The 72089-nt window shown below is 37.5% G+C and overlaps 1 long non-coding RNA gene across 3 annotated transcripts; it reads left to right on the top strand.

Annotated features, from left to right (window-relative positions):
* Positions 1 to 21415: 21415 nt before the first annotated feature.
* Positions 21416 to 68323, top strand: LOC310883511. 3 transcript variants are annotated; one of them, XR_014573569.1, is made up of 8 exons: positions 21416 to 21824; positions 22452 to 22578; positions 27890 to 27992; positions 32329 to 32496; positions 33177 to 33246; positions 64021 to 64151; positions 65121 to 65268; positions 67201 to 68323. It is a non-coding gene; the product is annotated as an uncharacterized lncRNA (long non-coding RNA). The 3 variants fall into 3 exon arrangements; XR_014573570.1 differs by lacking the exons at positions 64021 to 64151; positions 65121 to 65268; positions 67201 to 68323 and adding an exon at positions 35515 to 37555; XR_014573571.1 differs by lacking the exons at positions 64021 to 64151; positions 65121 to 65268; positions 67201 to 68323 and adding an exon at positions 34104 to 35502.
* Positions 68324 to 72089: the final 3766 nt, after the last annotated feature.

The raw sequence follows: 72089 nt of genomic DNA, 5'->3' as shown, positions 1-72089 counted from the left end.
GACAACCTGGTAGTTTTGCATGCTACAAGCATTTGTTTGTGCCAGCTTATCATTTCTCTTTGAACAAATCTGCAGTTCTACAACTCTCTTTCTCTATCATTTTTTCTAAAAACTGTAGTTTAGGTATGGTCTCCATGAAACAAGTCAAATTTAACTAGATGAAAAAGATAAAATGCATGCATTTGAGATATAATACAAAAGCCATATCTTTCTCAAGCTAAGCAGATAAAGTAAATGGGAAAGCATATTTGTCTTTAACTACTCGTCATACTATCAATAGATCTAACCAATTCTACCTTATTTACCTAAAATGAAAAGATTGCTATTTAATGTATTCAATTCCTTTAGCTATAAATTATCTCTCTAGAACACCTGAATATGAAATAGACCCTTGTTACTTTTTTCTCCTTAATACAGAGATTATTTTTATTTTTTCACTGAGGTCAATACTTTTTCCAGTGTAATAAGAATTTTTTTATGCATTCTTGCAATACATATATTTATATAAGTGCAATTTTTAGTATACATACATTTTTAGAAATGTTACTTGCCACAATAGAGGAGTTTGAGATTCCTTTGTGTTCTAGTGAAGATGGTAATTCATTCCATTTAGATGTCTCTTCTCACAATATAGTAGTGTCTGTGTTCCACTGCAATGCAGGCAGTCCCTGAAACATTTAGTAGATGACAACGCAACATATTGAAGACCTCTTGGGTGAATACCATTGTTATTCTTAACATTCAAAGTTCAATACTATTGTTTTTCATTTTTCATGTGCTGCAGGGACTGCCTAACTTAAAATAAACAGAAACCTTAGCTTTCTTTTGAATTATGTGTGGGAGAAATCTTAATTTTTCTGTGGAAATATTCAAAACTTTTAACTGTTGTCTAAAATCTTGCAATAGAAAATCAACAGAACTGATAGATTATGGGGAATTATATTCAACCTCCTTTACACCTTGTTATGAAACCTAGATAAAAGGATGGTGCATTCTGGACTGGTCTTTTGCTTTTTTTCTTGATAGCAGAGTTGCTAACACCTCCCAGTTTTTGAGTGAGAAACATTCTTTCAAAGATAAGGGCAGCAAAAGTGCTCCAGGTGTCCATGAGAGAGCAGTCATGGCAGTTTCTGTTTGGCCATTAGCAGACTGGGTTAACTAAAATCAATGATGTAGAGGTCTTGACCCCTCCTTCAGTAGTTTTGTATTGTATTTTAGTTCAATAATACAATAGGCATTCTCAGTATATACCAGATTACAATGAAATCTAGTTTTTACAGGGTAGTATTGTAAAATAGAGCCATTAGTAGTAAAAAGGCACTGGTAAAATCAAAACACTTTAGGTAACGAAATTAAATGAAGCCCAGTCACAGCAAAATTTGATCATCAAAATGTTTAATAGGTGTGGCCAGCTGCTTCAGAAATGTTGATTTATAAATGAGCGTATTCAGTTTATTATTTTAGGGGCTCTGTTCGATGTCCCTTGAAAGTAACGTAGAGGTTTTCATTGGTAAACAATTCTGGAGATGTAACTGGTGATTACGTTTTTAAACTGCACTAAGTGAGATTGTTGATTCTCTCCTGTAAGAAGATACAAAACATCTTCTTAATAGGGTTTGTTGGGCATACTTCATCATAAAATAGGATTTGCATTGCTTTTTGTTTAGATACTGCAGCCAATGAGTTTCAAGATTCTGTAAAATATATAGTGCAAATGACTAAAAGCGCTTACCTGACAAAAAGGCACCTCTGTATGCACATTTATTTATCCAGAAAGCAAGAAGAATTGTCCTGCATTAATCAAGTCTGTTTAATTAGCTCATTTAAAAAAGCATGCAAACACTTTTTACATTAGTGTCAAGGAGATGAAATTGGAGAGATTCCGTGAATGTGAAAACATAATCTACTTGTCAGAGAAATTGTAAACAAGGAACCATAGTATACCTCCTTGTAGAAGAACATTAAAAACCTCTAAACCAAGCAAGATATCTTCACTGAAGCCTCATTGTTAGTGATGTTTTAGTCACAGGTTGAAAAAGAAGAATTTGTGACCCAGAAAACAGGTCAGAAGTTTTTGTCTTCATTTTCTCTACCAATGCTGAGAATATGTGGAGGAAGGGAAACTCTCATGATGTGAGTAAAAATAGGTGACTAAATATTGCCCTGAAGATTTCCTTCAAGATACCTGAACTGTCAGTGTATTAAGGATGCATTAGTAGACTGTCCTGGACACCTGGTCATCTAAACTTCCTATGGACCAAAAGCCGTTTATTATTCTGCCTTGATATGAGTTTATTAGGAACTGTGGGCATTCTTGGAATTAAGTGTTTAGCTGCTTGTGCTATACTTACATGTGTACATTGTTCAAATGTTTCTTTATGCAACAAAAAATAATAAGAACAGGAATGTTGCTACACATAAATAACTTTCAATCAATTTATTTATTTCGCAATTAATAGTTTATAGTTGTAATACAAGTTTTATACATATCACGATGATACCTAATGCTATTAAGTAGTTGCATAGTGACATTCAGTAATAATGGGACCTTTATTAGCAAGTCCCACATAACAACATAGACACAGATCTATAGTCATAAAATAAAATTGATGACAGCTTAGGCATTGGATTCATGCCTTGTTCTCTTCTCTATTTCAAATTCATATTAAGGCTGGATAGGGAAAATTGTGATCTTATTAAAATAATTTTAAATTAAAAAAAATCAAAATAAGAATGAAACAATGTCAGTCTGAAGTTTGCAAACCATCAGAAAATCTTTCTTTAATTCAAAAAATTTAATTCAGCCATGAAGCTTTCCGTTTGATATTTTGAGAGCTTTCTTTTTTTTTTTTAATTTTTCTTTTTCTTTTTCTTTTTTTTTTTCCTGACTTTAATGTGATTAATTCACATTTAGAAATGCAAAGTATTTTTTAGCTATGAAACCACAGTTCTTCAAGGAAATTTTTCAAATATTCTGTTGCAGTCATTGAGAGAATCTAACTTATTTGAAACCAGCCCTTTTCACTATAAGGTATAAGCATTTTTTGATGAAGAAAGTACTTCAGGGAAGTTCTACCTGAAGAATACATTTTCTCGCTTCTCTTCCCCCATTTCTTTGGGATGATATTTCTTTGGTCTGGGTCTGGTCTCCCAGTCTTCTTGCTTTTGGGGGGGAGGAGGGGGGAGAAGGATTTTTTATTTATTTATTTATTTTTTTCTATTCTAAAGTTTTGACATGAAACTTACAAGAAATAATTTCTTTGTGGGTTGAACAAGTAAAATTTTGTCTTACATCTGAAGTTAAACAGGTTGATAAAATCTCTGTTGCTTCTTAGAAAGCTATGTCTACTTCACTTTTTTACTTCTCTTTGTGCTCATGGTTGCTGTAATATAAGAGGTAACAAACTGTTATTCAGCTCTGTATTATACATGTAAATATTTTCACACCCAGGGAATAAGTCACTAAAGAATATAACATTATAGTGGCTGCATGATTTTTAGCAATTGCCTTTTTGCTTTTTTAATTTTTATTCTGGGACAATTTTCTCCTCCATTTTCAATGTTTTATCTTAAAAAAAAAAAAAAAAAAGATTTAGTATAGTTCTCCATAGTAATGTTGGCTAAAAATTTTGTAACAATCAAATTACTTGTTGGAATAGAACAGTCAGATAGGATGCAGCTTCATTTAAGTTATGACTAAGCTATTTTGCTGGAGTTAGAAGGTTCCCAAAATAATATCTGCAGTTGCTTTGGGTTTGAAACAATGAAAAATTATTCCTTTTTTAATGTTCAGTCAAAAATATAAGCAAATATAACCTCCTAATATATAACCAAAGAGAAATCTTACTGTGTTTTACAGATATGATATGGTCTTTCTTTCTTTCCATACAGAAATATTTTCCTAACAGAAACAGTTTTTTTCTGTAGTCTTATTTGTTTAATGATGCTATGAATGCTGCTGCCTGGTATAATACAGTTTAATTGGGATCATTGCTTGTAGCATGATGTAGTAATGCCAAGAGTGTCACTTCTATTATATTCTATCAAAAATCATGGTCAGAACCTTCCTTAGCATAGAAGCTCGATAGGCAGAAAGTGTACCCTATAGAAACCACTATTTATGTTTAGCATTCATTATTTTTGTCTTTCACTCCCTGTTTCTCTATCTCTGTTTTTCTCCCCTGTTCTCTGTTCTCTCTATAATTTGTTTTTCATCTTTTTTTTCACAGTTTCTCCAAAATAAATGCAAGTAAAGCTTATTAAGTCAGGGCATCAGATCCAGTCCTTTCATAACTTTGGTGACATCAAACAAATTTTGATTCATAGTATTTGATCTGATAACACATGAGATAATATTTGACAGTTGGACCAGATGTTCTTGGAGTTCTTTTCCAACCTTAATGATTATATAATTCTATGATAATATCATCCATCTCTGGTATGTAGCCATATAATATTTCTTTATTCTTGTTATATGAATCAGATGCTCACAAATCAGGATGGGTATACAAAGGACTTTCTCTAAAACAAAAGATAAAGGACAAAATAGAATTCAGAGTTTCAGGTTTTTTAGTAAAGCAGAAGTTAACCAGATGTTCTTGTTGGTACAAGCAACGATTATGTGGCTTCAGATTTTTCTCATACTGTATTATTATAAAGAAGTGTTAGAAGTAGGACAAAATTAAACAAAATTTCCATCTCCTGGTAAATTTCAACACTTTCAAATTTGTTACGAATGAAGATAGTTGCATTTTTCAGAACTTTTAGAAGGAAAGTAACTTCTGTATAATATCAAAACAAACATCAAAATCTTTATTTTAAAATTATTTTTAAAAATCTGTAAGATAAAACAGACAAAAACTAAATGGCCAAAATGCAACTCATCTATGTATCATAGGGAAAACACCTAAACAAAACATCTGTCTAAATATTCTATTTCAACCTGTGTTCCATGAAAATGGAAATATAGTCCTTTAAACATGGATTTGATGTTTTTTCCTCCAATATTAGGCACTGAAACTATGTCGACTGGACTCTTGGTACCCCATTCTATGTTTTAATTTCTGTAATCTTTGGTCATTGATGTAATTACTATTGATTCGTATGTAATGGTAAAAGTGATCATTACCCAAACACTTGCACTAACTTTGAACTATGTACATAGTCTTGAAAATGTTAGAAATTATAATGCAATGAAATCATAGCGATTCTTTAATCATCTGGGAATGTCCAGAAGGTTCATAGAGCTGAGGACTACAGTTCATAAACATGACAACTATTTTTATAAAAATAAGTATTTTTATTTGAGTTAGCTTTCTTATTTGTATGCAGTTTGATCAGGTTTTTAATAAATACATACCCTAATGAAAAATTTCTTTAAGAACGTTTTTCTCTTTTTAGGAACCTCTGAAGTTTCCCTTTCAAATGTGTAAAATTTTAATCTACATTTAGACCAATAGACTTTAAGTACAAGTTTCACTATTTAACCTGAACAAAAAAAAAATAAAATAAAAAAAAAAGCTAATTCATATTAATAGAATGTTAATCTATATGGCGAACACTTGTCTTTGGTAATAATTGCTATTTAGGTTTATAAAGCATTCATTAAATGTCTTGCTAAATTACACAAAGATCGTATTAGCCATTTAATGGATGCTTTTTAAAGCGAAGTAAAATTACTTCAGATTATAAGTAACTGTAGGTTTATAAAGCCATCATTATACGTCTATTACAACAATTTAACTTAAGTGGTCCATAATTAGAGAAGAGCCAGAATTTTAATTGCATATTTGCAAACTGCTAGTTAGGACTTCTAAATACAGACATCATTTTGGAGCCACTGTAGAAGAGAATTTGTACTTTCTACAGATTTTATTTTGGAAGGATTTTTAAAATAATATCCTGTCATACCGTAATCAATTATAGGGGACAGAAATAAGAAGATATCTTATATAGTGATAGTTCCTTAAAATTATTTCTAATTGAAAAAAAAAAAAAGAGCTATGATTATAGAGTTAAGATGAAGAGTTTTGAGTGATGAAAGATTACTTATTGCTTTTTTGCCTGTTAAAATTGAATCTGAATGGGAACTATTGGGTCCAAATATTGACAAGGGTATTACTTTTACCTCTGGATCACCAGCTGCAAACAGGTAAGAAGAGTAATTTTGGCTTAAATCTAGTTGTTATGTAGCTTCACAAATTAGAAAAACATATATATATATATATATCATTGTAGTGGCTCTATGATATTGAGTATCACTGAAAATGCTAAAAAGCTTATTCTTCCGGTTTTGGAGAATGTAAACAGGGTTCACCTCCTCAAGTGTGGAAACAGTGCTCTTAACACCAACACTGTTCAAGTCTCTTCTGTTTCACCCATTCTTATCTCAGTGGTCAGGCCTCCAATTCACAACTGTTGAAACTCACAGAATTTAAAATGTTTTTCCAACTTTGAATAAAAAGAGATATTTTTCATCTAACACCTTTACTTAATATACATATATGTATCTATCTATCTATCTATCTTTGACTTCTTTTATGTAAACACAAAACAGGTCTCCCAAAGCCAAGGAAATATGTACAAAGCCCAGTAGCCTCTCATTCCTTTCAGAAACGTAACTTTGACCTCAGTGATATATCAGTTTATATTTCCCAGGATGGGCATGTAGATTCAGAAAGAGATGATCTTGGTGTGATATGATCTTCCATGTGAAATACTGTATGACCTGTTTCTGTTGATGTTTCTTTGAAATTTGCTAATTATTTACTGATGTTTATATCTTCTCTTCAATGTGGGCTCAAAGAAGAAGCAAAATATTTGCTAGAGTAGTAGCATGTTAGAAATGGAATAATTTCATGAAGAATTGACCTTTCTTTCACACCTATTACTGCTCCCTATTCTACTGCACTCATTTCCTTCCCATTACTCTCAGGTTGAGGCTGGCAAAATTATGTTTTCTCTGTTCAGTTCTGTCATGCTTTGTTTTCTAGTCTTGCATCAAATACACTATGTTAGTGTCTACATGCCCCCAACAGTGAATTAAATGATGTGACTAACATTGCTAAAGGCCGTTTTCTATTAAAATCCTATATTTGTTTTCTTTTGTAATTCTGATTGGTTGATTTTAATAGGTATTTCCCATAAAGAGATTTAGCTTGCTAGCAACTTTATCGAGTATACAAGCGTATATCAGTATGTTGTTCTGGTCTGAAGTTCATCTAATATTGCACAGACGGGAGAAAGCAAGGGGAGCTCCTTTTTGGAAAAAAATATAAAATAATATATGAGACTAAATATTAAGTTTGTCCAGACGTCCAAGTGACCTGAAAACTGATTGTATTTCATTCACCTCTGAGCAGAGGATCTTCAAATGTGAGCTGTGCCCAAGCAGTTCTCCAGCTTTTGCTACCAAGGATCAGTTCCATGGTTCAGCTCAGTCTCACAGACATATTTGCAGGAAACGCATCCCAAATAACAATCTTCTGTTGTGGTCTTTAGTGCAAATTTATTTATTTATTTATTTGTTTGTTTGTTTGTTTATGCTATTTACTCACTTATTTATCCTGGTAAGCGAGAGAGGTATTAAAGAGTGCAAGGATCTAGGAAAAGGGATAAGATGACATAAGATGACAAAACGGCCAAACTGGTTAATGACTAAAGATGAAAGTCGAAAAGAAATAATAGCAGAAAAATAAATATTTGCAAAATGACCTGATAAGAGGGGAAGCAGAAGATAAAACCAGAACATGGAGCAACAACAAGAAAATAGGAAATAAAAAAACAGTAATGCATGAAGTCCATGTAAGAAAAATGGGAGAGGGAGAAACCAGTTGGAGAGACAGTCAGGTAGCTTCACCAGAAAATTTTTAACAAGAAGCCTGGCAAAGATAGTGGATTGACTACATTAAATCCTACAAACTGAAGTAACATCATCAGCTTCAGGCAGTGCATAGTTTGCCTTCAGAAGTGGTGTAAGGGGATCACTGTATTCCAGTTGCAAGACTGATATTGCACCTTTATATGGGGTCGTGTATTGCTATAAAAAAAAAAGCAGTTATAAAGACCTTAATTATTCTGCTTTAAAGATTACAAGGTCTGTGCCTGCTGGAGTTGGCATTTAAAAGGAAAATGTGCACAGGCACTGCCTGGGAGCTGTCTTGCTAAGAGAAAGCTGTGGGTCTGAGTTGTTTTTTCCTTTGTGCTCAGAACAATTTACAGTTTTATATTACCTTATATATCTCACTCCTGTATTTCAAGGTTGTTCCTCCAAAAGTTGAGTTCTTAGGCTTAGTTTGAGTAACAACACTAAAAGAAAACCTGAATTCCATATTTCACTCCTGGTTGCTTGATATTTTGAGCACCTGCATATTTATTCGACTATAATATCTCAGGTGCGCAGGAGTGTTCCAGCTTTATTAACTAGTGAGGTATTAAAGAAGGATCCTTCTTCTGGTATAACTATACCAAAGCTTTAGTGTACATTAGTGACTTCATTTTCTCTTTTAAAATTGCTGGTAATACTCTGTCTATGCAAATGTATGAGTACAAGTAAAGAATTTAGTGCTAGACCAAAATAGCAGTATTGTACTGGCAACAACAACTGGATGGCTACAGAAATCAAGAGGTGCAAACAGCCCCATAATCATGGCACCAAAAATTGTTGTTATGGAGACCACATCTGGAGATCTTAAAATATTTCATACTATCTTGTTCCTAGAAGTTTGCAGCTGCTATCAACTTACAGTATAAGAACTTACTAACAGCTTTTCAGCCATCTGTGGTATAGCAAAATACAGTGCAAACTGTTCAGGAATTGCTTTCTTCTGAGAGCCCAGCAGTATTTTCCCCAAAACACTGTTTTACTACCTTAAAGATGTTTCTGAATAGAAGCATAGCTTTTTAACATGTATTCTTAAATGCAGCAGAGAAGTACAGCCTTGTTACAACCATAATAAACTACAAAGTCTGTGATGGTTTCTTTTAAAATCAGAAATATTGCACACTTGATGAATTGCAAAGCTCCAAAATTTTCACTTGCATAAGGTGCATACCATTCTGCATTAAACTATTTGGATGAATTTAGCTCTTACCACACTTATTGTCTCTCAAAAGGCAGTACAATGGAAAACTTAGGAAAAGACAGTCAGCAGCTGACTGTATACAGTGATTATTTTTCTTAGAAGGGATTTGATAGTCAGATTTTGTTCCCTTTAATTTCAGTGCCAGAATTCAGCTTGTGGTGTTTTTTTGTTTGTTTGATGTTGTTGTTTTTCTCCTCAAAACCTCATAATGCCTCTGGAAATAACTATTGTATATACAAGCCTGCAATGGATGATGATATCTGGTCTGGAATACATGACTATTCATTAGGCTGTAAGTATTAGAAGATACTTATGAGTTATATTGTAGTAAAAAAGATAAGATTTGAGAGAAAATGCCATAAGGTGAAATCTTGGCTTCACTGAAAATCAATGGCAAAATTTCTATTGCCATCAGTGGGACAAAGACTTTGCTGTCCATGTGAGAATTAAAGCAGAATCCGATTTCTCACATTTGTGATAACTCATATCATTATTTTATTTGGGTTTAATTCTCTATTATTTCCTCAGGCAAAGCTCCTATTTAAATCTCTTGTCTCTTGCAATCAGTGGGATTTTTTTCCTGAGGACAACATTTTGCCAGCACTGCATGATTTGTTCTTTTTAGTCATTTATCTTTTGTCCATTTTATTGTTTATCTTGTGGGAGGAAAAGGGAGATGTGCAGCTTTTTGAAACTGAGTAAGATGAAAAGGAAAAACAGAAAAGGAGTAAAGATGAAACAGGGTTAATCAAGATTAAATTTGTACTATGGCTGTGGAGTTAGGGCATAGAGGTTCTTTCACTCCTTTATTCTTTCTCAAAGCGTAACAAAGCCCTTACCAAAAGGGCTGATGGAGTGGTCTGCTTTTCCTTGATTCTGTGTGCACCTCAGAGCCAATTTTTCCCCATTTTCTCCTTGGCTTCATGTCACATCACATCCCCAGGTCTGGCATCCTACTCCCAGGCAGCTACATCTTCTGCTGGTGGCTGAGGAAGGGGCTGGCTACCCCGTCTGTCCCCACTTATCTGTCCTGTTTCGTATCTCGGGCCACAGGCACCAAAGAAGATGAAAGGTTGCAAGATGTCACCTTTAACAGACTCTTATTCACTCTCAGATATCATATCCCTTGCTGTGGTGGAGGGCAGCAGCTTGTTGGAGTTTAAGGGCTGCCAACCTCCAAGGAGAAAGGCTGTCCCTGGTACATAGGGTAGCACCAGCCTTGGCAGTGTGTGAGGATGAGTGGGGAAGGATAGGGCATGTGGTGAGGAAGGTACCTCTAGCCTTTGGGGTTTGCAGGGGTGGGCATTCACCCCCCACCTGCCTTTGGGAGAGGTTGCTGGGAAGCAGACATCAGGCCTGGGGGAAAACTAAGGTTCAAACCATTTTCTCTAGCACTCTTATAGCATTCACCTTTCATTGTTGCAGTGTGTGGGCCCTGAGGGTGGAGGTGGGTTCCAGCTGGGCTCTACATGGCAGAGATGTTACCTGGCCACCCTGAACTCCTGCTCCTTTTCAGGAACCTGTGCTATGGAGTCTCAAGAAAGTCAGAAGGCTTTGAAACTTAACAGGAAAAATATCTATTTCTTGGTAGCTAGTGGAATAATTGAGCTGTTCTTGTTACCAATGTATCCAGTTTCTAGTATTGGCTCATCTTTATCTGCTGGAGTAAAAATCCACCTATTCATTTATTTTTATGTCTGTGTGGTGGTTTTACCCTGCTGGGCAGCTGAACTCTACCACAACTGCTCTCTCACCCCCCTCTCCTCAAAGGCAAAGGGGGAGAAAATACAATGAAAGGGCTCAAGGGTTGAGGTAAGGACAGGGAGATCACTCATCAATTAGTGTCATTGGCAAAGCAGACTCAGCAAAGTAAAATTAACATAATTTGTCTATCTCTAGCAGACTAGAACAGTGAGGAACTAAATGCAAACTAAAAACAACTTCCCCCAATCCACCCTCTTCTACCTCCTCCCCATGAGCAGTGCAGGCTCCACCACTCCTTCATGGTCACTCTCTGCCCCTGCTCCACGTGGGGTCCCTCCTAATGAGGGACTGATCTTGTGTGGGCTTCTTACAGGCAGCAGCTCTTCAAGAACTGCTCTAACATAGGTCCATAACAAGAGGTCCATCCATCAGGAGCAAACTCCCCCAACATGGGTCTCTCATTGGCACCAGGTTCCCCTAGATCCCCTGCTCCTGTGTGGGCTCCTCCACCATGGGACCCATGGGCTGCAGAGGGACAGCCTGCTCCACCAGGGGCCTCTCCACAGGCTGCAGAAGAACTTCTGCTCCAGCACCTGGAGCACCTCTTACCCCTCATTCTTCACTGACCTTGGTGTCTGCATGGCTGTTTGTCACTCCTCTCTCTTAGCTGCTGTGCTGCAGCAGTTTTTTCTTCTTTCTTCAATCTGTTCTCCCAGAGGCCCAACCAGCATCGCTCCCTGGCTCAGCTCTGGCCAGCGGCAGGTCCCATTTGGAGCTGGCGGGAGCTGGCTCTGAGCTGACATGGGGCAGCTGTTGGGCTCTGCTCACAGAGACCACCTTTGCAGCCCCCCCGCTACCAAAACCTTCCCACTTAAACCCAATACAGTATAAATAATTGTAAGCTAAGATCAAGTCATATTAACCTTCTCATGTATTTTAAATATAGACTGAGCTAATGTATCTAACTATAGGCAGTTTTTAAAAATTCAAGTAGCACTTGCACAATTGCTTTTCAAGCACGAGCAGCCTATTGATGTGTTTTTTATTGTGTCCACCAGAACAAGGTGCCATACTTCAGTAACTGCCCTCAATGTGATACAGATAGTAAAACCTACCTATACATGATTGACCCCATGTAAGGTCTGCGTTAACTTCATCTACATCATCTCAAAGACGGGTACAGCTTTCTTAGTCACTGAATGCTCTCTTACAGACTTAACAAAATATGTACGTTAATGCCATTTTGCAACTTGGCTATAACTGAAAGCCATAAAGACAGGCTAAAATAGAATTTGTCCTCAAATTACCACAAGACGTTAAAATTTATTATTATTTCTCCTTTATCTCCATAGTTTATATTTGTATTATTGGTTTAACAAATACTAACAAAAATGCATATCTAACAAAATACTTGAATGTTTTTAAGCCATATATTAACAGATATTCTGAAAATGATATTATTCATGTTTTTGGATTTTTTTTCCTGTTGTTTGTCTTTTGGTCATCTTTGCAGCTTATGTCAGAAGTATTAGTCTTTATAGTGCAAAGATTTTACAGATGCTGCCAAAATATGTGTAAGAAGATTTATCTTCACATTTCCTGCATGTTTCAGCCGTTTAAAGATTTTGCTATTGTACTTCTTAAAGACACATTAAATGTACACTTCAATTGGAGTCAATTCTCCCACCATTAAAAACAAACAAAAAAGTGTTGTTCTTTTAAAAACAGATTTATCATTTTCTTAAACTCCCAAGACTGCAACAATCTTGAAGAAGTAGGGAGGAAAAAAGAAAAAAAAAAAAAGTGAATTAAAAGTGGTGTTGTTTCTTTTTTCCTTGTAGCAAAATTGTTAAGCAAATCTTCCATTACTTGTTTGACTCTGGTCAGAAGAACTGGATCTGGGGTAGTGCCATGTGTACCGAAGGCTAGCTGCAGATATTAAAATAAATGGTAAACACTTTTTCACTGTTTGTACACTGCTAGAAGCAACTGGAACAGGGAGATGGGGGTGGGGGGGAAGCTCAAAAAATGAAGGGAAAAAAAGTTCACTGTAGTCTCCATATATTTTTCAGCACAAAATGAAACAACTCTTCAATTTTTTAGCTTTTGTTTTGCTGAAAGAAATTTGAGAACGCTCTTAAAAAGAGTAACTGTCTGAAAACAAACAAGAAAATATAGAGAAAAAGCATTTTGTTTTCTGAATTTATAACTAAACAGATATAAAGGTATGATGCTGAGTTTCTCTACGTAATACAATAATTGTTTGGGTAAAATATATAGTAGCATTTTATTGAGTATGTTGGGGAAATGCCAAATAATTGTGTGATACTAAATACAGGGCAATTCCACTGAATTTTATACAGTATCAGTTGTATTTTCTGTTAATATGGTCAGTACTGTTCTAAAATAGTTGCAAAATTAGCAACTTTGTTTCTTATTGATAGTACTTTTGAGCTAGTTTTAATGCTGGAGGCAAAGAACAGGTTGACAGCTTTGGGTTTTGGCTGTTACACACTAATACATCAATGGAAAATATTTACAAAACTCTTTTTCCAGTAGAATAGCTGAATTTCATGCCAAAAAGACCTAATGAAGAGAAGAGGGAATAGGACAAGCTAAATAAATAATGTGGCTGGTGTTTGATTAAAACAACCAACCATCTATGTAATGATTCAAACTCAACTCTTTAAAGTCAGCATTGCTTATAACTTTGACATTATGCAAATCACAGACATGAAGTACAACAAATACTTTAAGACATTAGTTATTTACCTGACTGATTTTTTTTTTGTATTATTGAATTGCCACTTTGTTACATGTTTTTCTTATGCATGTTATTTTATCAGTGTCATTTGAAAAACGTTTGATATGAAACCAATTGATTCTGATTCTTATGGGTTTTCTTTTTTCTTTCTTTACTCGATATCAGATGGCATGAAGATATTATTAATTCCTTTTTTTTTTTTTTAAACCATTAAAAAGAAAAAAAGGCATGTTCCCCACACAGTGAAAATGGGGGAAAACTATAGCTTGACAACAGGGTGTAGTGAATCCAGATGCAAGCCAGGTTGTTCTGAAAGTATCTTACGGTTATATATGAGAGAAGAACAGAGGAGAAAACAAAGGTCTAGATATGACTTCTAAGACCTTTATGGCAAGTAGAGAAAATATGACTCTCCAGATAAATTAATTTTAAAAATATATCAGTTTTTTGGTTGAGAAGTTTCATCTAATGTCAGTATATGCTCAGTGCTTCAATACAGTTTTAGCAAGCCAGGCTACAACCTAGGTCATGATATATAAGAATTAGAATGTCAGGTTGAAGAGAGTCAATAGCCAGAGTACATTTTTTTTCATGATTGTTTACACATTTTAATTCATTAACTAGTTTTCTGATTCCTGTTTCAGTATGGTACAAATATTTGCTCAAAAAGAATTTTACAAAGCTGAATAAGGACTACAGTGCATTTTGTAGACCAAGTGCTTAGATCTACCTGTGCTAGAATTTGGAACTGTGTTAAATTATTAAGTACTAGCTTAGAAAAATAAAAATAATTTTAAAAAATAACAAAAACACCTCCAAAAGGATTTTCTTCATTGGTCAGGTTGAAGAAGTCAAAAGCCAGCCATTCTTACTCGACTGGGAACACTCAACACTTTAAAGGAGTTTTTATATCTCAGAGTCAGCCCAGTGGTAATACTTTTGACATTTATTGAAAAACAAAACAAAACAAACAAACAAAAAACCACCACCAACAACAAAAAGAAACAAAAAACCACTATTCCTCACCCTCTGTCTCCTGCAGGTGACCACTGAAAAGCATAAGTCATTTCTGGTGCCTTGGATATTGTTTCACACAGTTCATAGGATCAAAAGTGCTCTTCTGGTTGTGAAATTCTGGACACTGAAACGTTGCTCTGTATTTCAGGACATTAAGTTATGTTTCACTAAAGCCTCATCCTGGAAGTAAATATTCAGAAAGTTGTAGGAGCCAATTCATTAGCATTTGGCTTTCATTTTAAATGACAGCCACTCCACTGAAATCAGTGGAGTTACTTTGGTATCAAAGATACCAAGGATTAGTATGGTGAATCTGTACAAGTGACCCTTTCTTCCTAGTTGTCTTAATCCTTAAGAGCAAATCTATACAATTCTACACATAAGTAGTCCTGACAGTAGTAGTTCTGATGTCACTGTTGTTCTTGAAACCAGAAGTTGTGGTCCAAAAAGTGTGGTATTTAAGCTTGTTTCTTCCTCTTCTTTAGCACAGTTTTCTTCAGTTTATAAGTTTTTCTTGTAAAATAAAGAAATAAGCAAAAGATTTATATATTGTTGTATGCAGAACTGAAGAATGTGTTTGAGATTCTTTTTCATCTCTGAATTCAATTTTCTTCACACTTAGCTTCTCCTCTCAAGAAATGTGGGTGTTAGACTGTATGTGAAGAAACTCTTCTGATGAGGGAGGTTAGGGAAGACTAAAGGGGCTTGTAGCAGAAAGCTGACTGATAAATGCATTTAGAGGTGGGATATGAAGGAAAATACTCAGTATGCCAAAGCAAACTGTTTCTGCAGTACCCATTTGACCTATCGAAGAAGGGTGCTTATGTGTTACGAAAGCAAAAATTAAGTTTCTGTGACATCCAAAAAATGAAAAGGCCTCCTGACAGACAAATGATAAAGGGAACTGAAATCTCCAAAAATGGATCCAGTTGCAAGTTGCTGTTTGTGCTATGTGTTTGTGGTTTTTGTTTGTTTGTTTTCTAAATAACTTTTTTCTAAACTCTGGCTCAATGAGCTAAGTTTTAAGATACCTACGTATTTTCTGACCTCAGTTGATTTTACAGAATTTAGCAGTGTTTGTGTAGCATAAAAAGCCTGAAAAACAAGTGACTACAAAGAAAAGTGACTTAATGTATTCTAAATTAATACTCATTTTTTCCAATTCCTATGAAAACAAGTCCTCTTACACTCCTGATTTAACTTGAGTGATTTAGTATGACTACACCCATTTAATAAGGAGGTTGCACAGTAAAAATAATGTGCTAGCATAGAAACCTCCTGTTACCTCCTTTTGCCCTTACTTAAAATACATCTTTCTTATTTTCTTTCAATGTATATTTTCATTAAGCTCAAGAGAGGTCTCATGGGTGAAACTGAGAGCAGAGTTTGGCCTTAGGTGTTCATTTCATAGAGGTATCTTGTCAGCTACATTTAGTATTTGCATTTGGGATCAAAATGATACAATATCCTTTTATTTCAAAGTTTTCCATAGTTGCTTTGCTCCTTGTCAGTCAGTTCTCATACTCTAATCACAGGGTTCAAGCAAGGAGTGCCATTAGTAATGTGTTGGAAAGAGTACTGCAATAAGACCTGTAGAAAAAAATCTTCAAATATTTCATTAACTGAAACAGCATTTATTACCAGAAGAGCCCTTCTAACCATTGATATAATTATTCTGCATAATGACCTTGCAAATATATTGTGTCAAGCCACAAAATGAAAACTTTGCAGAGTAGCCCAATATTCTCAGACTTTGTATTAAAATTTGAGTTTCATAATCTTAGTCTCCTCCTCACTCTCACACACATGCCCTCACACTCACCTGCCCACATACTCATGCACACTTACACATTTTCTTACTTTTCAATCAAAAAACAAATGAAAAAGTTCTTTGCTAGAAATGCAGGTGGAATTGTCGTACTGTTGCCATTTTGAAATGAATGAAGAATGTTAATAAGCTCCTTAATGTTCTTTATTTTCTAGATTCAGAATGTTACAGTTACATTTCTTCCAGATGTTAAGAGATGTTTAGTTAATGTAGTTGCTTTTGATACTTTTTTTTCTTTTGAAACATTTTCTTTTGAAGTGTTCTTTCATTGCCAGGGTTGTGTTCAAATTTCTGAAATTTGAGTAGTTCTTTGGAGTGTGAATGCAGAGACTTAATCTGGAAACAGAATTCAGCTTCTGTCCCACAATCAGACCCACACTGCCATTAGTACCAGGTCTGTGTAGTCATAGACATGCAAGTCCATTGTTACCATTTAACCACAATATGTCATATGTCAGAGTATACTTCAGAGTTTAGACTAGATTTTTGTTTTGTTTTGTTTTTCTGGTTGTATGCCTCTTGCAGAAGACCAGATGACTTTTTTTCTTTTTTTTTTAAGGGTGCTTGATGATGAAAGAATGGCATTGAAATATCATTGACATCTTTGAGCTGCAAGGTGTGTGTATAGACAGCCTATAGCTTAATTCAAGCTTACTGTCTAGTAAATGCAATCATTTCTGAAACCTGGATTTTTCTAGTCTCAAACATGCATAGGATTGCAAGGACTAATTTATCCAACTGGACAGCTATTTGAGAAAAATCATTCAAATAGCATTTTTTTTTCCAGTAAGTTGTACAACAGTGATGTTTGTTGTATGTTTAAAGGTGTTGCTTCAGACTGTTCTATTTCTGCAGCAAACTAAAAATATCAGGTAGATTGGGGAGGCACAAAGTAAAGGAGAAATAACTTTCTTTAGATGTGAAATTGATGTTAAACTTCACTGTGTAAATAAAGAGAAAACAGGGAAAGGGAGAGGAAAAATCAAAAACAAAAACATGGAAAAAAACAAGCATTTTCTAACACACAGACTTGTTTATCCCGAGACAAACACACAGGCTTTGTGAATCTTCATAACTGCAATAGAATTAATAGCATGATGCATGCTCACCTCAAACAAAAACTATGGTCCAGGAAGCCAAGTGAATACGGTTACTCTTTGACATAACCAGGCAAGGGACAGTAAAAGATGGGGCAGAGGCTGGAACTCAAGAACACATGGCAATAAATTCTTCTTCTGTGATCAGGTAAAGAAGCACTTGAAGACCTGGAGCTATGAAAAGCTAGTTATAACAGAGAGAAGAAAAATAGTGTTTAACATTAATAAAAACACACCACATATAGAAAATTTGGATATAACATGGAGTTGCAGGCCACAGAAGAAAAATCAAGGTGAAAAGAACCTTGTGTGTTTGGTCTTACCAAACATAACAATGACCCCAAAATTCTTTCTCAGTTTGGGATACGAAAGTATCAACTTCAACATCATTTTCCTCCCAAGGTAGATTCAAGTTACTGACATCTCACCAGATCCATCCACACTGACTTCAGGACACAGAGGGGCAGTGGAAAAATATGCATAAAACCTGAGGAAAGGGCAGATGCCAGGAAGCATTTATACCATTATTTTAACTGTATTATTGTGACTTTTCTCTGTTACTGTATTCTTGTTTCATTACTCTTTTTTTCCACGTAATCCTAATTACACAGCAAATCTGGACTAATTCTGTGACTAGATTAAGATCACAATTACACTAACAGGAAATTAATGGTTATGTATAAGATGTTTCATTTCTGCCCATAACAAGACTTTCAGCATAAGAGATGGAATGTTATCAGTTTCCTATACACAAATTATTGACAACAGCTAACTTTAGAAAAAAAACTTTCAAGATAAACGGTGAGTTTTCCACCTCTTCAGCACTTCCAGATCACAACAGAGTGCTTTTCCAGAAGGCAAAGTTTTCAACAGACACAATGTATGAACTAATTAACCGTAAGTTATTGGGTTCATTACAAATGTGATTCCATAACGTGATAATAAACTGGATATCAGACTGTATGATCCTACTGGTCATATCTGACCTTAAATTCCATTAATGTTATGTGGAAATGGTGTGTGTTTCTTTAATGGGAACTTCTCCATCTGCTTCTGCCATGAACTGCTGTACTCTCCTGGGCGCTTGCAATGCAATCAGTTCAGCTTGAGTAACACTTGTGGCTGCTGACTATTCTGGGACTTAAAGGCAGCATAATGGTTTGGGCTTTTTGGGTCTATAGATTGCATCCTTGCAAGAAGAGTTTTATAATACTTTTAATTGACCTATTGAAGAAAAAAAAAAAAAAAAGAAAGAGAGAAAAGAAAAAAGAGGTCAGATTAAAAAATATTTTAAACTGCATTTTTCTCTAAATTCCTTATAGATAAGTGTGGTTAAGGGGCAAATACACTGAAACTTGTATTTTTGAAAAGTTTATCATTATCACATTCTCATCCTTTTAGCAGATGCATTTATTATTTTATTGCTCAACTATTTTTTTCTTGTTAAAAGGTTTAAAAAGCCAGCATGCAAAGCAATGATAAAGAAGCTCTTGTTGTGTTGATAAAAAAAAATTGATAAAAAAGTTCTTGTGTTTTTTTCTTCTTTTAGAGAAATCTTTTCAGACTACTCCTTGATATTTAGAAAATAGATGGTATTTAAAAAGTTAAACTCTAATTGCAATGAAGAGTGAATGATGATCAAATTTAAAATTAAATTATGTTTGCAGAAGTGTCTTGATATCTTGTTTTGCAAAAGATTATATTTCTTCATTGTTAAAATCCTAACACTAATCAATGGTGGCTGAATGTGTTCTATTAAGTTTTAAATTACTTTCCAATTCTCCTCAGCTAAAAACAGTATACACTGTGAAAAAAAGAATTGAGAAAGAAGTTTAATCTGAAAATCATGCATCTACTGTAAGTGTAGTTTTCACATGGTTATAAAATTGCATATAAAATTTGGAGACATTGTTTTGAGATTAACATCATGATGATGGTAGTTGACACAGGCTCTTCTATTCCCTTTCTAATGTAAGAGTTGGACAAGAGTAAGTCAAGAGTTCATGGAGTTCACGTAGTCAGTCTAAAAGGGATCTGCTGACAAAACTAATAAGGATAATATCCAAGTTAGTTGTGCCACAACTAATTTTAGTGTTTATAGTAAAACTTTGTAAGTCATACTTTCTGCAGGCTACAATGGGTTGCTTATTTTCCAGAGAGTGACACAAAAATTACTATAGGACTAGAGAATATTCCCCTTTGTTTCATAGGTTATCTTCTGTCCATAGCTGTTTTACTATTTCTAAATCATCTGTGATGGATGTTAATATCCAGTCTGTGTAGCCTCTGAATATTTATAGCAGTGGCAATCCTGTGATTTTACATTGGAATTTAATTATTTGACTGTCTATTTTGAAAGTTTATCATCTCTTTCATTCTGTTAAAACAAATCTGGTTTTTTTTTTTTTCAGTTGCAATTTTTTTTTATTATTTTTAATTCTCTTCTGACATTTCAAACAGCATAGGAAAATGCTATGTAATTGTAAAGACCAGCAATGGGGAAAAACAGAAAACTGAGCACATGCTTTTTTTTCCCATGATATTTAAAGGATGTTTGATGAATAGAATATACAGGTCAATTTAGAAGAGGAGAAAAGGTTTGGTCAGGAAATAGAGGCAATATATACCCGAAAACTTTCTGTCCAGATAAACAACAGCTAGAATTGCACATTAAAAGTACTAACAAAACGAAATCTGAGCAAACATGAAAGAAGAGGTTGAAACTGTTAAAATCCTTACTTTTTTGTCCCTTTTTGATGAAACTTCATTTAAAAAAAAAAAAAAAAAAAACCACCGGGAAAGAAGAAGTCTCTTATTCAATAGTAGAATGCATTTGTACAGGTATCTTTGAGTATTTCTGGTTTAAGAAGTAGGTTGCATAGCTGTGTGGGAATATATACTGTTTAAGATGCCTCACATAGAAATTGTGTGATTTTTAGAAACAGAGCTTCGTGAAGGTTTAAGGGCAATTTCCTGCCAACATCTAGTAAAGGAACATAAAGATGTTATGGGAATCTTGTGAGCCCTACTCCATCTGAATCTGGCAAAGCCAGTTTTTATTATTATTATCATTATTATTATTATTATTAATAATAATAATAATTTATTTTTTTGTCATGGCTCAAACTTCTTCCTTCATTCTCATCCATCCCACTAGGGGAATGAGGGCTGTGGTCAGTCCCTCAGAGCTCCTCTCTGCAGCTCCTTCCTCCTCACACTTTTCTCCACCGTAGTTCCTTCTCACAGGCTGCAGGGGCACCTCCTGCCCTCCTCCTCCTCTCCCCTTGCTGTCTGTGCAGCTCCATTCCCCTGCCATGCAGCGTGTGTATATATATATATACATACACACACATATGCGTGTGTGTATATATATATACACACATATGCATGTGTATATATATGTATATATATGTACACACATATATATATACACACATATGCATGTGTATATATATGTATATATATGTGTGTATATATATATGTACACATATATATGTGTGTGTATATCTATTGCTGTGTAATATATCTGTGTATATATATATACACATATATACACACACACTGCACAGCAGGGGGCAGTGAGAGGAATGGCCTTGGGGGAAAAAAAATATATACATTTTCCTTGAGGTGCCACCATCTTGGCTGTGGGGCCTAGTTGTGCCCTGCTATGGGGCTGTTGGGGCCCCCACGGGGCAGCCCCAGCATCGCCTCACGCAGCGACCCCCAGACCCGTGCCACTGCCTAGGTACGTGTGCCCTGCACAAAGTATCAGGTTAACTTGTGTTTGAACTATTCTCACTCTAGCCATGAGAAGATGTAATATCTCTACTGAGCTGACTAGAGCAGCAATACAATGCAGCTTCACTTATAGCTCTCAGATGGTGAGTTTATGTTCTTAATTAAATGTTCATGAGGGGTTGGGTGGAGTCAAAAATATGAGCAGGTTACCTAAATGATGGCAGAAACGAGGAGTATATGTGAGGGAACAGCAGCTCTACTGAGTGTTCTGACTCCTGGGACAAGGAAGGAGGCTACCTTGCAATTATCTGAGATGTGAGAAATATATTATAGCAATAAAGTATAAATAATAATGAAATAGGGGCATTCCAGAACTGCTGAATAATTTATACTGTTGTTGAGCACAAAATAATTACTTCTGAAAATCTTCAAAAGTTAAGCTGCTCTTAATTTGAAAAATTAAAAGATAGGCTATTACATTGGCATTGTTTTTACAATGACAATTTTATTTGTTTTCTCAAAATACCCATTTTCAAAAAAAAAAAAAAGACTAGAAACTTCGTTAGGATGCACAACAGGCAAGACTCCATAAAGTAAGTAGCTAGGGAATTAAAACACCTGTGTTGTTCGTCAGATAAAGTTTCTTTTTGTGCACTTGCAGATGTAAGAGTGACTTTGCATTTAGCTGGCACTGGGATTGGAACAAAGAGAAAATAGGTTTTTCCCATGATACTCATTGCCAATTACCTCTCTGATTTGAAGCCAGGTGGGGACTTTTCTGCTCAAAGTATCTATCAGGACGATAACTGCTTTACCTGGTAGGAGAGATGAGCTAGCCAGAACACCAGTGTAAATCTAGTATGCAGTACCTTCCTGGTGGATGTGAAATAGAAGCCCTCTTCCTTCCAGTTGTGATATTGTCTGAGTGTTTTGCAGCACTTCTGGGGGAAACATAGATTATGAGGTCTGCTAAAATCCAGAATGGTTTTGAAAATACATACGCTAAAGACAGAAGAATGCTCTTAGAAGGCCAGGACTGTTTAAAGTTGATACTGAATTGCCATTTGGTCCATAGTTTTGGTTCCTGTGTGAAGTCAAAGGCACAGTAAACTTCTGCTTTAAATTCTGCTTCACTGGAAGCCTATTTAGGGATCAGACTTGGAGCTTTAATTACAAATACCTTTATTATTATTATTTTTTATTTTCCCCCATTTCTGAAGCTTTAACTCAATGAATAAGGAACACTGCTGTTCACCTTTTCCACAGTGAAGAGAGAGTTACTCAGAATGAAGCCCTGACCCACTTGTAAGGCATCTCAGTGCTTCCTCTGTTTGCATGAGTGCAGCAGTAAGTAGTCCCCTCTAATTTTGTGAATCTTTATCTTAAAAGGGATATGTTACCGTCCACTCATTTATGTTGCATAATTGTGCTTTTATTTCAGGATATCATAGTCTTGAGTCATAAGGCTTAGTATTTTTCAGTAGAAATAGTTGAGATGGTAGAAGATTTCAGGTAGAACTCAGCCTAGTTTGAAAACACAAGATACTCAAAAACATCTTTACGGGACAGTGTTGTTTCTTTTAGTAACTTGTTTTGGCAGAAAGTACTGGTCTTCTTAGAATGAGTATGTACTTTGAAGACTTCAAGTGAGGAAATGAGTACCAGAATAGACTTTCGGTGGGTGGGGGGTAGAATTTGGTGAAATATCCCATAAAGCGAGGACAAGGGCATGTTTTGGTTTTCCTGCCTCAGTTGGGTTGGTGTTTTTGCCATAACTGCTTGTAATGTGGGGCAGAAACAATAGCCTGTACCTGAATTATGTTTAGGTAAAGTTGAACCTTAAGAAAAGATTATGCAGAATGGGATGCACAGTCTTTAGCAAGGCATTATGTAATCGTAGTTACTTGTAAAAAAATAAAAATAAAATAAAATAGTCTTTTCAGTTGTTAATCCTTCAGCTTTCCAGAGGAAATTATTTATTGGAGGCAAATATTCTTTGTAGTATAATTTTGTCATTCCCTTGCTGTAACGTGTCCCTGAAAATGTATTAAGTTATATTGATCCAAGAATAATTAGACTCCTAACCCTCATGTTGGTTATTGTTTCATGGGAAAGTGCCATTGTGTTTTGAATGACTATTTTTACCTTAATTTTAGTTTTCTTTTTCAACCTGACAAATGTTTTTTTGAGGGAAATGAGAATATTAAGAGAAAATAGCTTAAATCTTTTATATTCATTCCTACAAATACCTTAGTTAATTTAAAATATTTGGAACGCTCACCTGAAAATCTTTACTTTAAATTGTTAATACAGAACCCCAGTCTACATAGAGAACTTTGGGAATAAAACTACAGAAAATAGATACTATCAGTGGGTAGGACAAACGAACAGGAAAAATCTCTGTAGTGGAAGAGAATTATGCCTGATTAAAATATTCAGAAATTCATGAATTACTTAGAAGAGTGCTCCAAGAGGCTTGTCTGTAATAAACAGTTAATGTGTGTAAGACTAATCAATGTAATTTTCAGAGATGGAATACACCTGCTTATTTTTCTTTTTAATTAGGGAATGCATCGTCATCCAAATGGTTAAGAACAGTCGCTGGGTCATGTTTTCTGTAATAGTTAGCTTATTAAAAAAGCAATCAAATGATTTTTGTTAAACATGGACCAGAACAGCAAGTAATTTCTTATTATTGAGTAAGTTGCAAACATAATATATCATTATGGCCATAAGCTCTTGTAATACAAATAGTTATCTGCAGTCCTCGAGCACCATGCAGTTAGCCAATTTGGCATAAAGCTGTGCAAGGTTTGGATGCTTGCTCTAGATTTCTGTCCATGATAAACTTTTTTTTTTCTTTTTACCATTACTTGGTCACATGATAATAAAACTTTATGGATGCTTTTTTGATATTTGCTGAGTGCTTTCCATAGTTAGTTCTAATATTTGCTTTACTTTGTTCAACTGATGCAATCAGGAAAGGTGTACTGGTCTGATGCTTATTTACAAAAAAAAAAGAAAAAAAGTGATGCTGGTGTATTGTAAAACAGAATTGCAGTCTTCAAATTAAAGCTTTGATTCAGATATTTCTGGGGTAAACCTAGTAGTTACATAGAAACAAAGGTAAATGGAGAGTAATAGCCTAACGCATCCACTTAAAAAAAAAAAAAGTACTAAGATGTTTCATGCATATAAAAAAGAAAAAGAACTGGTGAAAGAAACATAAGAGGAAGAAGAAAGACACTGTATATCTTGTCAGTGTATGCAAATATCTTCTTCTGAACCTCCTGAATAAAATAATACAAGTCTGTAATGAAATTATGTATTATGTCGTCTTTCCGTATTTTAGTTTTCTAAGGCCACTTCTGTTGTCTAAAGAGAAGTAGAAAATGCATTGCATTTCTGTTTTCACGATTGATGGATGGAGTCTCTTCCGTTTTTTCCAGCTATTTCAGTCTGTGTGGTTCATTGTGAGAGTTATATCATAGAATCTCTGAGTTGGAAGGGACCCACAAGGATCACTGAGTCCAACTCCTGGGTCCCAAAAGGACCACCCAAAAAACGAAAGCAGACCATGTGTCTGAAAGCATTGTTGAAACACTTTTTGATCTCCGGCAGGTTTGGTGCTGTGACCACTTCACTGGGGAGCCTGTTCCATTTTCTCTCGGTGAAGAACCTTTTCCTTATATCCTGCCTGACCCTCCCCTATCCTAGCTCCATGCCGTTCCCTCAGGCCCTGTCACTGTCCCCAGAGAGCAGAGATCAGTGCCTGCCCTTCGGATCCCTTCACGAGGAAGTTGTGAACTGCGATGATGTCTCCTCTTCTCCAGGCTGAACAATCCAAGTGACTTCAGATGCTCCTCATATGTCTTCCCCTCTAGACCCTTTACCATCTTCATTGTCCTCTATAACTAAGACATCCAGGATCATGTAATCCATTTGAGTTCTACTCTAATATTGTTGTCTCATCTGTAGTCTTCCCTGGTGTGGGATCATAAGCAGTTCCTGATGGACATGCCTCAGACACAGCTGAGCTCAGGTAAACCAGCACAGGCTGCAGTGCACCTGACTGAGGAGGTACATGGACTGCCATTTGCAAGGGAGATGGCAGTTTAGTTGAACAAGGATTGACTTGAAACTAAGCCAGTAGTACTTAAATCATCAAATGCAGAAACACTTGTTTTTAATAAGAAATACTGTGTGGTTTCATTATATGAAACTTGCTGATTCAGTTTCTGTCCTGATTCATGACTGAAGCAAACCTGAGACCAGGAGACATTGCCAGAGAAGGTCATTCCCAATCCAAGGCACAGGAGTTTTTGAAAACATTGCAGACAGGATTTTCCAAAGGGATCACTTGTATGTTAGGATTCTGCATATGGATTAAGTAACATTGATCTTCAGTAGGAAATAAGTATGCATAGCTGAAAAGCTCTCCTCTTTGACCCAGGTATAGATGATCAGAAAAAGCTTTGGAAAAGCCTGTTCTAAAACACTTTTAATCAAAATCCCAAAGATTAAAACTGATTTCCTGGAGCTTTGACTTTTCTCCTATTTGTTGGGTTGAAACTCAGCTTCAGAATAGTAATGTTATGAAAAGAATTTTAAAGTACTATGGTAGCAAGTATGCATTCCACTGATAAAATCTTACAAGTTGTGTTACATTGATCTATGTATTGTTTTGAAAGCCATTTTTCTAGAGAAGGTCAGAACAGCTGGCTGTGTTCATGTGTATATATTAGTTGCTGTTAATGGTGTCACTGATGTAGTCATATATCTGTGTTTTTTTCTGACGAACTGTATTTATGAGTATGGTCTCAAAGTTTCTATTAAAGTCTAACCAACATAAAGATCAGAACACAAGTCTAACAGCATTACAAGAAACATCTAAACCATTAGTTTTCTCACATTTGGGCTGCTGTTACACTAAGTCAGTCTGTTTGGTTCTGCAATCACTGGCTTGTGACTCTGAAGGTATTTGCATGCAGCTTTAAACTGAGTTTCCTGCACCTCACCAGCCATGGGACTGCAGTGTTGGAAGGTTTCCTGGCCAGTCTCAATTCTCAGTTATTAGACAAATATATTTGTACTCTTACAGATGACCTCGCTAGGCTGTCCTAAGCCTGAGCTCGGTCCCATTTTGTCATGCCTGAGTGCTGCAACCTTGGCTGCCCACTGGCCTAGAGTTCCCACTTGGGAAGCTCCTCCCTCATGTGGGAGTTTGGAGCTCGCTTTTTATGACTTTTTTTCCAGACATTGAAAGGTTTTGCTTGAATTTATATGAAGCTCAGGGATAAGGGACTCTGGCTAGTCCCGTGTTGTTCAGAAAGGTTTTTTAAGAAACCCAGTATGACTGGTAGTACAAAGCTGCATGCGTGTTTTGCATGTCTAATACTTTTCACTCTATAAATATGCTGTCAAGCAAGGACAATACTTTGTCTTTACATCTCATGAATCTTTTACAGCTTCAGCACTGGAAAATAACAGTCTTATGCAAATGAAACAAAACCAAGCAAAATTAGTTGCTTTAGCTGTTCGCTGAAATCTGACCTACTTATGCACAGATGTACTGTCTGATCAGGCTGCAAGCAGAGGTGCGCAGATGCATCTGGAATTTTCTGGCTCCAAATTATATCCTAAAAGTAGATGTTTTAAACCTATGCTCATATGCAAATCTGAGTTCACATTCAGCACATAGTAGCTTTTCTGCCTCTGTCATGGTCTGTTGCCCTGTGTGCCTTATCAGATGAGTTCCATATGGCCAGGGATTACTCATGTTAAACAGTCTAGAAAAAGTCTGCTGTGTAAGGCTGGAGTCGGGGAACATTTATTAGGCAGCAGAAAATTTTATGTTCAGGGTGGTAAAAGAATTCAGTTTGCTGCAGTATCTCATTTTATTCAGATGTGATTCTAGTCTACTGTAGAATATTCTTGATAACGTAAAGCTGATACTAGAGCCAGTCCTTGAAATTTTATTTCTCCCACCTGAGCTAATAGCAAGCTAACCATAACCAAGGCATTCTCTGTGAAGAGAAATCAAATGAAAGAAACAGTAACTTTCGAACATTTTCTGTTACCGACTAAAACTACGATAACTGGAGTATATCTCTTTTTATTCAACTGTGCAGTAACAGCAAGAAATTGTATATGTCTACGTACATGCACGTTTCCCCTCAAAACTCAAAAGCAAATTTTCTGAAGATTCACTTGTACGTAATTCAGAGATGATTTTTCCTCTGCTGCTAAAGTTCCTGGCTGACACTTCATTTTCCTGCCTGAGACTTCCAGACAGGAGGCTAAGCTGAAGATCATGACTAGCCATTTCAGTCTAGGAATCTCTAGCTTTTCTGGCACTTACACACCACTTGTGCTGTGATGTGTGTGCATCAGTGTTTCAAGTTGACTGCTACTTTAACACCAACTCAGAAACTAGCAGTGTATACATTTAGTGTATTGTGCTTTTAAAATCTTCAGCTTTTGGTGGATTTCTGTAAAATGCTGATATCAACATTGATACTGTCTTGTATTGTTGAAAAGGGCCGAGACAGCACATTTAAATCTAAAGATATATCTCAGTTACAGTCTAGGTGTATTCTATTTGCCGGTTTGATGTTTCTTAACATTATTTCCTTTTTTTTTTTTTTTTTTTTCCAAGTCTCTGTGACTTGTTTAGTTTTGTCCTCGGAATCCATCTCTTCCCTCTCAGTTTTCTGGACTAGATACAACTGGAATTATTGGTGTGGCTTCCCTATAAGCAGGTATGGTTGGAAATCTTATACCAGGGAGCTAATTAGAATCATTTGAAGTGTGTTCAAGCCAGCCAAGTGTTTCAGCTCTTCTGAGTCACAGCAAGATTTGTTTTTGAAGATTTATCACTAAATGGGTATTAACTGCTCCTTGTGCCGCCAAAGCTTGGTCACTTGATGGGCTTAATAGTCTGCTGGAAAGAGCTGGGTGTCTTTCCAAGACTCTGCCCATCAGATAAATGTATTTGTCCATTTATGTCCTTTTCCCAAGTTTGAGTAATAACATGGAAATGCAAAGAGGGACTGCTGGACGCTGGGTCACGTAATACCTTTCTATAAAGGGATATTTCATTCAGCACTGGAAAGCAATTTATCTTCAAAAATTATGTTCAGGTGTCATTTGGTACATGTTTGGGATGATTTAGTTTTACCGCTTCCATAAGTACTCACTAGTATAGTCTGAAGCTCTACTACTTGGCAACAGTAGCTGCAGCTTGCCTTGGTTTGCAGATTTCTTCACTCTTCCCTTCTGCTATCATCTCACATCACTTTTTTTCAAAGTCTTCTTAGATAAGCTATCAGCAAGTTCCAGGGCCGTATAGGAAACATGACGGGCTTGCAAATTATGTCTTATCTTGTGTAGATGTACTCTTGTGACACCACAGAGTACACAGGATAAGACCTTTCTGTGTACCTCAGAGACCAGCAGTTTCTGCTGAAAATACAAGTCTGAAAAAAATGAAAGAATTCAAGTACTTTGTAGAAATGACTCATGCCCAGTTTGAAGTCAGGGAATCTTTCATGCGTCAGGCATGGCAAATCTCTGCTGCCATCACAGCACTCCTACAGCGTGTCTAATCATGGGTGACCGGGCTTGGGCTAAATGGACTCTCTCACATCAGAATTAATAACCTGGATTCAGAGGAAAGGCCTGGAAGTTTCCTAATAGCAAGGGATGTGGGTGTGGGTTCTGTCTTGCAGGGTGGAGGCTGTACTGAAGGGAGGACCCCACTAGGAATGTCCCCTTAGTATCTGCCAGCATGCCATGGGGAGAAGGCCTGGGGCTGTCAGGGCAGTATGGCACCTCCCTCCACAGGCAGCCCCAGCGAGGAGAGCGGGGTTGGGTTGAGGATGGTGGCCGCCTTTTTTATTTTTTTATTTCTGAAATCAAGAAAGAATTTGAAATACAACAATGCATTTCCTTGACAAACTTTTATTCTCTTCAGATAAATGGCTCAGATAAATGGCAAGGGTTATTTTAAGGTCTTTTCTCATAAGGTGCTGTGATGCCTTCATCATTGCTGTTGGCAAGCAGCAATGTTACAGGAAAGACCATTGTGTCCATACCCATTTATTTACTCATTGGAGATGACCTGTGATGGGAGAAAATCTTTTACTACCTTTTTAAGAATGAATTTGAAAAGGGTGAATCTTCTCCTTCAGTAACTACAGATTGGAAGAAAACATCAGATATATTTTGGGTCAAAAAAAAAAGTACTTATAGTCCTTCTCCAAAAGCTGCTGAGTTCACACAGTAAAAAACTCTGTAAATCATTCCATGTTCTCTAGACGGTGTAAGAGTGATTGTTTCTTCAGCCTTCTGTAAAACTAGTGTAACATCCTTGACTTCAGTGGAATTACAGTTGATTTGTATAGGTTAATTGAAATTGGAAACAGTTGTATAGGTATGTGTAAGTATTACTAATGATGGGGTGCATGCTTAATATTTTTTTCTTCAGATAAAGTTCCCTCTTAAAGTGTCACTTTAGGAATCAGTGAAATTTGATGGGCTATAAAAAATTGATTTACCATGGTGTGTACGTTACAAGGATTTATTGTAATTGAATAAAAGTACTCACTACAGTATATTGTAATGCATATTGGTTTTGGTGGTGGTGTTTTTTGTTTTTGTTTTTTTTTTTAACATTAAAATAGATATTTTTTTATTTTTTTTGACAGCAAGTGCATCACTGTCATAGCAATAATAAAATTTAGGACCGGTTATGATATTTCAGAAAGTTTTATAAATCTGGAATGATTCTACTTGATTTGATGGAATTACCTGAGGTTAACAGAAATTTAAATATTGATTTGCTTTACATTTAAAACAGTGAAGCTGAGATTACTCTAATTTCAATGAGTATGAAATTTACTTTAGTCAGGTGTGCAATACATTTTTGTGATTGATATATTTATACTTAAAATGACTATAAAAAGTCCACATGTACCTACTGGAATTTTAAATTTCTTTTCTAGGTTAAGATATATCAGTTAAGATTTTCTTAGATAATATTTACACAGACTTTGCTAGCAGAGCACAAGACTACTTTTTTCATGCTTCAAGCTGGTGAAAACACATGGCATAGAACCAAAGTAAATATACCTAGCATTTATATGGGCTTATTAGCTCAGGTGTAGTTAATGCTGATCACATCCCCATAACAATCAGTCAAAGCAGACAAGCATAATTGACCTGTTCAAAGCATGGCAAACAGAGACCAGATCTAGGAAAGCTTAAATCCCTGCATCAAGTTATTACATTATATCAAGTATTAAAACGAACCACATACAGCCCCATGACAACCTTTTGATTTTCAGCACCAGATACTTCAGAGTGTTACACTGAGCTCTAGGTAAACCAAAGGCATCTATTTAGCTTTTATTCCTGTATATCTCCCTAGTAATTTCAGTTGGCTCAGAACTCACTTATGTTGGAAAATAGTTTACCTCTAGAGTGTTTGTGGCTTACATAATTCAGAATATCTCATACAACTGAAAGCTGATTAGATACAGCGATCACTGAAAATTTTTTGCAGACTCTCTGTAAACTGATTGCAAACACATTTTATCACTCTGACTTCTTTCCAGAAAACAAACTGTTCTGAGCTACTAAGGGATCCTACTGTTATATTCTTTTTTTTGTTTTTTTCCTCCAACAAAGTTAATATGAATTAGAGAAACACAAGAACTAAATACCACAGGGAATTAATATATATATATATATATATATTCTATTTTGTCAGCTACTACTGGAAGGCCTGAGTTGCTTCATAAAGATTTTTATTAAATATTTCTGCCTTGAATATTGTCTATACAGTGCTTAGCAACTGGCCAAAATAGAGATGTGTATGGTCTTGATAGGCTTAATTCAGAGTTCAGCACAGTATAAATCTAGGGGCAGTTTGATTAAACTTGATGATATGCCATTTGTGTAGAGCTGGCAAAATGGCAATTAATAGAAGTTATAATTTACCTAGTTAATTTTAGGCACTTTGTTTGTTTGTTTGTTTTCTCAGAAACAGTATATTCAAATTATCATGGTTTTGAAGCATAAATTGTTGTAATGCTACTGTTGTAAATTACGCTCAATCTGTAGTTGAATGACTAGTGTAGTTCTTCCAAGTTTGTCTTTTTCTCCCAAGTGACTGTTTAACTATAGAATAGTAAGTACCAGATGTCTCAATAGCAGGCCTTGAATGAGAAGTGTCAGTTAAGCTCAGCTAAAACCAATACTTTAATATCAGTGCATATTGACATTATAGTCACAAGTCTGTGTTACTTGTTCTTCTCCTTACCCCTTTCTTACCCCTTCCCTTCCCTAAAATCTGAAATTTGCATTTGCTTTAAAACTACAAGACTGAAAAAATCATTTGCAACAACAACAAAAAAAGCAATTGATTTTTTTTTTTAATTTACCTGAATGATATGAAGCACATAAACTCTTAGATTTTATGTATTTTACTCTTAAGCTTCTATGTGGGCCTGTGTTTTTACTTAGATCTTTTGGGAATGGTTTGTGATATAAGTAGTACTTTAGTTTTTTAATAACCTAGTTTGAGTTTTACTTTGTTATTAATGCTATGTTAACAAATTATTACAGACTTATTTATACACACATACATTAGTACTCTATCAGTCTGTTACTACTTATATTAAACCACATACTTACACTTAGTTTCAGAAAGTGTTTTTTCTCAAGATTACTTTTTTTTTTTTTTTTGGGTTGTAAATCAAGTCACTTGCAATCTGCAGAGATAGTTGGATGTATCAGCAAAAATCTTCTTCCTTTTGTGTCTATGTAATCTCAGAACTACAGAAGCCTGTAACTGATAAAGCAAGGGAAAAAAAAAATTTGCTCAGAGTTTAGAAAGTGGGGGGTAGGACCTAGAGATGTGTTGTGGTCTATTGCCCAGGAAGAATGTGCACAGTATACTAGGTTAGCAACTTTTCAACTCTTTGGTTTATTGTTCAAAGCTGTCCTTCAGTTTTGCAGTATATCAAACAGATAATCATTATATTTTGCACTTGGTATGTTCTATATATGGCAAATGCAAATTTTTGCACCTAGGGTGGACTAATCCCCTCTGGTAGGATAAGGTGAGAACTTGACTTACCGGGAAGCTGCTCCAGCTAAAAGCTGAAACCTGGAGGTCCTGATGGACAGTCAACTGAACAGGAATTAGTAGTGCACTCTGACACTGGCCTGTATCAACAGGAGCATGGCTGCTAGATTGAGGTAAGCGATTATTCCCCTTAGTGAGTTCTTGTTAGACCATAAGGATATTAATGAGTCCAGTTTTGCTTTGCTCCCCATCCAAATACATGCCCTGCCTTGAACAGAAAGTTGGAATAGAGGTCTAACTGAGCTCCCTGCTAACCTAAATGATTCTCTAATTATGTTCTTTTAAAAATGTACAAAATCCTACAGTAGTTTCCTGTGGCAAGTTGACTGTTTCATTAACGTATTTTTCCTCGCTCAAATCAGATGAAAATAATGTTTTTGTTGGTTCTTTACTGACTGGCTTCCTAAAAACACAGGACTAAGTATCTAGAATGAGTTGTATTCTATTATGTGATGTTTGTTCATTGTGTTCTTTGGATATTGCAGATACTGACCTAATTCTCTTAAATCTTAAGACAGTCTTAAAGATTTGGCCATATTATGGGCAGAATAATGGTTCAGTACTTAAGAACCACTGATCAGAAGCAGCAGTATTGGTTGTGTTTGTTGTTTTTATTGTTATTATTTTTTTACAAGGGTTGTATTTTTTTTTTTTGCATTGTATTGTAGTTTTGTATTGTTTTTATTGTAGTTTTGCATTGAAGTTGTATTTTTTTGTATTTGTATTTTTTTTTACAATCTGTTGTGATTTAGAACCACAAAAATCAATAGGGATGCCTTATGCTGTTTTTCAGTGACCCCTGAGAGGTGTGGAACCATGGTGATGAATTGCAGAAGTGTCTTCAGAGAAAAGTGACTAACAAGGTATTTTTGAAGATCTCTTTATCCAGGATAAAAATAATAATAATAAAAAAAAATCCTAATCCCAAAGGCCCTGGAAAATTCATGTTACGGTTTTGAAATTCATCTTCTCTGACCTTTCTACTTCAGATGTGATTGATCACTTGAATTGAATAAGGAATATTTTACCTTGATACCTCACCTTTTATGTTTAAAATATTACAAAGCACTTCATAAAGCTGTAAATTAAATACTAATACTGCACTAAATGTGTAAGTAAATGTATCAGCAATTGTGCACTCATCTGTGGCTTATGCTCAGCTATGCACTTTAGAATTTCCTTTATTAAGAGGAATGCTCAAAAATTCATGCCCTAACCTTTGAAAGGAGTGCTTCGTATTACCACTGGAACAGCATAGATTTTAGAGACAGAGACTGTCTTGGTCCAAATGTACCTTTGAAAAGTAAAGTATGACTCTACAACTCTGTATGTTTTGGTCACAAAGCAAATGTTTGCACATGCAGCTGTCCATAAGGTTAGACAAAACAGTTGGCACAAGCAGGAAGATACTAAGAACCACACACTTGCATTATTTTCAGACTATGTTAAAGTGTGTTTTCTCCCTGTAGTCCCAAAGCCTGCCCCCTACCTATTCTGTTATGAAAGTAATTTAGGGTTTTAATTATTTAAAGAGACTAGGCCTATTAGAGCTGTGACCCAGACATAACTTACATAAATACACCCTGCTTCGTCATTTTACCTTCAAAGGGAAAAAAAAAAAAAATCTTTTTTTTTTTTTGGATCAGCTGAATCAGTCTCTAGAGATGTTTGTTTTGTTGATTTTTTCTTTGTTTTGTTTGTTTGTTTGTTTTCTCCACAGAGTATAGAGTGAAACCACAATAACTAATTTCAAACTTCGTGCTTTAAGTTAATTGGGACAATGGACAATGATTGACTAGATATAGGTACAAAGCTTGTTGATGAAATTGGTTTTTGTAGGCATTGTGGCCTAGTCACGTCCTCTCTTGTATCTCATATGATGGTGAGGTTGTAAGACCCATTACAGTCTAGAGAAGATAGCTGCAGTGAATGCCTTGTGTGTTTGGTTTTTTTTGTTTGTTTGTTTGTTTGGTTTTGGTTATTCTCATCATCCTTTCCATTGTGCTTGTTGAAATGACCCAATCAGGTGAATTTGGGAACCTAGAAGATTGCTCTTCCTCTGTCTCTGGTATGTCTGTGGTGGTGGTCTCTAGGGCCCAGCTTCCTCCTACTCAAGCTCAGTTTCCTGGTCTCTCCAGTAGTAAGGCTGAGCCTCATAATCCTGATAGGCAGATTATAGAATAGTTTGGTTTGGAAGGGACCTTGAAGATCATCTAATTCCAACTATATATAAAATACATACATAATACATATATATCATGCACACACATGTTCTAACGTGGGCTGAATTAGCTAAACATGGTCTGGTTAGATTGATTTTTCAATACAGTGCTTATCACAGTAATTATTAACAGCACATAAAGTCATTGGAAAACATGAAACAGTTTATGAAGACTCAGGGATGCATTCTGCCCTGTTTATTTTCATCCTTATATATGTTATATTTTCTATACACAGTTATGTTCTTGTTTGAGGTATATGACTTTTACCTATAGAAGTTGACATGAAAATTATAGAAAGCAGATAGTTTTATAGTAAATACTGGAGTAGCCGATGGACATTGATCTTTATCTATTATCTCTATAATCTGCCTTGATTAATCTTTCTTTTACCTACCCAAGCAAAATATTAAATTTACTAGTATCTTTGAGGCCATCCAGATAAGTCTATCAAAACTTTCAACTCACATCTGACTTAGGTACAAAGGTTAAGTTCAGCCTCAGGCCCACTGTTCTGCCACTGTTGCATGGTAGAGTCTGAATGACTGAATCCATGCATGCAAACAATGAGAGAAAAAATATTTCAGGGGATACTAAAAGCAGATCGCAGATGAAATCTTCCATGTTATTCCACATGGCTTGGGTCCACAGTGCTACAGTAATGGCAGCTTCACAGTAGCAGGGGAAAATACAAAATAAAATAATTGGAAATTAAAGCACATTCTGCAGAGTAAAATAAGAGTAAATAAAGTTTAAGAAGTGGCCAGGCCTTTTCTTAAAGCAAAATGTTTGAACAGCATTGTAGCTTAGGGAGTCATGGACTCTGCTGAGCATCCTCTGGTGGTTGTTTATACAGAGAGCTGGATGCAGCTTGTTCCTGCTGAATCAAATTTATCCTTCTCTCCCTACCAGCAAGGGAGCTGCAGCTGTGGCTTGAGCTCTGGTTTTGGCTGTGCAAGACCCATCACCTGAGAGGGCAGAACATGAATCCTCATGTTGCAGGCTTAATTTTTGAAGCCAAGAATTTTACAAGGTTCTAAGAGGAACTGGAAATTTATATCAGTATTCAGGCCATCGTTGCACTTCAAGATTTAAGATGGAAGATTAATCCATAGTTCCCATGGGGGTCATATGCAGACTTCTGAAGCACTTGAGCTACCGTCACCTTCATACACAGGGTATAGGGTTCAATGAACCCAGACTTTGATGCAGTACAACAATTATATATTCCTAACTCTTCCCTAAGGAATCAAGGTGGCTCACTGTGACCCTTAAAGTGAGTCAGTCTCGCTTGTAGATTATATCCTCGTCTGAAACCATCCTATATAATTAATGAGATTACTACAGGGCAACAATTAAGTGTCTTTTGCATGCTTAGATTGCAGAAGCATGACAGAACAGCTCTAGGGGCCTACTCTATAGAAAAATAACTCAAGTCCTCAGGCTGGTCAGAGGCTGTTCCACAACCACACAAGTGTTTGGGAGAAGAAGAAACAGAAAATTTACTCTTTAGCTGCAATAAGCAACTATTTCCAGCCCCGACAATTGCATTTTAAAAGAGACGTGTTAGTACAGGCTCAAATGTTTCTGTTCCATTAAAATCACAGTTAGGGTCCTGCATGTTTATAAAGCTGCACATTTGAAAGTTGACAGCATTTTGCCCTTTAAAATAAATAAATAAATAATTTAGAACTGGTACAGCATTATAATCTTTAGAATGCTATTATGGAAACATGAATAATGTAATTGAGAAGGTTAGCTATCTGCTTTCTGAGTATCTGTCAGTGATGCAGCAACAGCAATGTAAAAGTGATACACAGGGATGTCTGCAATGGTTTGAAGAGAAAGCTTGTGCTTTTTTTGAAGAAAAATGTTCCATTTTCAGTTTGTTTTTAATAGACATGTAGAATATGTATTTTGTAAATATTATAAAGACGACTATAATGTGATGTTGTGTAATTTGCATCCTATTTTATAGAGTTTTAGCACAAGTTCTTGTGCAACATGAAAACTGAAAATCAGCATTTTTGTGATGTAGGATAATTTTATTGAAATGTGAGTATTTAGATGATATAAAATGTTAGAAAGAGTAGTTTGAAACTCAGACACTAACTACATATACTTCCAGAGCATCAGCTGTGACATAAACTCTAAGCTAATGTATGAGACTTGAATTGTCACCTCATGAAGAAGGGAAACATGAGAGGGCAAGATAACTTCAAAAATCAGAAGAGTCTATCAGATAGTCAGCACCTACAGAAGCACTGTTCTACTGGATTTATTAACAAGCTTTTTGAAAATGACAGAAATACCACCTTTTAATGTTGCAAATAACAAGTAAATCTATCTTTACAGGGACAAAACATTTTCATTATAGTGCAGAAAACAAAACCTTCCTACAAACTGACAGGAAGCAAGGAAAAGTAAATAACTGCTTAGAGACATGCAGCAGAAAAATAAATTTTAACAAGGTCAGTACAGAATTCATATCGTGCTGTAAACGCCACAACAAAATACTGCAGATGCACTGCTGACTGCCAGGGGTACAGCAGTCACAGCTGCCCTAAACACTTATTTACAATGTAGAAACTTCTGTAAGTGTTCAGTGAGTGATAATGAGGCTCCATTTTTATCAAAGGGATTCAAAACTTATATCAAAGAGAATGTCGTTAGGCACTGGAGCAACAGTAGAGGAAACAAGCCAACTGTGAGTGCAGAAGATAGAAATCAAACCACACAAAGCAATTTGGCTTGCTCAGCTGGGGTAGAAACACTTCAGGAGGGAAAACGGTGAAATTCTTTTTAGCTGGCTGATGGAAGTGCTCTGCACACAATCTGACTACAGAGATCAGCTCCTCAAAAGGAGCACTTACCTGTTGTAATGTTGTTACAAAGCAATCAAGAGAGGGATTTTGTCACTTAACACTTTCAGGGCCTCATGAGAAATACCAAATTTACCTTCTGCAGGGAGCTGCCCTTGTGAGCAAAGGCAGAGACCTGGGTGCCCAAGAGTGTAATTTGTAGCTCTGCTGCAGCCTTGCCGAGTGGATTCAAAGAAAGTTCTTGCAGGACAAGCAGGTACTTGCCCAGTGCCACAAGGGAAGCGATTGAAGCAGGCAGGATCTGACCAGTGCACGTGTGTCCTGAGGCTTCAAAGACTGCTGGCGGGGGGGGGGGGGGGGGGGGGGGGGGGGGCGGGGGGGGGGGGAAGGGTTGGAGGCAGGGGAAATTATCTAACAAGCCTTTATTATGTAAAGCAAAGAAAAGGCAGTGAAGGGATTGTGTAGTGAACCAAAATGTTATTTTGCCTATGCATGATGGAGTTCATTTAAGGTTGATATGAATACAACAAGCTAACTCTTCCTTGTTATGGGATGTTTGGCTGTTCAGGTTTAATACTCCTTTAATGCAGCGTTTTGTTTGCATAAACTCTGTTGGTTCCTTTTCTTTATTTCTGCTACAGATAAAAAATACCACCAATCTTCTTTAACCCACTTCACTATTGAAGAATGGGGAGGTCAATCATGCTGAAAATTAGACAATATGCTTGTATATAATTAGCTGACAGATAGCAAAACTACTCCTTGACAGTGTAAATCAAGCAAGGAAATTAATCCACTGTGGTATGCCTTTGCATGCATAGAATCATAGAACGACTTGTGTTGGAAGGGACCTTAAAGATCATCCAACTCCAACACCCCTGCCATAGGCATGGACACCTCCCACTAGACCAGGTTGCTCAAAGCCCCATCCAACCTAGTCTTGAACACCTCCAGGGAGGGGCAGCCGCAGCTTCTCTGGGTAACCTGTTCCAGTGCCTCACTACCCATATAGTGAAGAATTTCCTCATAACGTCTAGTCTAAATCTATCCTCTTTTAGTTTAAGACCATTTCCCCTTGTCCTATCATTATCTACACGAGTAAGGAGTCCTTCTCCATCTTTTTTATAAGACCCCTTTAAGTATTGAAAGGTCACAATGAGGTCTTCCTGGAGCCTTCTCTTCTCCAGGCTGAACTGCCCTGGCTCTCTCGGCCTTTCTTCATACAAGAGGTGCTCCAGCCTCTTGATCATCTTTGTGTCCCTCCTCTGGAGCCGTTCTAATAGATCATCATCCTTCTTGTGCTGGGTGCCCCACACATGTACATACTACTCCAGATGGGACCTCACAAGGGCAGAGCAGAGGGGGACAATGACCTCCCTTGACCAAGAGGTCACACCTCTTGATGCAGCCCAGGATGCAGTTGTCCTTCTGTGCTGGAAGTGCACACTGCTGGCTCGTGTCAAGCCTTTCATCTGCCAGAACCCCCAAGTCTCTCTGCAGGGCTGCTCTCAATGAGTTCTTCTCGCAGTCTGTGCTCATGTCTGGGATTGCCTCGACCCAGGTGCAACACCTTGCATTTGGACTTGTTGAGCCTCATGCGGTTCACATGGGGCCACTTCTCCAGGCTGTGCATGTCCCTTTGGATGGCATCTCTTCCTTCCGTTGTATCAACCGCAATACTCAGCTTGGTGTCATCTGCAAACTTGCTGAGGGTACACTCAGTGCCATCGTCTACATCACTGATGAAGATATTGAAAAGCACCAGTCCCAAGAGAGACCCCTGAGGGTCACGACTCGTTATTGGCCTCCGCCTGGACATAGAACCATTGAACACTACTCTCTGGATGCAGCCAGATCAAATCCATCACTTTCCAATTTAGAGATCAGGATGTCATGTAGGACCGTGTCAAAGGCCTTGTAGAAATCCAAGTAGATGACGTCAACTGGTCTTTCTGTGTCGACTGATGCAGTCACTCCATCAGAGAAGGCCACCAGACTAGTCAGGCGCGATTTACACTTGGTGAAGCTACGCTGTCTGTCCCAGACCACCTCCTTGTCCTGCATGTGCATTAAAATTGCCTCCAGGAGGATTTGTTCTGTGATGTTCCCAGGCACAGAGGTGAAGCTCCCTAGTCTGTAGTTCCCCAGATCTTCCTTTATACCCTTTTTAAAAATGGGAGTGATGTTTCCCTTTTTCCAGTCACCAGAAAAGACCCCAAGCAAGAGTGTCTTACAAATTTTGCTATAAACATCAGCATTCCCATTCTATACAAAATATTGGATTAAAATTAAGGAACACATTATTTAATATGAATGAGTGTCCTGGTTTCAGTTAGGACAGAGTTAATTTTCCTCCTAGTAGCTGGTAGGGTGCTATGTTTTGGATTAGGATGAGAAGAGTGCTGATAACGTGCTGATGTTTTAATTGTTGCAGAGCAGTGCTTACACCAAGCCAAGGACTTTTCAGCTTCTCGCTCTGTCCTGCCAGCGAGCAGGCTAGGGGTGCAGCAGGAACTGGGAGGGGACAGACCCAGGACAGCTGACCCACACTGGCCAAAGGGGTATTCCATACCATCTGACATCATGCTAAACAATATATAGGGGTGGCTGGCCGGGATGGGGGGCCGGCTGCTTGGGGATAGGCTGGGCATCGGTCAGTGGGTGGTGAGCAATTGCATTGTGCATCACTTGTTTCATACACATTGTTATTATTATTATTATTATTATCCTGTCTTAATAAACTGTCTTTATCTCAACTCACAGGCTTCACTTTCCCGTTTCTCTCCCCCACCCCAGAGAGGGAGGGGGGAGGGTGAGCGAACGGCTGTGTGGTGTTTAGCTGCCAGCCGGGTTAAACCACAACAATGAGAAACTCACAGATTCATTATTAAGATTCATAAACCCTATCTTTACCATTTCTGTAGTTTATTTATGTAGTTCCATGGTAGTCAGGCAATCATTTTTTAAGGCTGACAGTTAAGAAGTGAGAAAATTTGTGTGAGGCTCTGGAGCTGCAGAGGAGTAAACACTTACAGTACAAGTATCACAGAGAGCAACATATACAGTCTTCAGGGGGAAAACCACACCAATCCCTAATAACTGATGGAAAGTTTGGGCTGACTCAGGCATCAGTGCCAGTAGAGACTGATGGTTGTTTCTGCCTGGGTTTCACTAGAAGTCAGGACTCACCATACATAGGAAGACTAATCAACAAGATTCCTACCTAGTGAGATGTGTGAAATGGAACGAAACATACCAAGTGCACGTGGCTATGCATTTCCCTTTATTTTCCTTAAAAAAAAAGAAAAAAAAGGAAATTCCTTTGATTTCATCATGTAAATAATATTCCTTATGCATGCTTCTAGATGCTAGTCTCTTTATCTCTGAGGTGCAGGCCATTGAGTCAGTTTTAAGTTTAGCTCATTTCTCAATTCAGTTGCATGAAACAAATTGATTGTGATTACACTGCACAGTTTACTTCACAGATTTACTAGTAACGTGCCCATAATTGCCATACTGTCTACAGAAATGAAATGAAGCAAATAGAATTTTTAAAATACTGAAGTCCCAAATGAGCTAAACCTGTAGTAGGTTATGAAATTAAACGTAGGATGGAAATCACTAGGCAAAATAGCTACCTCGAGCTACTCTCTCTGTAGTCACTCTAAAATGTGATTCACTCTAAGGGAAATGTTTAGAAGAGGTCAGTATGAACAGTATTTTAAAAGTTCAACTCTACTGACTGTTTAAGTAGTATTTTTCATTTTTATTGCCTATCAGTATGTCAGCCACCTAGTTTCATGAGAGAAGGGAAGTAGTGAACCTGGAAGAAATATTTAAAGTGAGAGTTCTCATTTAACTATGGCCTCTGACTGACTTTGGTCAGAAAAGCCATTTGTATGCAAAGGGTATAACAGTCATTGGGTAAGGAGCATTATGCTGTACTGTGTAGAAGAGAGAAACTGCTAAGAAATTGAAGTTTTGAAAGCAAAGAGGCTAGAATTGGGGAGAGGCTTTCAAAGGTAAAGATGGCAAGCTTAAAAGTGCTGTAATAAGAAAAATCCCACGGGAAAGTTTTAAAATTTGGTGAAAAGGGAACAAAAAGGTGGAATGGAAAGTCTTAAGTCATACTATTATGCTTATATTTATTATATTTATTATTATTATTTATATTTATGTTTATATTTATTATGTTTATATTTATATTGGCAGGGGAGGGGGGAGAATAAGTTTAGAGTGGTTATTGGAATTCATATCAGAAATCACATTTAAATCCTAGACTGGGTAGGGAGTGTGTTTTGCTTCCTTGGAGAGGAATTCAAACATAGTGAATTAGGTTATTCTTAAATAAAAATGAAAGAAATCACAGTCTAGTTTTCTCCACTCCATAAATAGTAGCACTATGTACAGTTTCTTGCAGAGTAGCAAATTTTGAATATTTCATTGAGTCTCATTTTTATTTCTCTAAAAATATGCTGAAAGGTAATGGCCCAGTCCTACCTTTCTAAAATACTTTAAATTATGGGCTGTGTCCTTTTAGATGATTATTCTTGAGGCTACTGTTGTAAGGTATGCATTCAGCTCTAGCAAGACCAGCTTAAGAGCTTTTCACTTTGCAGCCTTCCCCTTCCCACTGAAATTGATACCCCTATAAGCTAAATCAGTGCAGTTCTCCCTATGACACTTTCTACACAAGAACTTCTCACTCATTTTACTGAGTATTATCTAGCGTACATCAAACTAACTGGGAAAACACAGTATCTGGGAAAAAGAATTAAAAAAAAATAAAGTGGTTAGAAGTCTTTTAAATAAAATTTGCCACCAGAGAAACATTCACAAGAAATTTCAGCCTAGGATCCCCTGTGCACTCAGAGTTCCTATTGACTCTGAGAGTAGTCTGTTGATGAATAAGTAATGTGGTGTCAGAAGATATCTTGTGTGGAGTTTTTTTTTGTTAAGTAACTTCAAGGGGCGTGCATTCCAAAGGTGCTGTAAGATTTGTGTTAAAGGCAGGTATATATTTTTTCTGGGAAAGAAAAAAAAAAAGTCATGGTATTTAGTTTGGTTTTGTTTATTTCTTAAAATGGAACACATCTGATCTTAGAAATTGCACATATTTGGTTTTTATTTTGAAAATTAAATGTTTTTCCCCTCTACCTCAGCCAGTGAACTGAAAAATCAGTTTTCATGTTACTTATATCCAGATGTGATTGACTGTTCATGAATCCTTTCTACATAGAGAACTAGATAGTTAAAGGGCAGCATAGAACAACAGTGTATGGTAGAAAAGAAAAACATATACATTGTTGCATACCGATGCTTGTTTTAAAATTAGTCCATTTTATCTGCTTCATTACATGTATTGTGCTTAGCAGATAATTGTTCAACTGTCTGAACACAGTCACACTTGTTATTAACACAATTTAAATTGGAATTAACCTTGTTCCAGCCCATAGTCTTTTATAAAGAATGATCTTCATGTCTGTAGACTAATTGCACTGAGAAAGTTCACTGCAAAGACATAATTAATAGTCCATAATGTTTGGGAAGGTGACATTTCCTACTTTCTTTGAACTCTCAGTTTGGTATTTGAAAGCCAGTATAAGGTACCAAATCTAGGATATTTAATCTGGAGTGGTGTCTAGTTGGTAGTTAACTGAAACTGCTTCCTTTCCCCTAACAGCAATAAAACCGGAAGGACTAATTACCCCTTTTTATAGGTGCAATTTGAACTTAAAACTCTGGAGAGGGCATGAGTAGTAAACTACTGTTATAGACGATTTCACCATCTGCACCTTAAAATTGTGACTATGGAAATAGCAATGGAATATACACAGCTTTTAGCACAGAAATAACCAAAACTTTTTTTGTTGTTTTGTTTTGTTTTAACGGGCAGATTGCTAGGAGAAGGCAGTAATTTGGTAGTGTTTTCAGATTCACTTTAGAATCACTTCCTTTAAATAAATACATATTCAATTTAATCCATCATTAGTACTTAATTGAAACTCATTCATCTAAAGATGATGATGTATTGATATTTTTTTGAGTTTAATGAACCTCAATGCGTTAATGTAGTTTTTGTATCAGCCTATCTGAAGACAGAAGCCTTAGGAGTTTCCTCTAGCAAAAATGGCAGCCATCACTTTTTTTAGATCTAGCAGAACTTATTACTACATTTTTTTGCTATGAATAGGCAGGAGTTATTAACTTCAGTATAATCCCTTAGGCTTAATGTTTTTTATCACCGTTACTTTACTGTTGTGAATTTCTGAGTGCTTATGTATTTCCATAGTCCTTTACATAAAGGAGAAACTATTAAATTTACGTATGTTTTTTATAGATCTATTGTTTTGCTAGGCTGGAGATGTCAGAACAAATCTCACATTTTGTGAATGCCAGATGAAGAGTTTTCTGCTTTCACCCTCTTACCACTCTTTCTCACCCTGTCTTGCACATTTTGGATGGGGTGAATTTCTGTGTATTCATTATTTTCAAAACAATTTCTAGCTCTCACTCATAGATTTTGTTGTGCCATTTGGCTGCATAATGCTGCCCAGGGATTAGCCACATCATAAGCACTGCCTGAAGCAGTGCATGCTTTGACACCACACACTGTGGTTGTGGCCTCCTGGCTGTATAGCAGAAATGTGAATTGTGTTAGGGCGTAGAAGAACTTCCTGTCCTGAATTGGAGGTGCTTAAAAAGTAGCACGTCTTCACACAGTATTTTTCCTCTTCAGTCTTTTTTTCCAGTTTTTGTCATTTCACCTTAAATGAAGAGACAACCCAGAACTGTATCAAAAGAGAAAAGTCAGAATTTTTCACCATTTCTTCTGACATAAACTGTTGGAGATTTAGGGAGGAGACTTGTTTTGCTTTTGTTTTTTGGGGCAAAAGATCTCTGAAATTTAAGAAAAAAAATGTAATAGCTGTAATGTCTTAGAGGATTAAAAAAAAAAAAAAAAAAAAGTAGTACCCCACAACGGCTAGGGAGCTTCACTTTGCTCTCAAAGTGTGTGGGTGGCACTATTTTGTGCCATCTATTGACTTAATACATAGTCTGAGCAATTCTGATTACGTGATTTCTCTCAAGCATTACTAGAAATACAGTTAAGTTTTAAAAGGATTTTAAACTTTGTCAGTAGTAGCTTGCAAACTGAAAGACACACTCTTGCTTTTTGAGATACGTACAAACAAAATATTCAAAACAAATTTTTCAGAAAGAAAATAAGGTTTACTGCTAGTTCAGGATAAACTTCAGAACAGACAAAATGCAACTTGATTTTAAACTATTTCTGCAAAGCAGTTTGGTTGATTTCTGAGAGAGAGAATTTCATGAAGTTATACATCTAAAATTGTAGTTCTTGCTGTCGATATAGTTGGCTCCATCATGAATCTCTTTAATGCACATTGCAATTTTTATATAGGCTTATATATATATATGTTTTATATGAAAGCCACATAGATGTAATGTTAGATGGTTTGAAAACAACATGACAATTGTGAATTTGTCTAGAATGCCTCAAGTACATACCTGAGGATTCATTTTGTTCTTTTGAAAAGAAATCTCACTGTCCTGCCTCTCAAAGGTCAGCAAATGTAAAGTCCATTTTGTACTTTGGTGTTTGAATCTCTAGACCAGTCAGCCTAAATACATGGTGTCTTACAACTCCATGTAGTGACCATAATGTACAAACATATATCAAAGAATCTGTGAAAAGCAGAAGAAAAAAAAATCCTCAGCGAACTTTCAGAATGCTTGAAAAACTTCTTAGAGTAATCTAGTGTTAGAATAACATCTTTAGATTTATTTCTTTAACTTGCTTTGGTTTTGCTTTATTAAACATAAAATGCACAATCGCAGTAAGTGTGTCGTTTTGTTTACAAGAATTTATTATAGACCCATTAATCCATTCTTTGTGACTTTACTATGATCAATAAGTTCTGACATTCTCTGAGTGCGGACAACTGTACTGTCTCAAAATTTATTAGAGGACAGGCCGTCTAAGGATAAGATATGTTTGTGAACAGTAAAACCAGATGAAAAAAACAGTAAAACCAATTGGAAGTCTTGGCAAAATTGTGTGAATTATTTGGGACTTGACTATGGAGAAATCTTTTCAGTTAATAAGCACCATTCTTTTTTAAAATTCATTTGAAAGAGATCAAATGTGAAATTTGGAGTCGGCCCCATTTTTCAGCTGGACAATCTACAAAAAAAAAGTCAGAAATATTTTTCTAGTGGATTTTAAAAAACATCACAAACATTCCTAAACCAGAAGGCAAAATTTTGTTAAATTCAGAAAGAAAATAACTGTCAAAATGTCACTCCCTAAATCGTTATATTTCATCAGAATTTGACAGAGCTGAGGACAGTAAATGACAGCTGAAAACGTGGCACTGGGCCTAAAATACTAGAGATGGTAAATTTTTCCAGGCCTGGTAATGTTCTTTTCTCTTTTCTGTTGCATGTCCAGATGTTCCAATTTATTTCTAACATCGGTCCCAGGACAAAGCTGGATTTCTGATGATTTACATTTCCTCAGAGCACTCTGCGTGCCAGTACTGTAAGCTGATGCTTCCTGCCATGAACCATAGTTGTAATGTCAGAAAGCAGGAATAGAAAGTAGAGATGGAAGACAAAGAGCAGTTTGTCAGAAACTTTGGCCTGAACTACATTTTTGTCCTCACACACACAAAATCTGGGTATTGAGAAGATTCTCTTATGCAGGCTCTCAAAACAGCATGGAAGGAGATTTAGGAGCCTGTTGGGTATAATTCTCTACTTTTCTGAATGTTTATTTTGAGGTTTTGGGTCTGTAAGAGCAAGAATGAATTGAAATTGCAACAGTCTTGGCTGGACATTGGATTTGTTATGTGTGAGGGAACATAAGATTCCCCTTAGTCAAACACAGACTCATTGGCATAGCTCCAGCTCACGTCATCTCTACGGTATCTCATTTGACTAACCATCATTGAGCTTGCTCAGTGGGAAGACTTCACCTCTACAAATCCATTGTCAGAGATGGTGAGAAGGCAATGATCCTTTACAAAAGCTGTTTCTGAGAACTGCCTGGCTTGTCTTGTCAGAGGTCAAGGAAATACCGGGGGTGTCATAGATGTCTGTGGTAGAGGAGCAGTACCCTGGGACTTTCAGTGGAGGAACTGGAAGAGAGCACCTAGGACAGACATGGGAAGGGATCACTGGGATATTTGGAGAGGAAGGATCAGCTGAGAAAGTGGAAAGTAAAAAATATGACCTTTCTAGTAAAGGCCCAGATGCCTTTATATGATGTATATATGAAGTATAACATATTTTCAAAAATTAAGGAGCACACAGTTAGTGAACAGGATTGTTTGAAAAGCAGTTAATCAGAAATTCTAGAGAAATTATCTTGTTTAAATAAAACTTTGGAACCTTAGATTCTAATCCCAAATGACCAGGGTGACTATAGGGTGGATATAGTTTATTACCCTATTTTTAATGTGTACTTCATAAGATTTTTAAGGGACAAAAAAGATTTTTTTTCCTCTACATGAAAAGGCATGTTTTCAACAAACCTTCTAGTTAGTGCTATAAATATTTTAGTGTCATAAATATTTTAGCAGTCAGTGACAGTATTGGCAAGCATGCTACCAGACATCTGATTAAATACATCTTACTGAAGAAAGCTAGGTCATCTCAACTGAAATTATGGACAGGGAAGTTCTTGCCTAAATGACTTCCCTAATTGAAATTGTGCTTGAAATTGTTAAAATGATGTATTTTGATTTTTTTTTCTCTAAGCATGTTCATTTTTTGTTTCAGAGAACATCTGAAACCAGTTTTGTGAAGTGTACATATTGAAATATATCAATAATTTGAATGCCTTACAAATAAATACAGAAATGTGTTTTTCCATATTCTGTAGTTATCAGAAAAATAAGAGTGATTTAAAAAAAAAAGCTAAATGTTTCAGCTTTCACTCCTGAAAGCAGTGTTTCACCATGCCTGGAGGTCTTTAAAAGATGTTTAGATGTAGAGCTTAGTGATATGGTTTAGTGGAGGACTTGTTAGTGTTAGGTCAGAGGTTGGACTAGGTGATCTTGGAGGTCTCTTCCAACCTAGACAATTCTGTGATTCTGTGATAATCACATCAGTGTGTTGAAACCTTGCTTTTAGAAGCATTTAGCATATTTAGACAATAATAACAGTAATAATAATTCTATAATCATGCTTGCACCATACTTGCACCACAAGAAATTTTAAACTTGCTGGTAGATGAATTTGTTGTAGGCTCTGTGTTATAAGAAATAGTGAATAATTGCTCCCTTTTCACCTTTTCTGTACAAATCAGAATTTTTGTTTATTTTCATAATACATTTTCTCATCCCTTTTGTAAACTTGAGAATCTTGGTGTATTTTGTTCTTCATTGTATGGAAGCATCTCCTAAATATTTTTTTGGACCATTTCTGGTTGTACCATGCCCTTTGAGAGGTAGTAAATTTTGGGGCTGTAGAACTGCCAGTTCTTTTTACCAGTTCAGTTTCTACTACACTATCTATACTGTACCACAGTGAATACTTTAGGATTTGTTATTTTCCTTTTCTAATAATTGCTAACTTTCTACTAGCTTCTTCAACTGCACTGAGCACTAGCCTTTTTAGAAATAGCTACATAAGGTTAAACTTGTTTTCCAGTTAAGGAAAGGGAATTTTGAAAAAGGTATTTTGGTAGTAAAAATGAAGCTTACTTTGTTGTAAAATAAGTATATACAAAATTATAATAAGAACTATTATTTATACATAATACTTCTTGCTCTGAAAATCCATGCTGCACATTGGTAGCTAGAAATTTATGGGAGATTTTGAATGCATTTATAGAAATGTAATACTTAGATCAATACCTAGAAGTTTCTCTGTTTCACTCCACTGACAAGCTGTCCCAATGGTTTTGCAATCTCATGATTGGGATCCTATTTGTGAAGATAACACTTTATATGCTATTATATTTTCCAGATATATGTATATTCACATCTGTACACAGATGTCCAAATATAATGTTCAGATTCAGATATTGCTTTTTGGAGCCATTATATAAAAAGTGGTAGTATTTTGTACTCTTAAGTGGTTCTGTTTCGGAGAATCATGTTTTTTTTTATGATGAAAGAAATAATCCCTTTCTATATTTTTGCCTTTTTATTTCCATTGCCTTCACATGATGGCTGGATTATGTATTTGGAAAGCAGTTTTGACTTGTATGAGTTTAATAAATTGAGATTTTAATGTATTAAAAATACTGATAATTGCAGAACTAATTAGTCTAAGACTCCTTTAGATATAGATAAGGCTTTAAAATCTCTGAAAGAGTCAAAAATACTAGGAAGAAATAAAAACAAATAAACAAAGAACCTGTTTGTATAATAAGGATATGCTAAATACCTTAAAAATCTATGTATGTCTTTGGATGAATAACTGAGGGATGTGCTTCAGAATGAGTCTCTGTTCCCTTTTGAGGCTATTATAGTTGATTGTAGCTCCAGCCATGTCTTGTCTTCTCTCATGCCTGTAAGGGAGAGTGCAAGTAGAACTGTTGTATTTGAGTTTGCTACTGAATTTGGGGTTGTGCTTAAAAGCTCCAAACAGCAGAACACTGTGTATAGAAGATTGTGCAGTGTATAACTTAAGCAGTTTGCAATGGTTTGAATATATCATTTCCCCCATCTTCTTTTTATATCTGTTATGGGAGAAGGCTTAAAAAGTTGTGACAAGCAGAATCTGTACATGGAAAGGGATTGTTGAAGGAAAGAAGTTAATAGTAGCTAGAGGGAAGAGACAGCTCACTAGTTTGTTTGCTTGCTTATTAACAGTGATACTGCAAACACAGAACTAAAAGATCCTGCCTGAATTGCTGTTCTGCACACAGTCATGTAGAAGGCCCTTACCCCTGAAGAGTTTCTAAAATATCTACTGCATTTTATCTTCTGAGGACCCTGCAGCAAATGTGAACTCCTTAGTCAAGGATATAACCTTCAACTGTACACACCAAAAGAAAACATCAGGAGAAATCAAGAGCCAGTATCCAATGGATCAAATCCCTGCAGAGTCGAGAAATCTTTTGGGTAGCAATAATAATCCAGTAAATATCCACCATCAATCTCTTCCAAGCTAACATGTGGAGATATGCTATCCTGATCCTTGATGAGGCAGATGATTTTTATGAGCATATGAACACTAGTTAAGTTAGAAAGGGGGTGGGTTGAAAGATCTCAGGTTTCCATGATGTGAATGATGTCAGAGAGTAGAAAATCTCCTTTCTCCTAAAGCTGTTGCTCCCATGTTGAAGAGAGAAACTTCTACTGATACTGTGAGTGGGACTTTTTTGTTTTGTTTTCTTGGGATATATGAAGATATGTATGTAAATCACTAGCTGTAGTGTTTTTTAAGTGTTTTAGGTAGCTGCTCTGGACTTCTTTGGTCCAACTCCACAGAGCCCATGTTAGATCATTTCTGATGGATTCTGAGACCAAAGCTTGAGTGCAAGTACAAGCAGTCAAGTTTGCCTGCCCCCTGGTTACGTTCACAGTCAGACAGTGGGGTCTAGCTTCACAAATAGTATCTGCAGAGTCATTTTAGTCCTTTACACTGCTTGACACAGGAGCTATCAGTTGCATAGGAGGTGATCCTAGAGTAAAGCTGGAGCCCAGAAATGAAGGATTAGAAACAGTACACCCCTCTATTTGGCTGCTTTCAGAGTTCTGTCATTCAAGGTGATGCTGGAGTCAGTCCAGTACTGCAGAGTAGAGATTTATTTTCTCCCTCTAGTTTTTTCTGTCGAACTTACACAGGTAACAGTGAAAGGCAGGTGGGAAAGCTTCAAAACCCTTTGTCTGTGAACTGAATACTGTTTAAATTGCAAAATAGAAGCAAGCCAGCCCCACCACCTGAACTCTGTCCCAAAGCTCCCCTGAGTCTTGGGTGAGGGGCTTACCAGTCTAAACAAGAGGTTAGTTGACCTGGACTTAATGTTTGTTACGAGTGTATGCTTTGGCACTGTGGACCCAGAAGTAAATTTATGTCTAGTGTTTCTGTATTCATCATCTGTCTTTGAGGGCTATATAGGTCTGCACTGCCCTGTACAAGCACACACATGACGTTTCTAGTCTGGCCTCAAGTAAATACTGGTTTAATGGATGCAGGGGAAAGTCACTGTAGTGAGGGGTCTCAAAGGTATGACAACAGCATTGGCTATTGTATGAACTCCTGGATGTACAGTCCCTTTGCAGTTTCATTAGCATAATTGGAACTGGAACTTACTTTAGTGCTACTCAAATTTGGATTGATTATATAAGTGGATGATAATAGTAATGCTTAATACTTTAACAGTACTTTACATGGTCAGAGAAGTGTGCAAACATTAACTAAATAATCTTCACAGTGCCCCTGTGAGGTGGTAATTAGAGATGGAAAAGACCCATTACTGGATCATAAAATTCTATTCTCTTGCCAGGGCAGCATACATTCACCCAGCAGAGGACATAGCGGATATTAAACTACTGCCGTGTTTGATCTTTGATCCCCTGGTGACTTTATTTCAATTTGGGGCTTTCCTGAGCCTGTAAAGGGACTTTACAAAGTTTTAAGTAACTTGCAACTGAAGTGTTCCTTTTTGATGAAGGTAAAATAGAATTTTACTGTCCTTCTCCTTGCCTACTTCTCAATGTCAGTAGAAAGCAGTATATCTGATTCTCCTTAAAAGGAATAAGAAAAAGATGATGCTGTTTAAAGATGGGTTAGCAATCTCTTGCTTAGAATAAAGAGGTAGGAAAGAATCCTGCCTCTTGAGAGTAAAATCCCCTAATACTGCCTACCTGCTAGCAGTTCGGTGCTGATGGTACATGGGATATTTCATCAGTAACTACATGAAATCTCTTTCCATCACCAGATGTTTTGATAAAAGCACCACTCATTGATTATATCCTGTATTTCATCAGGTTTCCAAGGTCAGAAAGCTCACTGGATGTTCAGGACCTGCACAAGCTACAATAATCAATACAATGATAACCTTCACTGCTATCAGTTTTTGTCTTTTTACTAGTGTTTTGACTGATGGTTTTCCTAGACAGTTCCTATGCTTTGATTATAATTTTGACAAAACACCTCTTCTGAATAATTTTTGAAGTTGTAGCTATAAGTAAGCTCTCAGTGTGTTCGATGTCTGTTTACTTTGTACGCAGAAATATCTATGCACTGTGTAACTTTTTGTATGAACATGGAAAATTCAAGTCTCAAGAACTCGTGCACTAGTTCTGATGCTTGTGGCATTGGGAACAATTGTAGCATATCATTAGGAACAGTGAGGTTGTGCCAAGGGATGGTGTGGTACTGTCTGAGGACAGCAAGGCTAATGGGAGCATCTATGTCACTCCAGGGAGAGATGTGGGTTCAGGAGCACACCTGGATTGCTTGTATACCAACGCATGCAGTATGAGGAATGAAAAGAATGCAGTGGAAGTTTTTGACCTTTCCCAGAGCTATGATATCACAGGTATTAGTGAGTCTTGGTGGGACAAGCCCCATGGCTTTAGTACTGGGATGGAGAGCTGTCAGCTGTTCAGGAGGGACAGGCAGGGCAGGCAAGAGGGAGGGGTTGCAATGTAGGTAAGGAAGAGATCAGACTGTGCGGCCATTGCTGTTAGGGGTGATGTGGTAGTCCTCTGGGTGAGGTAATCCTCTGGGTGAGGATTAAGAGCAAAGCAGATGTTGTTGTGGGTGTCTTCTATCGACTGCCCACCTGGGATGATGGCACAGATGAGCTGGGGGAAATCTTGGGATTGGTTGCCCTTTATGGGAGACTTCAAATTCCCAGACGTAAACTGGGAATATAATACTGCTGTGATAAGTAAGGCTGGGAAATACCTGAAGTGTGTTAAAGATAGCCTCCTGCCACAAGCACTGAGTGAGCCAATGAGGACAGAAACCCTCCTGGACCTGTTGTTTGAGAACAGCAAAGGCCTTGTGGGAGACATGACGGTAGGTGTCTGTCTTGGCCACAGTGATCATGGATTAGGTGAGTTCAAAAATGTTGGTGTAAGGAGAAAAACAGTGAGCAGAGTTGCTACTGTGAACTTGAAGAGACCAGACTTTAAGCTTCTCGGGGAGCTAGCTAGCAGTGTTCCCTGGGAATTTGATCTAGGAGGTTTAGGGCTCCATGAGAGCTCATCTCTTTTCAAGAACCGAGTTTTGAAAGCCCAGGAGTGGGTAATCTCACTGTGCCTCAAGCGAAGCAAGAGGGGCAGAAGACCAGCCTGGCTGAACAGGGAACTCTGCCTGGAACTAGAGCTGAAGAAGAAAATATGGTAGCAACGTCTGGCCTTACAGGGAGTAACAAGGTGGTTCTCCTGCTACATTGAGCATTGGTGTAGCCTCATCTCAAATACTGCATGCAGTTCTGGGCTTCACAATATAAAAATGATGCTAAGGTACTTGAAAACATCCAGACGAGGGCAGCAAATCCGATAAGGCATGTTCCGTGAGGAGAGGCTGAGGACACTTGGGTTGTCCAGTCAGGAGAAGAGAAGGCCAAGAGGTGACCTCATGGCTCTCTGAGACACCCTGAGGAGGGGAAGTGGAGAGGGACGTGCCGGTCTCTGCTCCCTGATCTTCGATGACAGGACACAAGGGAGTGGCACCAAGTTGCGCTGGGGTGGGTCAGACTGGACATTAGGGAAAAATTCTTTACTGTGAGGGTGGTCAAGTACTGGTCAGGTTTTCTAGAGGGGTGATTGATGCCCCATGCTGGTCAATGTCCAAGAAACATTTTGACACATCACTCAATAATATGCTTGAACTTTTGGGTAGCCCTGAAGTGGTCAGGCAGTTGGACTAGATGGTCTTTGAAGGTCCCTCCCGAGTGAACTGTTCTGTTCTCTTCTGCTCGATTAGTGATAGGTCTGTTCAGGGTGATGAGACGGTGAAAATTGAAGCACTAACTGTTAGGCTGGGGCAGACAAGTTCCTGGACCTGGCTTACCAGATGGTTTGCACGAGAGCCATTAGTGCTCCAGGAGTGGCGTAGGGAATGCCAATCTGAGGAGAGGATACGGGGGAGAAAGAAGAGTAGCACTTTGAGTTGGGGGAGAGGAGGGAAGCAAGCTCGATCCATTCTATCTAGTTTATTTTTTAATAGTGATAGGGAACCTTAATATAAATAAAGGGAAAAATATAGACGATGTAACTTGCTGGTTGAACAGTCAACAGTGCTGATTGAAAATGGCTTAAACAGTTTATTTTCTTGGCTCTTGGTGAGAAAGCAGACCTCATACAAGCTTTGGCAAGTTTACTTAAATCAGTGCTAATTTCTTAATGATATCTCTCTATATATATATAGTATAAAGAGATTTAGATGACAACATTTATCAATTAAAATCTGGGTTCATCTCTATCCATAGGAACCTCTTGAACTTTTTGCTTTTTACTGTTAGAAGAAAAAGATTTTTTAAGTAAGATGTACTACGCACATAAATTTCTCCTCAAGTTTGCTACTTTCAGAGTACTAGATTTTGACCCATAGTAGCAACTCTAAAACTCAAAGCAGCGAGCTGTATGAGTTCAATAACTAAGGCTCTTGTTTGGTAATACACCAGAAAGAGCAGTCTGGAAAGTGAGACAAGTGGAAGCTGGAAAATTGGGGGCACATATCTGACATACTGTTGTGCTGATAAGCATGAAAGCTTTAAGTTCCTTCAGTGTATAGTTTCCAGGTAATATTCATTATAGGATCAACAGAAATCACTATCTGTGAGTGCAATAGCACTTGTAAACAAAAAGCTTGATTTTTCAATTACCACTGTTTTGTTGTAATTGTTATCAATCTGAAGCATTATTTCTTTTCTTCTTCAGTGTAAGAACAAAACCACCTGAACCATTAAAAAACAGAAAAAAAAAATGTATTTGAGTTGTGCTTACAGTCAGATATAGTTACAATAGTATTAGTTTCTATGTTATTGTGAGGTTCTTTTTCCCAAACACAGTTGAGACCAAGAGCTCATTTCTATCAGTCAAGTTTTGTTGAATTAATAACTGCAACTATCCTCTACAGGGTGATTACAGCCATCTTAGTGCTCTAATTATTGCTAAATAACTTTAAACAGAAGCTAGTTGCATCCTTAGTGTAATTGTGCTTATTTTTAATTTCTAATATTAATGAATAGTTTTAGAGAATGTTGATTAAAATGAAAAAAGGAAAATAGAGAAAACTCGGTGAACGTGAACTAAGCAATCATTTATGAACATTTCAATACTTGTATAAACATTTTAAGGGCAATGAAAAAAACAGCTGTTAACTTTAAAGTGGATCAGAAACAACAAAAAAGGTGCTATTGTAGTTTCTTATATTTTTGGATACATCTATCTTTGAGTTAGCTACAGATAAACATGCAAGATTGAAAAGGGCATTTATGCATTGTTTTTGTAAGAAAGAGTAGCCTTGATTTTAGGCAGCACTTTGTAAAATTAATAAACAAAATATCTGGAAGCCTTGATTAAAGTTAGAAAACCACTGTCGAAAACACTATTCAAATAGAGCCAGATAGATGTCGTGGTTTGAAGAACTTAAAATATCAGTATTTGTTAATTTCAATACTTAAAATACACTAGCACAATAGAAAGATCAGTGACAAATTATGAGATACCTTAAATAGCTTTGAAGATCTTTTCTTACCTGCTTGTGATCATTTCAGAATTCACACTTTTAATCTTTTGCAACTTTAATAAGAATCTTTAAAATAATAAAGCTGGAATTTGAATCATCGTCATGACCATTATATCTACTACTCTGGGAAACACCAGATTCACGGCAACAGCGTGTGAGAGATGGCAACTGAAAAAGTAGCAAAACAAGGTGGTGTCTTAATTCACCAAGAATATCCCTGATAAAACTTTGAGTATAATTCAGTTCACCAAGTTGTTGCTGTGTTGCCATGCGTACTAGACTGCCTTGGCTAAACTTAACATTTTCAGGTGAAGCATTGCCATTGGAGATGCCTTCTTTCTTCAGCACACAAAAAAAATGAGGATAGAAACCTCCTTCTTAAATCATTCTAGTGGATATTAGAGGTGGATAGAAGATGGTGATGGTTGTGTCAATGTTTGTATCTTGGAAAAGGAAAGTGCTTTTATTTTATTGCAAGTTTTGAGCTGGCTCATTTGATAATAATATTATGCAGGACAAACTTGGCCATGCATTTGCAGATGTGAAGTCATCCTGTGGGAGTATATCTATACATCAGTGATGTAAGAAATCAGTAACCTGAATAAGTTCTGACAGTCTAGAATAAAGTAATAGTTGTTGGAACTGAACCTTGATACTCTAGCCGATTAAGGCTACCATGACTTAGGAAAGTATAAAATGAATGATACTAAGGTCATATCTCATTCTTTTGAAGGTGTAATTTAAATAATTTCTTAAGATTGTTTGGTTATTTTATGTATTTGTAATAGGGCCATCATACCTGATAAATGAATTTAACTGAAGATATATTCTGTGCCTCCTTTTATCAGATTGTAGCTAATTGGAGGTATGCTTGTTATCTACAATAGGAGGAATACAATAGGAGAAGAGGGATTGTGGCTTTTCATTTCTGAAAAATTCAAATCCTGAAAAAAAATCACATTTCCCTTTTGACTTTCACTTTCACACTTCAGATTGTTGCATTTTTTCCATTTTCTGAATGAAAATGGATAGGAATATGAATAGTTCTGATACTTCCCTAAAATACCTGCACATAACTATGAATGACAGTGAAAAGGATGTTTAGTTTCAATGGATCTATAGAATCTGCTCTAGTGGCCTATGCATATAGATTCACAGGGATAACAAAAAACTAAATTTAAGCACATCAGGACTGACAAACTGACTATTGTAATTTTTTTTTTTTTGTCTGCGTACACTGGAGGACATACACGGGGAGGCAAAATTTCTGGAGGCTTGCTTAGCTTTTCTCTGTTGGTCAATATTAGTTGATATATTTTAATGAATAATCTGAGGAAAAAAGATTGTCGAGATTCTGAGGGATATATGCAAAACAGTTCCATTCTAATAGAATAAATCACAGAATCACAGAATTGTCTAGGTTGGAAGAGACCTCCAAGATCACCCAGTCCAACCTCTGACCTAATACTAACAAGTCCTCCACTAAACCATATCACTAAGGGCTACATCTAAATGTCTCTTAAAGACCTCCAGGGATGGTGACTCAACCACTTCCCTGGGCAGCCCATTCCAATGCCTAACAACCCTTTCGGTAAAGAAGTCCTTCCTAATATCCATCCTAAACCTCCCCTGGCACAACTTTAGCCCATTCCTCCTTGTCCTGTCACCAGGCACGCGGGAGAATAGACCAACCCCCACCCTGCTACAGCCTCCTTTAAGGTACCTGTAGAGAGCAATAAGGTCGCCCCTGAGCCTCCTCTTCTCCAGGCTAAACAATTCCAGCTCCCTCAGCCGCTCCTCGTAAGACTTGTTCTCCAGACCCCTCACCAGCTTCGTCGCCCTTCTCTCCTTCTCTGGACTCTCTCGAGCATCTCGACGTCCTTCTTGTAGCAAGGGGCCCAAAACTGAACACAGTACTCAAGGTGCGGCCTCACCAGAGCCGAGTACAGGGGGACAATCACTTCCCTAGACCTGCTGGCCACACTGCTTCTTATATAAGCCAGGATGCTGTTGGCCTTCTTGGCCACCCGAGCACACTGCTGGCTCATATTCAGCCGACTATCAACCAGTACTCCCAGGTCCTTCTCTGCCAGGCAGCTTTCCAACTACTCATCTCCCAGCCTGTAGCACTGCTTGGGGTTGTTACGCCCCAGATGCAGGACCCGGCACTTGGCCTTGTTGAACTTCATACAGTTGACCTCAGCCCATTGGTCCAGCCTATCCAGATCCTCCTGCAGAGCCTTCCTACCCTTGAGCAGATCGATACATGCACCTAACTTGGTGTCGTCTGCAAACTTACTGGGGGTGCACTCAATCCCCTCATCCAGATCATCATTAATGATATTGAAGAGGACTGGCCCCAGTACTGAGCCCTGGGGGACTCCACTAGTGACCGGCCTCCAACTGGATTTGACTCCATTCACCACAACTCTTTGGGCCCGGCTATCAAGCCAGTTTGTAACCCAACGAAGCTGACGCCAGTCCCAGCCACAAGCAGCCAGTTTTTGAGGAGAATGTTGTGGGAAACGGTGTCAAAAGCCTTACTGAAATCAAGGTAGACCACATCCATAGCCTTTCCCTCATCCACTAAGCACATCACTTTGTCATAGAAGGAGATCAGGTTCGTCAAGCAGGACCTGCCTTTCATAAACCCATGCTGACTGGGCCTGATCGCCTTGTTGCCCTGCAAGTGCCGCGTGATGACACTCAAGATAATCTGCTCCATGAGCTTCCCTGGCACTGACGTCAAACTAACAGGCCTATAGTTCCCTGGGTCTACCCTCCGACCCTTCTTGTAGATGGGCGTCACATTTGCTAGCCGCCAGTCGACTGGGACCTCCCCTGATAGCCAGGACTGCCGATAAATGATGGAAAGCGGCTTGGCCAGCTCCTCTGCCAGTTCTCTCAGTACCCTCGGGTGGATCCCATCCGCTTCCACCAACTTGTGTATATCCAAGTGCTGTAGCAGGTCGCCAACCATTTCCTCGTGGATTGTGAGGGCCACATCCTGCTCCCCATCCCCTTCCACCAGCTCAGGGTACTGGGTATGCAGAGAACAACTGGTTTTGCCACTAAAGACTGAGGCAATGAAGGCATTAAGCACCTCAGCTTTTTCCTCATCTCTTGTAACTAAGTTTCCCCCCGCATCCAGTAAAGGATGGAGATTCTCCTTAGTCCTCCTTTTGGTGTTGATGTATTTGTAAAAACATTTTTTGTTATCTTTAACTGCAGTAGCCAGATTGAGCTCCAGATGAGGTTTGGCCCTTCTAATTTTGTCCCTGCACAGCCTCGCAACAGCCTTACAGTCCTCGTGAGTGGCCTGCCCTCTTTTCCAAAGATTATAAACCCTCTTTTTTCTGCTAAGCTCGAACCACAACTCTCTGTTCAGCCAGGCCGGTCTTCTTCTGCGTCGGCTCGTCTTTGGGCACGTGGGTACAGACCGCTCCTGAGCCATTAAGATTTCCTTCTTGAAGAGTGCCCAGCCTTCCTGGACTCCTCTGCCCTTCAGAACCACCTCCCAAGGGACTCTGCCAACCAGTGTCCTGAACAGCTCAAAGTCAGCCCTCCGGAAGTCCAAGACAGCAGTTTTACTGGTCCCCCTCCTGGCTTCGCCAAGAGACTTCGACCATTTTGTGGTCACTCTGCCCAAGACAGCTCCCGACCACCACATCTCCCACCAGTCCGTCACTGTTTGTGAACAGAAGGTCTAGCGGGGCACCTCCCCTGGTCGGCTCACTAACCAGCTGCATCAGGAAGCTATCTTCCACGCTCTCCAGAAACCTGCTTTCTCTGTGCTGTGTTGTGCTTCCAGGATATGTCTGGGAAGTTGAAGTCCCCCACGAGAACAAGCATCGACGATTTTGCAACTTCTGCCAGCTGCCTGTAGAACTCCCCATCCGTCTCCTCATCCTGGTTTGGCGGTCTATAACAGACCCCCACCAGGATGCTTGCCTTGTTGGCCTTCCCACTGATCCTAACCCACAGAGACTCAACCTTATCAGTCCCAGCCTCAAGTTCCACAACATCAAAACACTCTCTAATATAGAGAGCCACACCACCACCCCTTCTGTGCTGCCTGTCCCTTCTGAAGAGCCTATAGCCAGACATTGCAGCACTCCAGTCATGAGAGTGGTCCCACCATGTTTCAGTGATTGCAACCAAGTCATAGCCTGCCTGCTGCACGATGGCTTCCAGCTCCTCTTGTTTGTTACCCATGCTGCGTGCATTAGTGTAGATGCACTTCAGTTGGGCCATTGCCTTCTCCCCCGGCCTTGCCATTGTTCCCCCTGGCACAGCTCCAACAAGCCTTATTTCAGCCCCATCCCCCTTCTTACCTAGTTTAAAGCCCTCTCAATGAGCCCTGCCAGCTTCTGGGCTAGGATCCATTTTCCCCTTAGAGATAGGTGGGACCCGTCTGCGGCCATCAGGCCGGGTGCCGAGTAAAGCGCCCCATGGTCAAAAAAAAACAAAATTTCTGTGTTGGCACCAGCCTCTGAGCCACGTGTTAATCAGGTGGGCTTTCTGTGTCCACTCTGTACCCCTCCCTGCCACCTTAGGGATGGACGAAAACACCACCTGTACTCCCGCTCCATCCACTAACCGTCCCAGTCCCCTAAAGTCCCGTTTGATAGCCTTCAGTCTTCTTTCTTCAATATTATCACTGCCAGCCTGGACTATCAAAAGCAGATAGTACTCAGAGGGTCGAACCAGCTTGGGAAGCTTTCTGGCAACATCCCTGACCCTGGCCCCAGGGAGGCAGCAGACTTCCCTATGGGTAGGGTCAGGCCGACAAATAGGGCCCTCTGTCCCCCGGAGAAGGGAGTCACCTACAACAATTACCTTTCTGTCTTTCTTGGTGGAGGCAGTCTTGAGGTGTGGAATCGACCTCCTCGCCCTAGGTATCCTCCTGGGTAGACTTTCTACCTCATCTTCACCCACCAGTCTCTCAAGCTCTAAGGCCTCAAACCTGTTGTGTACTCGCACCTGGGAAGGTGGGGGTGGTAGAGGGTGGTGTCTCCTGCAAGGTCGAGCAGGGACCTGTCTCCATCCCTCCTCAACTCCTAGGTCCCTTCCCTCTGCCTGACAGGGCAGGGGGTCCACCCCCATTTGGGGTGTCTCACCCTGGTACCTCTCCTTCAGGTCCTGCGGGGAGTTGCTCCACCAGTCTATCTCCCGCTCACACTCCCTGATAGCCCTCAACCTCTCCACCTCCTCCCTGAGCTCTGACACCAAGCGGACCAGGTCATCCACCTGCTCGCACCTCACACACACAGTCTCTCTGCCTCCCTCAGATGGCAGCAACAGGCTCAGACACTCCCTGCATCCGGAGACCTGAACTGCCGCATTTTTGAGGGTGGTTACAGACTTTCTAGAGAGAGCAGTCTGCCTGGTGTAGACCATTGCAGCCCAGCTAGCGGTCGACAGCCGTTAGAGGAGTTGTTCGTATGGTCGGGGAGGGAACGTTCTGTGCTTTCTGCCTTCCTTCCTCGCCCTTCCTGCACGAACTGTCGCGCAAACTGCCGCGCCCCTTCTGACGCACCATGCCCAGTTTGCCCGCCCTGTTTGCACACTTCCGGTCAGTCGCGCTCCCTAGGGGCTGCTTTTGAACGGCCGGGGAGGGGGCGCTGCTGGCTCCACCTACGCCTCGTCAGCCTTCCTCGCAAGGGCTGTCAGGTCCTGGCGGCTACCTCGAGTGGCCTCGATGCCGGAAAAAAACCCCTGCCTGTCCCGATCCCCCACTCCGCTGCAGAACGCGTCTGCTCTGGAGCCGATCGCCTTGGCAAGTGGCTGTGAAATGGCGGTGGCGCCCGATTTAAATGGAGTAAAATTTAAAGGAGAATGAGAGTGCTAAAGTAAACCTACAAATAGGAAATCTTCTGCACTATCTGCAATTTTGTTTTCTTTAATGTTTTGTGAGTTTGTATATACAGTTTCCATGCCCTTCAGTTGCATGTTTCCATGCCCTTCAGTTGCCCGTTCAGATGAATATCTGCCTTTAAGTATCTGGATATGCTCAGTAGCACACTTCACCTAATGTATAGATAAAAAACAAAACAAAAAAAAAAAAAAAAAAAACACAAAAACTTCAGGTACTCTATTGCTGTGTTCAGAACAATGCCTCCTTACATTGCATTTAATATCCATTGCCATGGTCGTAAAAGTGTTGCTTTCTAAAGCTGTTATATATATTAACTGAATGCTCTGTGAAGGATAAAGTTGTTCAGATCCCTAAACTTTGAGTGAGAAATGATGGTAGTTATTAAGGACATCAGAAATCTGACAATCAAAATGCAAAATGTTTTCTTCTCCCCTGAACACAAGTCTTTGCCTCTAGTCCAGTATCTTAAACTTTCTCCCTCCCAGCATTGTGTTGCAGTGTTGAAAATCAAAACAAGTTTGAGTCGATTGGTGAGAAAGGCTACTATATCTCTCTGGGAACACAAATGTCTGTCATTCTTACAAGGAAAAACGTTTTGGATAAGGCTTCCATTTGAGAAACTGTAATTTATACTCTGCAGATTCAGTTCTCTCTTGAAGGAGTTAATTACTAGTGATCCAGCTCCAGCCTCATTAAAATTTCTCTTTGCTTTGGTTTGTGATCAGTGTTACAACACTAAATGAGGGCAAATGAGGAATGATTGAAGACAGGGTGTCGTTACAGCATTTTTCTTGCAGCTAAGAAAAATATTGGCTCATCCATGCAACTGCTTTTTGATCATTCTTGAGCTATTCAAAAGATATCTCCCTTCCCAAAGAACAATTCTTGAGGAAACTTCCTTTAACAAGGTTTCCCTGCTAGCACTAAATACAGGGTTGAACCCAGTGCAGTATATAGCTTGTGATATGGTTTGACAGATAATTAAAAAAAAAAAAAAAAGAAAAAAGGTTTTATGTAATACCTTTAAATTTTCTATCAGTTAGTTATTTGGAATGAGGGAGGCGATATATGTTTCTATAACCTCTGGTTTCTAAATCTTTAATCCTTCTCAGCAGAGTTAACCTTAGAAACTGCTGGTTTTAATTGAAAGCTTACATTCCCCTTCTCTCCTGGGTTATGCCAAAAGCATGAGAACTGATAATGCTACTGTGCATGGCAGATGCACACAATAGCTACAACTCTGATTTTGTTGCAGTGTGTAGGATGTGGTGCTGCAGGTAATGTAGCTCAATATAGTATTTTCTTTACTGTGTCTGAAAAGTTCCACTTGAAATCACATCTGATAAATGATTATATTTTAGGAAAGTAAACAGTAAAAAAGTATGTAGAATAGAAAGTGACCTGAGCTGAAATTGCATTGCAGAGATGTCAGCATGGTGTAGCAGCTCAAAGTAAGTTATTTCCTGTCAGGATTTATATGTCCCTGCTTTTGTTTCTTGATAGAATTTCTAAAAGCCTCTTCTTTACTGACCTCCAGCTGTCAGTAGTGACCACCGACAGTATTTCATTTTATGGTTTTTTAGTTGTAGGAATAATTGTACAAACATACATAGATTGAGATGAGGGATGGACATACTACACAGATTTTTTGAATTCCATTTTGAGTGCTGCATAAGATAAATTCGTAGAAAGCTCCACAGAGGTTTGAGTCTTCCCTGTGGCTTGCCAAATGTATTTTCTGTTCACTCCTGACAACTAAATGCTTCAGCAAAATTCACTCTTGGTTCTGTGGGGGTGGAGAAAAAAATTTGTAAGAATTTATGCAAGGGTGATTGGAACTAGCTGCGAAGTCATTGTCAGTATTACATGTGCACAGATGTTTTAAGAAAAAAATACCTTGAAGCATGCACATAATTTTTAGCAATTGATGTGGTGGCAACCAGTGAAAGTGAGATGAAATTTTAAAGTATCGTTTTGTATGGCATTGCATTGACACACATTAAATTTGTGGTAGCGTGATTGTAAACAAGTTTATTTCCCACACAGTACACAAACATGCCTTCATATGTTTTCAGGCAGTCATCTGTTGCCTGTTAGATTATTATCATATTTTTTTAACCGTAATAATCTCCCAGCTATCATCTTCTGAGTATCCTAAATTATAGGCAACAAATGAGCAGTAGGAAACATATCCCATTCTCCAGGCCCCTCTTAGCACATTTGCACAACTCTGACCCTAAGCCATGGATTTGAAGTGCTGAATCATTGGCATAGGGTCCTGACTTTTCCTTTTTCAAGCTGGAAAGCACTTGTAAAAAGTAGCCATCTGGCTTTGGCATAGCAGATTGAGACATTCACAACAAAAAGATGGCTGACAGCTCTGACTCAGCTGTGCGATGTAATTAAAGGTCTCAAGAGTGAACAAAAACTGTACTATAAAATTTCAAAGCTGAGGATTGGCTTCTGTTTGTTTACGTTAGCAGTTTACTAAAACTCCCACCATAGGTTTGTTTGGTTGCTGGTTCTGTAAGACACACATAATAAACTGAAGACACTACCGCTGATGAAGCTTATAAGTCCAAAAAAAAAAAAAAAAGTGCATAATGAACTAAATATGAACTAAATCTCATCTGGATTGATTGAGTCTTTGTCATATGCAGCCTGTGGATTTATTGGGAAGGTTAATATGGGAAAATTGGTCTTTTTTTTTTTTTTTTTTTTTGGTTTTGGCCAGAAGATTACTAATGATTTTGCTTTCCAAAATTTCTGTAGTCAGTCAGCACAACACAAAGTGACTTTTGAATCACTGTACTTGTAAATCTTCACTATGAGGAATAGGATAGTGAAAGCATTTCCAAGTATTAATCAGAATTTACTTTTACTGACTTAACCTAAATTAAACTGAAGAAAAATTGTAGATGGAACTCCCCTGTGCCGTGGAGTTCCTGGTATTCAACATGAGAATAATTATAAAACATCCTGATAATATAAGCAGTGATACTACTTCTTTTGGTTCCTCTTTTCCAGTGGAGTGAAGAGCCATCCAGTATTTTAAAAATGTGATAGCTGCCTGGAATTAAAAAAAGAAATTAGATTGAGACCCAGAAGCTTTCCTTATTTTGTTTCCAGCTAAATTCCAACCTTTCACGTCAACAAAGGTAATTAACCTAATAACGACTATTCATTGTATTCTTATTGTGAGCCTGATAGACCCAATTTACCACTGACAGCACTAAAAGGATTCCCCATTTAACTTGTTCTCCCATTCTCCTGATAACTCATTAGTGAGCTCTGGCTTTGCTTAATGCCTGAGACACAAAGAGTAAATTGGTTTGCATAAATCATTCACTACCTTCAAGGGACAAAATCTTTTGGCACATTCTGAGTTTGTATTTCCTTGATTTTCTTTTCAATGGATTTAGAGACCAATTTTGCATTTTCCCCACAGGCAGACCCTGTGTCTAGTTGGTATAACAAAACACTGAATTTATGTTAAAGTAAGGCCGTATTACTAAGCAAAGTGTTCAAATGTAGTCTGTCATGAAATAGAATTGCATCTGTGGGATTCAGAAGTAACTGGAACAACCTGTTCATTGATGCGCTTAGTATAACAAGCAGTGATGGTGAAGACTTCTCTAAATGGAACATCTTGCTTTTCGTTCTGGATATTATCAGCCACTCAGAAATTCTCTCTGGTTTGTATTTCAACATATAGGTGTTTCTAATGAATAAATTTGGTCAATCTTGAATAGTACAGGCTGGTGTTACCTGTTATGTCAAAGACAGAAAATGAAGCCCAATTAAAACAATGGGAAAATCTTGGAAACTGCAATTAATCAAATTACTGGCACACTTTGAAATTTTTTTATCATTGAGCAGAACAGTTAGCTCAAGTCAAATCTGCAAACATACTTGAGTAGAAGTTAAAATCTTTGCGTTAAATACATTTTTACGATAACATGAAAATCCTGTCAAATTTGCTTTTGTAGCAAGTTTTAAGGCCATATTTCAACTTCCTTTAGGTGAAAAATAAAATACGTAAATGAAAAAATTGATATTATTTGATGCGTTAGAAATGGTTTTAATATGGAGGTTATGTATAAACAGTTTGTTTATCTGTCTTGTAGACGATGGCTCCACAAGTTCATCATCGGGAAAGAGAATGTGTGGCTGAGGATTGCCTTACCTCACTGACTAATTGCATGTTTTCAAGAAACTGGTATCTCTGAATATTAGACAAGGAAATAGATTTAGACAGAGATAAATCTGCTGATGGTAAGCCACACTGCATAATTTTTCAAAAAAAAAAAAAATCTTATATCCCAAAAGTTACTTGAAAATGTTGTGACAGATGTCATATTTTAAACATAATGTATTCAATGAAGAGTACATATATGTGCATTGCATAGAACTGAAGTCTCTTGGTTTATATCTAATGAACAATGCTAATTTAAACTACTCAGTAAAATTAGTAGCATGAATATTTCATAATTACTAAGTATTCCATTCAGTATTTTCTGTGCCATTTAGATTAATATGTATGAGAAATTCAATTATTTTCCTGTTCTGCTTTCATAGCAGTGTGGCTAAATTCTGTGTGCATTAGACATTGCTACTATTTTGGTCTTGAAAACTCCTATCCTAAATTAGCTGTGGGTATACTATAAAATGAAGCTGATTGTATGCATGTACACAATACAGTGGAGTTGGAGATAAAGTTACTGCTGATGATTGGTCCATGGTGGTTCTCAGTCGCTGAGGTTGTGAAAAAAAATTACAGTAGAATAGGCTTTTTCCTGTCATGTTGAGGTAGTCACTCAGCCTGAGTTACAGTGTTCACATGAATTCTGAAGCTGGTAGAACAAGAAACTCATCTCCACTTGCATGGATGCGGATCACATGAGTAGGGATGCTAAAAGATATAATGCTGGCAGTGTAGTTTGGGTTACTGAAGCTTTTTATTCATGTGTCTACAACCATTTTATGTAAGCAGTGCTGAGATTCCATAAGCATTCAAGAAAACAAACTTGAAGGAAGGGAACCTAAAGTGACATGATATAAAGGCGTAAGTGTAAATACCTACTATGATCAAATATACTGAGGTTCACGTAGCACTACAGTGACAGCACTACCACTGTAAATGAAAGTAGTAAAACAGTCACAGGATCTCTTAGGGAACAGAAGTAAAAAACGGAGTATAATTTCCGTAGGAAAACCCTTATTCAGGAATAGAATCTAGAGGAATGCCACATGCAAGTAAATTATATGTCCAGCTAAGAAATATATCTCTTTGTCTGCTAGGGATTGTGAATTCCTTTACTTTCAGCTTCTCATTCTGAGTCAAATCCTACAGATTTGGGGGCCCGTGCTGCCTTTGAATCTCTTGCTGCTACAAGTGTTAGTTGTGTTATTGGGTATTTTATCTCAAGGCTGAAGGGGGTGGAAGCGCATTAGCAGCTGGTGCTCTGAAACACAAGTGGAGCTATTTACATGAAAATAAATAAATGAAAATATCTAAGCAACTCCAAGGCTAATAAAAATAATGAACGAGCTGCGCTGCCCCATTAGACACCTTTTTGTTGTTGTTGTTAGCTAAATAAGTTTATGCTTTACTATTTCTGTTTGGTTTTGATTCCTCCCATCCCACCAGTAAGAAAACTGCTGACAAAAGAGAAGACATTTTTCTTTCTTCCCTAGGCAAATGGCATATGCCTTAAAAGGATCATAAAGAAACTTCCAAATAGTTTCTTAACAGTATCTTGTATAGCATTAAAGACAGTAACATTAATTTCCCTTATGACTAAAGTGAGCCTTTGTCTGTCTCCCAACCCGAAAATCAACAAATTGTTAAAAACCTCAAGAGATTTACATCTCAGATGCCATTTATTTCTCATCAAATCTTCATTCTTATGGGCATCTGTCTGCACAAGAAAAGCTGTATCAATTTACCACAGTGATCTGCCACTCTCTTTGAATAGATTGCAAACTTGAACAACAGGCAGATTAAATTCTTCCAACCAACAGAATGAAACTTTTTAAATTGAGATTCAATTTTGTAAAAGATTGTAGCAGACTGAATGTCTCTATGAAATGCATAAAATAAAGGAAAGCCGCTGTATGGTCAGTGAAGTAAAGAGAAAAAATAGATTATCTCTAAAGAGAAGCAAAAAATATTTTCTTCCTCTCACTTTTTTTTTTTTCCTTCAGACACAGCATATGTTTGAGATGTACAGGACTGAGCATGTTCACAAAGATCTGAGTGAAATAACAACGTCATGAAATCTCTCAGCACTCACTGCACATTACAGGTGTCTGCATAAAGGGCCTGGTCCTGCAACAGCAGAGGGTGGCTGAAAGACTTCACAAGCTTTGGCACTGCTTCATATCAGGCTCCAGGACAGGTCTCAGCTGAATTATTTTAGTCTGTGATGGTGTACTAGGTCAACTAGTCACAGGCTAAAACTGCAAGCAGACCTTTATGTCGTGAGTAACTTCATTATAGGTGATTAGGTAAGAAATTATTACTGAAATTATTCTTTTTTTTTTTTTTTTTAAGATTTCCATAATTGTGTATGGAAAGGCAGTTTCTTACAGATCAGATGATTTTTGTTTCAGTGTCTTCTATTGGCAGATTTTTGTTGAAAATGATCACATCTCCTTTAGCTGATGCTACCAACTGTAAAAATTTTACCCTATGAGGATGTAGGGGAGGGCTGTTCCAGAAAGGGGAGAGTGAAGTTGACAGAAGAAAGAACCAGAAGAGGTTAAAGACACTCCCATCTGCTGGAGGAACTCTTACATGATGGGGAGGATGTTTGCTGTTCTCTAGGCTTAAAGAGGTATTTTGGAGGTTCATAAAATGAGAAAGATAGTTAAAACATCCATTTGGCTTTTGTTTGCACATACATATAACATGACATTCTGATCATCATAGTTTTTGTTGTTGTTGTTGTTTGTTTGTTTGTTTGTTTTTAAGTTTATGGCCCAAAGTTCTTACAGGTAAATACATGTAAAGACATGATATTTGCTTATCTCACAGGCTGCAATGGCTCTGGAGAAAACCATTTCTGCTGAAAAACTTTGAACACATTTTGTCATCTTTTATTCTTTTATGCAAAGAAACAGACTATCTTCTAGTAAAATGTTTAAAATATCAAAAAGAATTAAACTGTTACTTCTCTCAAATGCAATAAAAGCTGTGCTGTCCCCTTGTCACCGTTGCCAGATTCATATACAAACAAAAGATATACTTTTTTTTTTCAGATATATCCTTTAATCAGTGCAAAGCTTGAAATAAAAGCTATATCTGATTATTAGCCTTAAATCTTAATCTCCTTTCCTTGTCATATTCCTGCCATTATTTTAGAATGTTTAAAGATAGATTAATAGATGGGAAGGCATGTCTATCCACTGTAATTGTGTAGCTATTAGAAGACCAAATATCTTAACAGCTTGAACAGCAGTGAAACCCGTGAGAGAAAAGGTTTAAATATAGCAAAGTGTAGTTTTCAATTTAGGTGAAACAGGGTGGATTATGAGTTGTTTGTGACTACTACCTCACTGTTTATTTTGCTCAAGATTTGTAGTGGTAATTAAATGATGACTTCTAAGTAGTGCTGAATATCTGTGAAAATAAATAGAGGCTGTCTTTATAGACACAGAGATAAAATGAAGGTATTTGTGAAGTATTTATTTCTCTGTTTAGCATGTATTACTGTGGGAATATCTGTCTTTATTTAAAATATTTGTTTATTTGCAAGTCCTGTGCTTTCTTTTTTGTTTTTGTAATGGGAGTAAGTCAGTCTTTCAAGTATATTTACAAAACAAACAAAAAAAATCTTCAGTGGCTTTTTTTGTATAGCACAGTAGATTCATGGCATACTTTGAGCAGAGTTCGGTTTAGAAAGTTAGCTCTACACTGCAAATCATCAATGTATTTGCAAAGTATGGGCTGAGGTTTTCAAAATTATCTCTGGCTGATGTCTGTGAGTTTTCATTACATTATTCTGTCAGGATAAGTCTCTTGTAAATGAAGAATAACTAGTTGTTCTATTGTTTTCTACCCTCTAGTCATCTTCCCCATACTTTGACCATTATAATAGTAGGCATTGTCCTTGGATGGTTGCATGTCCAGTACAATGGTACGAAATAGGAATTCTCCTCTGATTTGTCTTACCACTTAACCTGATTTTTCATTAAAATGATGTTCCTGTTTCAACTGGATAGTGCTGAGTTTGATCAGAAAACAGGACAAATTTCCATTTTCTCCTAAAAGCAAACAACAACAACAACAAAACTCTGGGTGAAGTGATAGCTCATGTTCAAAACCAATTTTTATGCCTATTTTGTGTCACTGTTAGTACCTCTAATTGCATATGGAGTATTCCTGAGAGGAAGTCCATTCTCTTCCTCAACTTAGTAAAAGAATTAAAAATGAGCAGCTGGTTTATTTGTCTGGCTTCCAAGCAAACATAAAGCTTCCAGAGCTTGTTGAGACCATTTTGATATGATTGTTGTCCTGCTCTTTTTTAACTTCTGATAATAAATATACATCAAACAACGTTTCCAGGTTTCTGGATAATCTCTAGTTCTGGTAACTGATTTTTCCCCTTTTTAGGCTACATTAGCAGTGTCTTTCAGAATATTTTCAAAAGATTTTTCTCCTATCTCCATAATTAACATTTACACTGCCCACACTTGCAAATGGGGACCAATTTTGCTTGTAAAAGTAGGCAAGGGAACCTCTTTTTGTCTCCTGTTCCTCCCATGAAGGTGAAAGGATTCAGAAGTAAGCTAAATGCAAAAATCAGCTAAAGGAAGGCCTGACAAACAGCAGTTTGATTGCAAACCAGAGCCAAACATTGTATATTTTTACATGGAAAATGCAAAAAAGGGCATGGCCCCTTTTATGGTCTGTCACTTAATTCTATTCTTATGGCCCAACTTGACTTTCATCTACTAACAATCATTGTTAGCAATGTTGTCCTAGATTTAAATGCTTCCATTCAGACTCTGGACTCCCTTTCTGTTTAACTTTGTATTAAATGTAGGGTGGAGGCTGTTGCTGGGAATGCATGGTCATGGCTGAACTGGCGTTACTTCAGCCATCCACACTCAGTTATTTTCATTTGTTGATGGGCATCTGAGGCTAGTCAGGCAATTAAACTAAATGTAAAAATAAGTTTGATGGCTCAGTAGTTTCATCATGAGAGTGTTATACTACTTGGCTGAACAGCTGAACAGACATAGCGCTGCTTATACACAGTCTGCCTAATTGGTATTTCTAGGTGTTTTCTAGAGATTAGGAGACCAAAGCATTAACAGCAGCTTTTCACTGTGGTTCCAGAGCACTGCAGTAGGGATACTCCTTGATAGAAATGAATGACACTTAGAGTCAAGGTTTGGGAAATGAGAAGTTTTCATACTATAAAAAAGGAAAAGCTAATATGTATATACATATATATCTGTATGGACAGGCTTATCTATTGCAATCTGGCATAGACAGTGTTTTCTACTTTTTTGTTTGTTGGTTTGTTTATTGGAAGGCATTATTAGCCATTTGTTTCTACATACAAAACAGCAGAATGCTAATTTTCAGAAAAGTTTATATGATATGCCTGTTACATGTTATCCCTTGTCAACTGTAAGCAAGCACAGCCTGTCAGGACTGATATACTGGAAAAGAGGCAAGGGTTCTGTTTAAAGACATTGTTAAAATGCCAGCTCGAGCCTCATCTTGAAAATTTAGGAAAATTAATTAAACTTTCTAGGTTCGATTAGCTGATTTTTCTCTGCTTATTAATATCAGCCAGCTGACTTAACTTTCTCTATTTTATCATATTGGGAAAGGGAAAAAACACCCCATAATAGACCAGTAAGATAATACAGCTATCTTATACACTGTAGCTATAACTATTTCACAGTCTACTTTTCTATTGAGATTATGAGGCAACTGCTAAATCAGCTGGTTGCTTTCTTTCTCTCATAGAGTATTCATCTTGTTCAGTTTGCACTTCTCAAGGTTTTGGCTGGTAGAAAGGTCTTATCTAAACTGCATCTGATCATATGCTGTGAGCTGTTTCTATTTTGCCACCTATTTCTTACTTCTCACACTTCCGTCATGTTTGGTTAGCCATTCCCTATTCCACCAGTTGGTCCTTGCTGCTCTTTCCTTAATCACTCCTTGCTCACCGAGCTGTTCTGACTACTGCGGTTCTATTAATAATTTGTTACTTCAGCTCTTACAATATAAACATTGCTGAAGGCTGACACAACCTTACCGTGAATATTGCTTATACCACTTTGACTTACTAGAAACTCTTTAGCAAAATATCCCACTTTTTTTGTTGTTGTTTACAAATTATTATTAGCCCATAGCTTTGCATTTGCAAAATCATTGAGTTGGCTGTGATTTCTCCTATTCTCTTTTAGCTCCAGACTTTTTTTTTCTGTACCAGTGAAATAACATATGTTTAAAAAGGTTATATTTTGTTAGTCATTTTCATTTGTCTCCTTTTCTCTTAAACAGATACCCACACAGCACTGTTCCTGGGCTTCTATGCTCTCTGAAAATCTCATGTGATGTTCTTTTGGGATTCAACCATCAAGTTTAGATGAGAATGCTGTGTCACCACTCCACAACAGTAGGACTACAGTAATGTATGGAATAGGATGATCCCAATTCTCTAATCCCAACATTAATTTTGGGCCATCTGAGTATGGACTCTCTTAATCTGCCTTTTTATTACATATTCTATTCAAAATTCTGAAGACAAAAATATGATTCCCCCCAGTAACAGCTAGAAAAACAGCATCAGAGTAAGTTACAAAGCCATCAGATTCAGTCCACTATGTCTTAATTCCTCATTAATCTCAAAGTAATCAATAGAGAGAAGGCTTAAACTAATGATATAAGTAGACATAGTCAAAATATAGCACAGTGAGCAAGAAAAGGAGTCCACTTCAAATGATTGAAACAATGAAGGAGGAAAAATCTTCATCAATGGCAATTCATTGATGTATCTGACTGGTCATAACGTAGCATATTGTGGACAGATGGAAATATTAGTCAGTTTAAAAGAAGTGGAGTTCAGCAA

This window comes from Anser anser (genome assembly GCF_964211835.1).
Source record: "Anser anser genome assembly, chromosome: 1".
Classification (NCBI taxonomy): domain Eukaryota; kingdom Metazoa; phylum Chordata; class Aves; order Anseriformes; family Anatidae; genus Anser; species Anser anser.
Note: the sequence above shows the minus strand (reverse complement) of the source record. Positions and strands in the feature narration are given on the sequence as shown.